The sequence below is a fragment of the Triticum aestivum genome, chromosome 2D (assembly GCF_018294505.1).
Source record: "Triticum aestivum cultivar Chinese Spring chromosome 2D, IWGSC CS RefSeq v2.1, whole genome shotgun sequence".
Lineage (NCBI taxonomy): Eukaryota > Viridiplantae > Streptophyta > Magnoliopsida > Poales > Poaceae > Triticum > Triticum aestivum.
The window spans coordinates 530006566-530078654 of NC_057799.1; the positions used below are offsets into that span (position 1 = coordinate 530006566).

Consider the following 72089-nt stretch of genomic DNA (forward strand, 5'->3'; position numbering starts at 1 on the left):
TTTATTTGTGCATAAATAAAATAATAAGTATCTCCCATGCTGCATAAAAAAGTATTCACATACATAAATAAAATGTTTACATGACTCAATAAAAATGTTCCCTAGACTAGATCACAAAATTTTTGCAAGAAAAGAAATGGTAATGCATATTAAAATATATGTCCGTGCGTATGCAATTAAATGTTCACATGTATGGAAAAGGTGTACTTAAATAATGTTCATTCTGTATTAAAAATATGTTTATGGCGTATTACAAAATTATTCATGTGCAATTGCAAAATAATAACATGGATTTAAACATGTTCGTGGATTCATTAAATGAAATTTGTGATGTATTTGGAAACATATTCACCATGTATTTGAAATATGTTCATGTAGTGAAAAAAGTGTTCACATGTTTAACAAATGTACATGCATTCAAAAGGTGTTCACGTGTTCTAGATTTATTTTTCATAAAAAAACATTCACGTATTCCCAAAAGATAATTATATGAATTTAAAAGTGTTGGAGCAATATAAAAACATTATATTTGTTTTTAACATTGAAATCATTAAAAATGGAAATAATAAAAACTAAAAATAAACTAAAAATATGAACATTTCAAAACATAAACTTTTTAAAATATACAATGAATAATTTCCAAATTTATGGCGAATAGTTTATTATATCTGCTGACATTGTTAAGTATATATGCTGAACACTTTTTAACTACATGATGAACATTTTTAAAGTAAAGTAAGCCACAAACATTTTTTAATGGATGGTACACATTTATTAAAACAAATTGAATTTGTTTTTAGAGTATGTATGAACCTTTTGGAAATACGCTATAATATTTTGAGAAATACTGTAACACAGAAAATAATTTAAAAAATGAACCAAAGGGAAACATAAGATAAAAGAAAAGAAAATTTTAAAGGGAAAATGTGAATAGAAAAGAAGAGAACAGAAAACCAAAAAAACAAACTAATAACACTAACGGGCCATGAAGGGGCTTCCGTAGTGTCATGTAGCTATTGCTCGTCTCAAAAAAAAATGTAGCTATTGCTCAGTGAAACAGAACAGGGGCCAGACCGAATCCTGCCGACGTCCCTAGTAACATCTGCCCACATCCGCGTGACATTTTTGTAGGTTGTTAAACAATGTAAATTTAATTGTCTAAAAAAACAATGTAATTTAAATTTCTCGTAGAACAAATGTTTTGTACCATTCAAAGAAATGTACGTTAAATTAAAAAAAACATGTGTGTCAATTGTTTACATTATTTAAAGAAATGTTTATTCATTTTTAAGCACTATAGCTAAAAAACATTGCGTATCATGCAAAAAATGTTTGAACGTCTATTTGAAAAATGTTTAAGAGATATTAAAAAAATGTTCAAAAACGTTTATATACAAAAGGTAATAATATATTTCAAAAATGTTAAATATGTATTAGAAATTTTTAGGTATATAAAAATGTACAATGTTTATGAAAAAAGTAGTTAATAAGGTATTTGAAAATTATTAAATGTGTCTATATAAATGCTGCTAATGTATATGAAAAATGTACCGTGTGTATGAAAAAATATGCATGTGTTAAAAAAATGGAAAAATAAACATCAAATAAAACATAAGAAAAAAAATGAAACCCAAAAAAAAGGAGAGAAAAAATGCAGAAAACCGAAAAATAAAAACACAAAAAAAAACTCACAGTGAGAGGCGGGTACGGTACTGGGCCGGTCCAGAAGAGCTATGCCTCGCGGGAAATATCTGGTACTCCCACCCCTAGGGTGTTCCCGGTGCTCCAAAACTCAGTAGCACATTTTTAAATGGTCGAAAAATTCTGAAAATAATCCAACACAGTGACACAACATCAAAGTGTGTTGTCAAAAAATATTGAAATTAAAATTCAAAACATAGCTTGAGAAACATAAATGTCAAATTCGAAAGTAAATACAGCACACAACGTAAGTTGGGCTTTAGATTAGGCCCATTATCACATTGATGTCAATTTTGTATCTTGAGCAATGTTTCGAATTTTAATTTAATTTTTTTTAATATATATTGATGTGGTGTCAATGTGCTGGATTTTTTTCCTGAATTTTCTGAATATTTTAAAATGTGCTAACGAGTTTGGAGCACCGGGTGGAGTATAAAAAAAAAGCTCCCGCGTTGCCCGACAGGTATGGACGCAGCAGACATGTTCACGGCGCGGTCCATTGTCAACACTCGAGACACGGCGCGCCGTACACGGGTGGCACTCGCGCACATCCCGCAGCGTGGCGCCGTGCAGCTGCGGGCACGACACCCGGGGACTGCGCGCGCCGCTCGCGATGGCAGCCTGCACGTAGCGGTGCTCGTCTGTTCCCCTGCCAATGCAAACAAAACGGTGGTCGTCAGACGGTCGACACAAGCTGGCGATGGCATGGACGATACGACGACTATAGCCCCTGTCGGCGTGAGCCGCGTACGCACGCACGCACTTGTTCTAGGCGGTTCGGTGCGGCACTGCCCGCCGTCGGCGTCTTGGACCGCCGAACAAACATTTGGCAAACAGGGGTGTAAACACTGACCCAACGAACCGGGGTAGATTTGTGCTCTCAACCGAACACAACAGCGAGATCAAGTGTTCTTTATGACCAACATATGGGCGGACGAACTACAGCAATAGAGAATTGGCGTAGATCATGGAGATCTCATTTTGGTCTTTCTAACGTTAATTCGGCAGTTGGGTGCCATCGATGGTGTAACCGAAGTCGTTCGGACGGCACTGCTTGCCGTCGGTGTCACATAATAGGAGTAGAGTATATCTCGCAAACAGGCCAGCTCAACTTATCTGGAGTCGCCCAACATTGCAGCACAGCGCTCAAACAGGCAAACAAATCATCACGGTTCAAATCGCTCGTTTGTTATCTCACGAAATAGCACTGCAAGGTACGTACTCCGGAGACACGGCCGCAGAGCAACCTACTGCATCTTCACTCAAGATTTTTGCGAATGTGTGTGTTTGTAGGTGTACTTGCTCGTCGGTGTACCGTACCTATCGGCACATTACGTGCTCCACCGTTCGCGTACCGCGTGCGTTAGCGGTCGGTTACCGCTCGCGCATCACATGCTCCACCAATCACAAAATATATTCGTTCGCTCCACCGTTCAACGATATAGCAGCTGCCCCCCTTTTTAACCAAAAAATAAAATAAAAACTGTGGCAGCTGATCCGGGCTGTATCTGTGTGATCTTGTCACCGTAATTAATCCGTATGCAACTGTGCAACAGAAAAATCAAGCAGATTTGCGGAAATATCCAGTTTTGTTATAAAAAGTTCACCCCAAGTAAAAAGTACTCCAAACATAACAAAAATTGCGCCGAGGTCTTTGGATCACCGAACGACCACTACTGCCGCCAAAACAAAATCTCTATCGCCGCTCCCTATTAAAGCCAGCCTTACCTTGTCAATGACAGACGGAAAGTCTCCGTGCGCCAAATGACCCATGCCATGGAGCCGTAGTCGTCGTCATTGAACCCTTGGATCAGTCTTAATCAGCTACCACTAGATCCTGCCGCCATGCATGCATGGCGAGAAACTCTAACCTCACCGTCCCAAGAAGACGGCATAAATCTATGCCGGAGCACCATCAATTCCGGCCCGATGGACAAATTCGAGGAGGATCGGAGCCTGGAATACCAACTCGCACATAAAAACGCCACCACCCGTCCGAGCGTCGCCCTTGCCAGGAATAAAAAAAAACATAACCTAAACTATTAGCCGAGTTGAGGCACCAGAATTTTACTCCTCGTCACCAGCTGCCGGAGCGACGGGTAGATTTGTGCTCTCGACCGAGCGCGACAGTGGAATCAAGTGCCTGACAAGTAATACTAGTGAAAAGAAGCGAGCGATGAATTCCTTCTTTGCAAGCATCTATAACTGAACTCCTAAATTTTATTTCTCTAAATGCCTTTTCAAACTTTAACTCCTTAAATTCGAGGGGTTAATAGAACCAGAGCTAATTGTCCCATTAAAACTTACTAACTCCTCAAAAAATTATTTACCAGTTTCCATCTTTTTTGCTTTACTTACTCCATTTCAACTTGATATTTGCATTACATATAGATTCAAACCTTGATAATTTCAATGCACACAATTCAACAAAATTTCAAATTTAAATTTAATTATCCAAATGCAAACACACCAAATGGTTTGATGGAGTAATAGTCCAAATAAAACAAGCCAACAACACAAAAATCAAGTGCTATGAAGTTGGTGATGAACTTCTCAGTTCTTGATCTTCTGATGCGCTGCGAGGAACTTGTACATTTTGCTTGCATGGTGTTCCGACTCGACAGGATCCCTATTGGGGTGTACAGAAAGTTCTCCAACCGTCATCTCTCATCCTCAATGATCATGTTGTACAAATTAATGCATGTTAACATTATTTGCCAGAGGACTCGTGTCTTCTAATACTAGGCAGGGGCACAAACAATCGCAAAGCACCTTTGAAGCACTATGAAAGCTCTCTAAACATCCTTTCTTGCCGACCCCTGACTCTTTGCTACGTGAGATCTCATGTTGCTGACCAAACATTGAATTACCTTCAGAAATGTGGCTCATGGAGGATAGATGGCATGTGCAAGGTAGTTGCCTAATTTTTACCCATGGCCATTGGCAACACAGTTGCAAGGTGGAGGATCTCCGTCAAAAGACTTTTGAACAATGATGATCTCGAAAAGACATTAAGGTCATTGTAAGAGCGAGACAGACAAAGTACGAATGCAAAATCGATAGATCCTCTGATGCAAGTGCCTCGAGGATGATGGTTTGATGTTTGCAATGCCCTTTGTACTGGTATTTCATCCCGCCGGACAATTCTTCCATGTCCAATGCACATGATAAATTGGTCTAAGCATCCATGGACATCCTCGTTCTTCAGTGAGACCCATGAGCCTCTCGGTATCTTCATCCCCTCAAGTACTTTGGTCTAAAGATCTCAATCAGGTCTTGTATGTATCTTCTAATCGACTCGGGGATTGTATCTTCCCCAATATGGACATAACCATTGATGGCATCAGCTGAGCATCCATAGGAAAGCAGTCGAAGAGCGGCGTCACACTTCATCAATGGACATGCATTAATTTTTGCCGATGCATTCCTTCTGAGTGAAAACAAATGATGATGACCCTCAATAGCTCTTGCAATGGCATTGAAGCGATCTTAGTGCATCCGCAATCGCCACCGAAAGTACTTCTCCGGATATGTTGTATTGAACGCAAAGTAATCATTTACAAGATTGGCATGACCTTCTACCCTATCACGATTGATATACAAAAGTGGCCGAACTAAGATCATCGTCTCCTGTGTTCTTTCTCTTGAACAATCATGACAATGGCCATCTTATTCTTCCTCCTCCTCAGACGAAGAGTCATCAAAGTACATCTCCCTCAACCTCTATGTCGGTGGTAAAACCGGCAGACCTCGGGGTAGGGGGTCCCGAGTTGTGGATCTCGGATAGATGGTAACAGGAGACAAGGGACACGGTGTTTACCCAGGTTCGGGCCCTCTCAAAGAGGTAATACCCTATGTCCTGCTTTGATTGTATTGATGGTTGTGTATCGAGTACAAGCTTGATCTACCTCAAGATCGTGAGTTGTGTTCTAACTCTAAGGCTAGGTGGATGTGATTAATGATTGATCTCTTCTACTAGCTAGACCCCTTGTCTTATATACACGCCATAGGGCCACCTAGGGTTACATTGTTGGTTGTTGATCTAAAGATGCGTATGGTGGCGGCCGAAGATGTCCTTGGAGTACACGTCAAATCTTGGCAGAGGCTGTCTTGTTCACGTCAAGGTGCGAGGCTTCTGGAGTCATTCCTTTTGAGAATGAGGGCCCATAAGCCCGGCCCGAGGACTGTGGGCCAACTAGGTTGGTAACCCCTAGTCCAGGACACTGTCAGTAGCCCCTGAACTGGTCTTCTTCGCCAACGACGATGTTCTTCTTCGAAAAAATGACTTTCGCTCCGGAGTCTTCGACTTGACAGACAAGTTCCTACACATTATCCCATGGATCATTCTTTGATCACACAGTGGAACTCCCAATGAAAGCACCAATGTCGGTGGTAAAACCGATAGACCTCGGGGTAGGGGGTCCCGAGTTATGAATCTCGGATCGATGGTAACATGAGACAAGGGGCACAGTGTTTACCCAAGTTCGGGCCCTCTCCAAGAGGTAATACCCTACGTCCTTCTTTGATTGTATTGATGGTTGTGTATCGAGTACAAGCTTGATCTACCTCGAGATTGTGAGTTGTGATCTAACCGGAAGGCTAGGTGGATGTGATTACGATTGATCTCTTCTACTGGCTAGACCCCTTGGCTTATATGCACGCCAGCGGGCCACCTAGGGTTACATGGTCGGTTGTTGATCTAGACATGCATTTGGCGGCGGCCGAAGATGTCCTTGGGGTACACGTCAAATCTTCGACAGAGGTTGTGTTGATCACGTCGAGGTGCGAGGCTTCCACAGTCCTTCCTTATGAGAATGAGGGCCCATAAGCTCGGCCCGAGGACTATGGGCCAACTAGGTTGGTACCACCTAGTCGAGGACACCGTCACTCTACATACAATTTGCAATGTTAAATGATGATTTTGTTTGCAAAAACTGACAAGAAAAACAAAGACAAGGCAATTCGTCAAAAACTTGGCCGGTGGAGGGAGGTGAGAGTCGTGGCAGCTCGCGTTGCTGCGACGTTGAGACTACGAGTGGATGGCGGGGCCGAGGGGGTGGCTTGCACGCGTCGACGAGCTTGATTCCCGTCCAAGCTGTGCTCGTACTTCACCGAGGAAACCCGCCGAGGCTCTGCTTCGGCATTTGGCCATGTAGGATCGAAAGTAGGTCTAGAGGGGGCGGGGTGATTAGACTACTTGACCAAATAAAAATCTAGCCTTTTCCCAATTTTAAGTCTTGGCAGATTTTAACAACTTAACACAAGTCAAGCAATCAACCTACACATGCAATTCTAAGAGTATAGCAGCGGAATGTAAAAAATTGCATATGAAGGTAAAGGAAGGGTTTGGAGAGGGCAAACGCAATGTAGACACAGAGATTTTTGGCGTGGTTCCGATAGGTGGTGCTATCGTACATCCACGTTGATGGAGACTTCAACCCACGAAGAGTAACGGTTGCGCGAGTCCATGGAGGGCTCCACCCACGAAGGGTCCACGAAGAAGCATCCTTGTCTATCCCACCATGGCCATCGCCCACGAAGGACTTGCCTCACTTGGATAGATTTTCACGAAGTAGGCGATCTCCTTGCCCTGACAAACTCCTTGGTTCAACTCCACAATCTTGACGGAGGCTCCCAAGTGACACCTAACCAATCTAGGAGACACCACTCTTCAAAAGGTAATAGATGGTGTGTTGATGATGAACTCCTTGCTCTTGTGCTTCAAATGATAGTCTCCCCAACACTCAACTCTCTCTCACAGATTTGGCTATGCTGGAAAGATGATTTGAGTGGAAAGCAACTTGGGGAAGGCTAGAGATCAAGATTCTTGTGGTTGGATTGGAATATCTTGATCTCAACACATGAGTAGGTGGTTCTCTCTCAGAAAATGAATGCTGAAAGTGTAGGCACGTTTTGATTGTTCTCTCTCGAATGGAGAGGAGGGTGGAGGGATAGCCTCCACACAAAATCTAACCGTTACACACAAAAGAGCCAACCCGGTGAGACCGAATGTGTGAACTCGGTGAGACCGATTTAGTTCAAAATGCGAACGTTAGGATTTTCGGTGGGACCGACATGATCAACTCGGTGGGACCGATGTGCTAGGGTTAGGGCAAAACTTGATCTCGGTTTGACCAATTACTTCAACTCGGTGAGACCGATTTCAGTAACAAGTAAACAGAGAGTTGGTCAGGCAAACTCGGTGGGACCAATCGCTCCTTTCGGTGATACCGAAATGTTACGAAAGAGAAACAGACAGTTTGCACTGCGAACTCGGTGGGACCGATCGCTCATTTCGGTGAGACCGAAACGTTACGAAGGGAAACAGAGAGTTTGCAGTCCCATCTCGGTGAGACCGAGATCCCTATCGGTGAGACCGAACTGATTAGGGTTTCTGGCTATGGCTATGTCGAATGAACTCGGTGGCGCCGGATAAATCAAATCAGTGGGGCCGAGTTTGACTTTTAGGTTTAGGACATGTTTGGATTTGAGAAGATGGTTGAGGGCTTTGGAGCATATCACTAAGCATTTTGAGCAAGTAGACCATTAAGCAACACCCCATCCCCTTTTAATAGTATTGGATTTTCTATGGACTCAATGTGATCTTGGATCACTAAAATAGAAATGAAGAATCTTGAGCTTTTGCCAATATTTGTCCTTAGCATTTTGAGGGGTCCACATCTCTAGTCCATGCCATGCCAATCATTGAACTTTCTGAAATAATCATCTTGAAAGGATATTAGTTCGACAAGCTATATGTTGTTATGAATTACCAAAACTACCCAGGAATTAGTTGCACTTTCAGGCCGCCGCCGTAAAATTCGAGCGTGAGTGCTCTACGACATTCAACTCCTCTGATGGCTATGTTCTTGAAGAAATGAGGCGACACGGTAGCTCGAGTCATCGACGAGTTCGTGGCAGCGCGGCAAGGAGATGCGGCAATACTGATGACGGCGGACGGCGATTAAAGAAATTTTGAGGTGGGAAGTCAGCGGGCCTGTGGGGGTCACCCGTCACCGGAGGCAAGGATCGCGATGGAGGAGGCGTCGGCATGGACGAGGCTGAGCGAGAGGAAGGGGCACGGGCAAGGAATTCTTTTAAAGCCAAGAACACTTCTCCTCATATGTTTTTTGGAGAGTCCAATCTATTAGGGGTTCAGTTAAGGGTTGACTTCTGTTAGAGATGCTAAACCAGTGCCATTTTCAAGACTTTGATCCAAGGCCCACATCATTCGAAGCTTGCCAAGGAATCATCAAAGGTGTCACCGTCCGTAGTGCCAAAGCTTTCCCTTTTGGATTCCGGAAGAAAATAGGTGGTCTGATTTCATTAAAAGATTACAGTAGAGAGAGTATATGGCTGTTGGTGTTGGGCAAGAAGCCAGCAGGAGCATGGTTGGTAAGAGCATCTCCAGCCGTTGGCCTCTCAGGACGCATAAAAATCGCCCCCTGGGGGCGAGCCGGTGATTCGTTCGGCGCTGGGGGCGGTTTTGCGCCCGGTCGTCGCCCCCAGCTCGCCCCCAGTCGTCGATTTTGGCCCACTTTTGAAGCCCCATTTCGGCGAAAAAGGCCCATATGGGCGAGAATAGGCCCATATTCGGCGTGGTTCGCCGTGGCTCGGCGTTCAATTATCAACATAAATATTTTTTTATCACATATTTCATCACAGAAAATTCAAATACTTCAACAAAATAGTTCAACAACAAATAGTTCAATACAAATTATATAGTTCAACAAATAAAAACTCATATTTCATCACACGTCGCGCCCGGTGTCGCCCTTGAGCCTCCATAGGTGCTCTATCAGATCTTGCTGCAGTTGATGATGCACCTGTGGGTCTCGGATCCCCTGACGCATACTGAGGTAGGCAGTCCAGGTTGCCGGTAGCTGGTGATCAACTTGGGCAAGAGGACCCTGCCTGTGGTATGGTTCAGTGTCAAACACTGGCTCTTCCTGCTCGCTCTCAATGATCATGTTGTGCAAGATGACACAGCAGGTCATGATCTCCCACATTTGATCTTTCGACCAGGTCTGAGCGGGGTACCGGACAACAGCAAATCGAGATTGGAGCACACCAAATGCCCGCTCGACATCCTTCCTGCAAGCCTCCTGAATCTTCGCAAACCAGGCGTTCTTGACTCCAGGCACAGGGTTTTTGATGGTCTTCACAAATGTCGACCATCTCGGATAGATGCCATCAGCTAGATAGTACCCCTTGTTGTAGTGCCGCCCATTGATCTCGAAGTTCACCGGAGGAGAATGACCTTCAACAAGCTTGGCAACGACAGGAGAGCACTGCAGCACGTTGATGTCATTGTGAGTTCCTGGCATACCAAAGAAGGAGTGCCAAATCCGGAGGTCCTGTGTGGCCACCGCCTCAAGTACCACACTGCAACCGCCTTTGGTGCCTTTGTACATCCCCTGCCAAGCAAATGGGCAATTCTTCCATTTCCAATGCATGCAGTCGATGCTTCCAAGCATCCCAGGAAATCCTCTTGCTGCATTCTGTGCTAGGATCCGAGAAGTGTCTTCCGCATTGGGTGTTCTCAAGTATTGCGGTCCAAACACTGCCACCATTGCCCGATAGAACTTGTAGAAACACTCTATTCTGGTGGACTCGACCATGCGCCCATAGTCGTCCTGTGAGTCACCGGGAGCTCCGTATGCAAGCATCCTCATCACTGTCGTGCATTTCTGGACGGAGGTGAATCCAAATTTGCCGGTGCAATCCATCTTGCATTTGAAGTAGTTGTCGAACTCCCGGATGGAATTCACAATCCTGAGGAAAAGCTTTCTGCTCATCCGATAACGGCGCCGAAATATTATGTCGCCGTGAAGTGGAGCATCGGCGAAGTAGTCGGAGTAGAGCATGCAGTAGCCTTCAGAGACGATGCCGGTTCTTTGCTTTCACCCGCCCTGGCGCCGAGTGTGACGCCCCCGATTTGACCGTACACTAATCATGCACGCAAATGTGTACGACCAAGATCAGGGACTCACGGGAAGATATCATAACACAACTCTAAAACAAAAATAAGTCATACAAGCTTCATAATACAAGCCAGGGGCCTCGAGGGCTCGAATACAAGTGCTCGGTCACAGACGAGTCAGCGGAAGCAACAATATCTGAGTACAGACATAAGTTAAACAAGTTTGCCTTAAGAAGGCTAGCACAAAAGTAGCAACGATCGAAAAGGCAAGGCCTCCTGCCTGGGACCTCCTAACTACTCCTCGAAGCCGAACTCCATGTAGCATCATCCTCGGGATCTCTAGCTCCTGGACTCCAGCATCTGATTGAGACAATCCGGTATAGAAAAAGGGAAAAGAGGGAGAAAAGCAACCGTGAGTACTCATCCAAAGTACTCGCAAGCAAGGAGCTACACTACATATGCATGGGTATATGTGTAAAGGGGCATATCACTGGACTGAACTGCAGAATGCCAGAATAAGGGGGAATAGCTAGTCCTGTCGAAGACTACGCTTCTGGCCATCTCCATCTTGCAGCATATAGAAGAGGGTAGATTGAAGTCCTCCAAGTAGCATCGCATAGCATAATCCTACCCGGCGATCCCCTCCTCGTCGCCCTGTTAGAGAGCGATCACCGGGTTGTATCTGGCACTTAGAAGGGTGTATTTTATTCAGTATCCAGTTCTAGTTGTCATAAGGTCAAGGTACAACTCCGGGTCGTCCTTTTACCGAGGGACACGGCTATTCGAATAGATAAACTTCCCTGCAGGGGTGCACCACATAACCCAACACGCTCGATCCCATTTGGCCGGACACACTTTTCTGGGTCATGCCCGGCCTCGTAAGATCAACACGTCGCAGCCCCACCTAGGCTCAACAGAGAGGTCAGCACGCCGGTCTAAACCTATGCGCGCAGGGGTCTGGGCCCATCGCCCTATGCACACCTGCACGTTGCGTACGCGGCCGGAAGCAGACCTAGCCCCTTAATACAAGCGCGAGCTTACGGTCCAATGCGGCGCGCGCCACTCAGTCGCTGACGTCAAAAGAGCTTCGGCTGATACCACGACGTCGGGATACCCATAACTACTCCCGCGTAGATGGTTAGTGCGTATAGACCAAATGGCCAGACTCAGATCAAATACCAAGATCTCGTTAAGCGTGTTAAGTATCTGCGAACGCCGACCAGGGCCAGGCCCACCTCTCTCCTAGGTGGTCTCAACCTGCCCTGTCGCTCCGCCACAAGTAACAGTCGGGAGCCGTCAGGAACCCAGGCCCACCTCTACCGGGATGGAGCCACCTGTCCTTTCAGCCCCCTCATCAGAATCACTTGCGGGTACTCCTCGAGCCGACCCGACTTTAGTCACCACATGTGTCATGTATATAAAGTATATAGTATATACCCGTGATCACCTCCCGAAGTGATCACGGCCCAGTAGTATAGCATGGCAGACGGACAAGAGTGTAGGGCCACTGATGGAACACTAGCATCCTATACTAAGCATGTAGGATTTCAGGTAAAGGTAACAACTGTAGCATCAATGACAGGCTATGCATCAGGATAGGATTAACGGAAAGCAGTAACATGCTACACTACTCTAATGCAAGCAGTATAGAGAAGAATAGGCGATATCTGGTGATCAAGGGGGGGGGGCTTGCCTGGTTGCTCAGACAAGAAGGAGGGGTCATCGGTGACGTAGTCGACCACAGGGGCATCAGCATCGTCACGGGGTCTACCGAAGAGAAGAGGGGGAGAAACAGTAAATACATAGCAAGCAAGTGCATAACAGGACAACAGGCAGAGCTAGACGTGTTCTAACGCGGTATGAGGTGATACCGGTGAAGGGGGGAGACATCCGGGAAAGTATCCCCGGTGTTTCTCGTTTTCGGACAGACGGACCGGAGGGGGAAAGTTGCGAGTTCGATAGGTTAGGGAGGTGTGGTGGACGAACGGACTGCGTATCCGGATTCGTCTCGTCGTTCTGAGCAACTTTCATGTACAAAGTTTTTTCATCCGAGCTACGGATTATTTTATATTAATTTATAAAGATTTAAATTATTTCTAGAATTAATAGAATTAATTCAATTAGAAAATTAATTATGACGTCAGCATGAGGTCAGCATGATGTCATCAGTCAACCATCTGTTGACTGGGTCAACAGACGCGTGGGTCCCGTTCGTCATAGTCTCAGGTTAACTAAATAGTAGTTAGTTTTTATTAATTGAATAATTAGTTTTAATTATTTAATTAAACAGATTAATTAAGTTAATTAACTAAATTTTATTATTATTATTGTTATAACTTTATTTTATTTTTTATTTTATTTTATTTTATTTTATTTTATTTTTATCTTTTTTTTAAATCATTTTTTTTTGTTCCCAGGGGCATGGGCCCCGTTTGTCATTGGCGCCAACCTTTTAACAGGGTCTTGTTTTAATTTAATTTATCCTAATTAGTAGGTGGGGCCCTGCTGTTAGTGTCTATTAGAGGTTAGCTAGTTTGGCTAATTAGATTAGTTCCTAATCTAATCTGCTGGGGCCCGCGTGTCGGTGGCACGTGCTGCTCACGCACGAGCACACCCAGAGGCGGGGCGCCGGCGGTTGGCGAACGTGGCCTACGGCCACGGTGGAACGGCTCCGGTGAACCACGGCGGAGGGGCTCCGGGAAGCTACGAGAGCAGCGGCGGCTGGAGCCGTCGCGGGCGGGGCCAGCGGCAGGTAACACGGCCGGGCAGGGCACGGGCGGAGGCGGGGGCCCGACGGGAGCGGCGGCGGTGAGCACGCACGGGGATGGTGCGCGGGTCTGCGGGGACCGAGCGCGGCCACGGCGTTGGGACGGAGGGGGGAAGACGGACGGGGCCCAACGGGGAGCTCACCCCCGTTGAAGAGAAGAGGCGGCGAGGCGCGGGGAGGACCGACGAAGGAGAGGCGGGGACGACGCGGTCCGACGAGGGAGAGGCCGGGGCGGACGACGGCGAGCTCCGCGCGGCGGTGGCCTCGGGGCCGAGTCCCAGTTCCAGATCGACGGCGGCGCGCGGACGGGCGACGGCCACGGCTCTGGCGGGAGCCGTGCGAGGGAGAGAAGGGGCGCAGAGGAGTCCGGCGTGGGGAGGAGACGAGGAGGCGCCGGCGGTGACGGGGCATAGGGACGGCGGGGAAAAGTCCGGCGAGGCGGTCCCGGGCGGCGGCGAGCGCTGGGCGTCGGGGTCGACGGGATCGGGGCCGATCCCGATCCAGAGGGGGGAAGGGGATTGTGGGGGTTAGGGTTTCGGGGGTGGGAGGGATAAGGAGGCCCGACTGGGCCTGGTGGGCCGGCCGGTGCGGCGGCCAGCTGGGCCGTTCGGTCCAGCTTGGGGGGGGGGGGTTGTTTTATTTCTTTTCTTTTTTTTCTGTTTTCTTTTCTTTATCCTTTTTTTTAGTTTTGTAAAATTTATCACCAGCACCTAACTTAGTATTTGTAAATATACTACTGCCACAATAACTTGGGCACCTAGCTAAAATAATTTAGTATTTTGTAAAATATAATAGGGGTATAATTAATTGTTTATGCTGTTGTTTTAATCACTTTGGGGTATTTAATTATTTTACAAAGATGTTATTTCTCCACCAATAATATCCATGATTTATTTGTCACATTGAGAACATTTTAGTTTTGACTTTTGAAAACTTTAGTTGTTTGACTTGAATTTGAATTTGAATTTTGAATCGTTTTTTGAACTAACCCGAGGTTAACTAAGTGATCATGGTGACGTGGCATCGTTAGCAGAGTTTTACTGTAACTTGATTATCCGGGCGTCACAATTCTCCTCCACTACAAGAAATCTCGTCCCGAGATTTAAGAGGGGAGTAAGGGGGGAAGGTTTGGTAACGAATCTAGCGGGTCTTCTCATCCTGGCTTGCTCTTCTCGAAGAGGCTGATCCAATACTTTGATGTCTTCATTCTGCTGTTTCAGATCATCATGATAAAGTTGTCGTCCTTTCCTCGGGAACTCCATCGTACTTACGACAGAGTAAGGGGGTATTCTGGAGGAACGGACTTCTGCAGGGTTTACTATCTAGTCAATATCATCGGGGAAGGTGGCGGAAAGTATCTCTCGAACTAAACCTTAAGAAAAGCCGAGAGCAAGTAAGAAAGTACCATGAGAAGTTTCAACGGGTAGGCAATCGTTCGAAGCCTGAAACAAAGTGTGAAAGGGGTTCAAAGCAATCGGAATAAGTATTATGTCTGATGCCAGTATAGATCAGTAGGACGATGGTCCGTGAATTACATACGAGGCCACGCGTGATGAATAAATTTGGGAACAGGGGGTGCACAGGAGAGTCAGGTTTCGATCCTGTGGAACTGTGGGTTATGGGCCCACCATGTGGATTAAAAGTAGGAGGAACGGTGACATCTTGCATGGTCATGTTAGTAAGACATGTCAGAGGGTAGCCTGTCGATTAAATGTCAGCAACATCGTCGGTACCAAGGGCGAGGGACGAAGAGAACCATTTTCCTGCTCGTTGAAACGAGGCGGACCATTAGGCAAAGTTCTCGTCCATCGGTGGTTACCGAAATGTCACTAACAATAGTAACAGGGTCTTACTGACAGAGTTGTACACCGAGGTGTTTACATAAGCAGGAGAATATTGCTGCTTAGATCATATAGATCATCAGAAAGGTTAAACCAAACAATGAAAGGAAAATATGTTTATCAGATTAAACAGAAGAATGGAAAGGAAAATGTGTGTAAACACATATTTCAAGGGTATATCCTTCCCAAGGACAAGCAGAGCATGATATCCATGACATGATATAATGTAGAAAACTCTTTAGGTATGGGAGAGAATTTTCATGACATTACCCATACAGCGGTGTTTGGATAATTGTGCAGGAAACATTTAGCATTGTGCTTGAATGTTCCCGTTGAATATCGGAGTACCATAGGCATGCTTTGTGATAGCATTGACATGGTCAACAGGTGAAGATCATAATTTGGAAACAAAAAGGATCCATCAGGAACAACTGATAGAATAAGTCTTAGAATTTCCTCATGGAAGAATGGCTAACCTTGCTAAAAAGGAAACTATAACAATAGGTTCCCCGGACAGGTGTGTTAAGCATGGCATCACCTTACCGGATCTTAAATAGGCCAATGTTATAACTCTTGGAAATATGTTCCAACCATCATATCTGACCGAGATTCAGATCTGATTGGTGTCAGGATAACTCAGACTCAGGATGCCTGAGAAGAAAGGTGCAACACAAATTGTCGAAACGACACCGGAGATTCTCGGGAGATGAACTATGGAAGCGAGTTCCGGACAAGGGTTCATCATTACATCAAGGAGAGGTGAGGAGGTGACTGCTTGACTCAGCGACAATCCATTGAGATTTCCAAAAGATGGATTTCCACCACTATGTGAACAAGGAGATAACATTAGCTAGATCGAATGACTTAATGATGTATGCTCGAGGAAAACATACACAGTTAAACATTGGTTGAAATGTGCACCCGAAATATGGGCTAGGTAGCACAATCAATGTTCGAATGATGATTCATTAAGCCATAGACGTAGAATGAAACTATAGACCAATGACTTCAAAGCAATAGGGTTGCTAGAAGTTTAGAATTTACACATCACAGACCATTTGTTGGTATTCCTTTTAGAAACAACACGGGGACCAAGAAAGAATGGTGATGGGGAGAAGTATCACTGTACCAAGATGTCATGCGAGGTGGTGAAATTCTTACGACATACTTGACATAAAAGATGGTAATACTCCAAGGTAAAGAAGAACAATTGCTGGATAGCAAGGAACTCAAGGTATAACACCAAACACGAACAAGCTTGTGTTGGTGGGAAGGCAATAAAGTGGTCGATGATAACACAGATCATCGAGGGCAAGGATGGTATTTCTCATCATGAACTCAATCGATATCCTGGAAGAGCGCATAAGGTTGATGATGATCACGACACATTTGTCGAGAGATTTCATGAAGATGTAAAATCAGCGACGACATCAAGTCAAAGGAATGATGAAGCAGACGGTTATTGGAACCATGGGTAGGACACACGCTTGAAATCAAGCTTGTTGTTCAAGGTGAAATGGTATGAGAGGAAGATCGGCGTAAGCTTAGCTCATCATCGAAAGTTGTGCTTCGGGGTTAAGGACCAGGTAGCACAGTTAAAATTTAGCACGCTAATGATATAGCCGATCAGGCTAGGAATGACTTAATGATTATTAAACTCGTAAGCAACGAAAATTACCTAGAGTTATTGAATCGGAGTGCGGACTTGATTCACTAATCGGTGTTCTCGGTTGACAAACAACCCAGAGCCCATGAAGTGACAAAGACAAGGTAAGGTAGTACTTCATCAAAGTTTATAAGATGTAGTGCAATGGTAAGATATCCCCGAGATACCAGGGGTAATACTCAAAGGTAGATCATAATAGAGGTTGGGCAGGCGTATTGACCTGCAGAAGACAAGTGATTTAACTTGTCCAAGAAATGGTATTTAAAGGAGAACATGGTCGGAACCACGATTGCAAAAGGCCAGATCCCAGATATAAGATGAACTTATACCAAGGGAATAATTAATTTAAGAGGAGCTTTTAATGATAAGATCTACATCGTGTCCATGGGCATGAACACAAAGTTCAAGGTCGACTCCCACTTCTCCAATGCATATCCTTTCATTTACTTCTCGCGTTCGATGAAGTTGTAGTGTTGAAATTTTATATGGCAAAATACCAGGAGAGTATGACTCGTGAAAACTTTTGAGTTCACACATATTAAGGAAGGCATAGGTTCAACCCATCAGGGCTTCTTAGAAAATATACCACGAACTTCGGAGTAAATAATACAAGCTCGAAAGTAGAGTATGGTTCACAAGGCAGAGGATACAATTTACCAAAGGCGTCATGTATCCGAGGAAAAGCTCACCAGCTTATTTAGTATGGAGGACATTGTCGGATAAAATCCGACAAAAAGGTCTGGTGGTCCCCAAGGGATCTGATGTGAGCATCAGTACTCAACCAGAGGAAGAAAGAATGCAAGGAGATCAGACTATAGAAACAACTGACTAACTCAAAAGCTCAAATGAAAAGGAATTATGAATTCCAAGACAAGGGATCAGAAGCAACGCTCTGATTAGGGATGGATAAGTTGAATAGCCTTAGGGGTACAATCGATGACGATTTGATTGGTCGAGATCCAGCTCATGTTTAAAATGACGTCTGAGCCGGAAGAATGAATTCTAGGATATGATTGAGGATTGCGAGCATTCGCAACAAATTGAATCAACGGACTCAAAATGATAATGTCAAGAGATGCCAATAAGATTACGAGACTTATGGGATTAACCATAATGCAAGCAAACAAGAATTTCAAGAGCAATAGGCTCCTGAGGATTTTCGGAAGATCGAATAGTATTTTGAAGACTATTGAGGAATACTTGAATCAACTGGGGATGACCGGATACTCGGTAAGTGCGAGAATTATCCGTAGGGGTATTCAGGTGACAAAGAACAGCAAGGCAGTAAGCTCAAAGGATTCTCGGAACAACAGAGAGAATTTCGGGGTATCTTGTAATAACAAGATCAACTGGGAAACATTGTATGAATGGCGAGTATACGTGGTTATCCATAGGAGTTTATCGATGAAAGGGAATTGCAAAAGCGATGAACACAAGTCCTCGGGTTATCAGCAGAGAGTATCTTCAGGGTCTTCACGTGCAGCAGACGATCATTAGTAAATAAGGGGCTCTCCGGGTGAAAGTGATAACGAGATCCTAATGTTAGATTTAGTAAAATCATTTAACCTGAATAGAAGAGAGATCAGAGTCCCAGAGTATAGGCAAGGAGTAAAAGATCCTAATACCACCCAATGGCGACGTGGGCCCGTAAGACACACAGCCATGTTAGTAAAAGTTTTTTAAATGTCTAGACTCGACTTCGGCCAAGGAGTTGGAAAGGGGGATTCCTACAGGCAGTTGGCTCTGATACCAACTTGTGACGCCCCCGATTTGACCGTACACTAATCATGCACGCAAATGTGTACGACCAAGATCAGGGACTCACGGGAAGATATCACAACACAACTCTAAAACAAAAATAAGTCATACAAGCTTCATAATACAAGCCAGGGGCCTCGAGGGCTCGAATACAAGTGCTCGATCACAGACGAGTCAGCGGAAGCAACAATATCTGAGTACAGACATAAGTTAAACAAGTTTGCCTTAAGAAGGCTAGCACAAAAGTAGCAACGATCGAAAAGGCAAGGCCTCCTGCCTGGGACCTCCTAACTACTCCTCGAAGCCGAACTCCATGTAGCATCATCCTCGGGATCTCTAGCTCCTGGACTCCAGCATCTGATTGAGACAATCTGGTATAGAAAAGGGGAAAAGAGGGAGAAAAGCAACCGTGAGTACTCATCCAAAGTACTCGCAAGCAAGGAGCTACACTACATATGCATGGGTATATGTGTAAAGGGGCATATCACTGGACTGAACTGCAGAATGCCAGAATAAGGGGGATAGCTAGTCCTGTCGAAGACTACGCTTCTGGCCATCTCCATCTTGCAGCATATAGAAGAGGGTAGATTGAAGTCCTCCAAGTAGCATCGCATAGCATAATCCTACCCGGCGATCCCCTCCTCGTCGCCCTGTTAGAGAGCGATCACCGGGTTGTATCTGGCACTTAGAAGGGTGTATTTTATTCAGTATCCAGTTCTAGTTGTCATAAGGTCAAGGTACAACTCCGGGTCGTCCTTTTACCGAGGGACACGGCTATTCGAATAGATAAACTTCCCTGCAGGGGTGCACCACATAACCCAACACGCTCGATCCCATTTGGCCGGACACACTTTTCTGGGTCATGCCCGGCCTCGTAAGATCAACACGTCGCAGCCCCACCTAGGCTCAACAGAGAGGTCAGCACGCCGGTCTAAACCTATGCGCGCAGGGGTCTGGGCCCATCGCCCTATGCACACCTGCACGTTGCGTACGCGGCCGGAAGCAGACCTAGCCCCCTTAATACAAGCGCGAGCTTACGGTCCAATGCGGCGCGCGCCACTCAGTCGCTGACGTCAAAAGAGCTTCGGCTGATACCACGACGTCGGGATACCCATAACTACTCCCGCGTAGATGGTTAGTGCGTATAGACCAAATGGCCAGACTCAGATCAAATACCAAGATCTCGTTAAGCGTGTTAAGTATCTGCGAACGCCGACCAGGGCCAGGCCCACCTCTCTCCTAGGTGGTCTCAACCTGCCCTGTCGCTCCGCCACAAGGTAACAGTCGGGGGCCGTCAGGAACCCAGGCCCACCTCTACCGGGATGGAGCCACCTGTCCTTTCAGCCCCCTCATCAGAATCACTTGCGGGTACTCCTCGAGCCGACCCGACTTTAGTCACCACATGTGTCATGTATATAAAGTATATAGTATATACCCGTGATCACCTCCCGAAGTGATCACGGCCCAGTAGTATAGCATGGCAGACGGACAAGAGTGTAGGGCCACTGATGGAACACTAGCATCCTATACTAAGCATGTAGGATTTCAGGTAAGGGTAACAACTGTAGCATCAATGACAGGCTATGCATCAGGATAGGATTAACGGAAAGCAGTAACATGCTACACTACTCTAATGCAAGCAGTATAGAGAAGAATAGGCGATATCTGGTGATCAAGGGGGGGGGCTTGCCTGGTTGCTCAGACAAGAAGGAGGGGTCATCGGTGACGTAGTCGACCACAGGGGCATCAGCATCGTCACGGGGTCTACCGAAGAGAAGAGGGGGAGAAACAGTAAATACATAGCAAGCAAGTGCATAACAGGACAACAGGCAGAGCTAGACGTGTTCTAACGCGGTATGAGGTGATACCGGTGAAGGGGGGAGACATCCGGGAAAGTATCCCCGGTGTTTCTCGTTTTCGGACACACGGACTGGAGGGGGAAAGTTGCGAGTTCGATAGGTTAGGGAGGTGTGGTGGACGAACGGACTGCGTATCCGGATTCGTCTCGTCGTTCTGAGCAACTTTCATGTACAAAGTTTTTTCATCCGAGCTATGGATTATTTTATATTAATTTATAAAGATTTAAATTATTTCTAGAATTAATAGAATTAATTCAATTAGAAAATTAATTATGACGTCAGCATGAGGTCAGCATGATGTCATCAGTCAACCATCTGTTGACTGGATCAACAGACGCGTGGGTCCCGTTCGTCATAGTCTCAGGTTAACTAAATAGTAGTTAGTTTTTATTAATTGAATAATTAGTTTTAATTATTTAATTAAACAGATTAATTAAGTTAATTAACTAAATTTTATTATTATTATTGTTATAACTTTATTTTATTTTTATTTTATTATTATCTTTTTTTTAATCATTTTTTTTGTTCCCAGGGGCGTGGGCCCCGTTTGTCATTGGCTCCTACCTTTTAACAGGGTCTTGTTTTAATTTAATTTACCCTAATTAGTAGGTGGGGCCCTGCTGTTAGTGTCTATTAGAGGTTAGCTAGTTTGGCTAATTAGATTAGTTCCTAATCTAATCTGCTGGGGCCCGCGTGTCGGTGGCACGTGCTGCTCACGCACGAGCACACCCAGAGGCGGGGCGCCGGCGGTTGGCGAACGTGGCCTACGGCCACGGTGGAACGGCTCCGGTGAACCACGGCGGAGGGGCTCCGGGAAGCTACGAGAGCAGCGGCGGCTGGAGCCGTCGCGGGCGGGGCCAGCGGCAGGTAACACGGCCGGGCGGGGCACGGGCGGAGGCGGGGGCCCGACGGGAGCGGCGGCGGTGAGCACGCACAGGGATGGTGCGCGGGTCTGCGGGGACCGAGCGCGGCCACGGCGTTGGGACGGAGGGGGGAAGACGGACGGGGCCCGACGGGGAGCTCACCCCCGTTGAAGAGAAGAGGCGGCGAGGCGCGGGGAGGACCGACGAAGGAGAGGCGGGGACGACGCGGTCCGGCGAGGGAGAGGCCGGGGAGGACGACGGCGAGCTCCGCGCGGCGGTGGCCTCGGGGCCGAGTCCCAGTTCCAGATCGACGGCGGCGCACGGACGGGCGACGGCCACGGCTCTGGCGGGAGCCGTGCGAGGGAGAGAAGGGGCGCCGAGGAGTCCGGCGTGGGGAGGAGACGAGGAGGCGCCGGCGGTGACGGGGCGTAGGGACGGCGGGGAAAAGTCCGGCGAGGCGGTCCCGGGCGGCGGCGAGCGCTGGGCGTCGGGGTCGACGGGATCGGGGCCGATCCCGATCCAGAGGGGGGGAAGGGGATCGTGGGGGTTAGGGTTTCGGGGGTGGGAGGGATAAGGAGGCCCGACTGGGCCTGGTGGGCCGGCCGGTGCGGCGGCCAGCTGGGCCGTTCGGTCCAGCTTGGGGGGTTGTTTTATTTCTTTTCTTTTTTTTCTGTTTTCTTTTCTTTATCTATTTTTCTTTTAGTTTTGTAAAATTTATCACCAGCACCTAACTTAGTATTTGTAAATATACTACTGCCACAATAACTTGGGCACCTAGCTAAAATAATTTAGTATTTTGTAAAATATAATAGGGGTATAATTAATTGTTTATGCTGTTGTTTTAATCACTTTGGGGTATTTAGTTATTTTACAAAGATGTTATTTCTCCACCAATAATATCCATGATTTATTTGTCACATTGAGAACATTTTAGTTTTGACTTTTGAAAACTTTAGTTGTTTGACTCGAATTTGAATTTGAATTTTGAATCTTTTTTGAACTAACCCGAGGTTAACTAAGTGATCATGGTGACGTGGCATCGTTAGCAGAGTTTTACTGTAACTTGATTATCCGGGCGTCACACCGAGCCACCTCGCCGCGGCTTTTCATTGCTCGCCAGCAGCTGGGCGAGGGCGGCGAGCACCATGAGATGCTCTTCTTCCTGGACGTCGGCCTCGGCTTCCTCCTCCAGCAGCGCGGCGAGCACTTCCTCGTCATCCGAGTCCATCGCCGAGGCAGGCAAATCGCCGAACACCTTGCACGCGGTGGGCGTGCACCCGTCGCTAAACTGCCCCTCCGCGGCCGGAAACGCCAAGCTGGTGTCGGAGGGGCTGCCGCGGCGATCCTTTGCTATTTTTCCGGCGGGGAATGGCTATCTACCGGTGAAGGGCGGCGGGGCGGCGCCGGGATATACCTAGTGGCGACCGAGAGCGCGGGGGGGTGGGAGGCGAGTCGGGGAAGAAAATCTTGACTTTTCACCTGACAGCGTGGGCCAGCCGCGCTTTTCCCTTGCGCCGGAGCCCCCAAGCGCCCCTCAGCGCGCCGGGTTCGGCCTGCGGCCGCCGGGCGAAAAAAAGGGCCGAACCGGCGCTTTTCGTCGTCCTGGGGACGCGACTGGGCCGTTTTTTTGGCGCCAGCGCCGAAAAAGTCGCCTGGGAAGACCTGTTAGGGACGCGGCTGGAGATGCTCTAACAAGTACTTGTACGCTTAACATCATCACATATCGAGTTAATTTCTTTTCTGAGCAGACAACATCACGTATCACATTCACGCGTTGCAAAGCCAACTGGCCGAGATGATGTGCTTTATTACCGTACCGTGGACGAACAGATACCACACGAGATTTCAAAAAAGGTATACAGTACAAATGAATGCAAACGGTCATGTGAAATGTATACGTGCCAACTAACCTGTCACGCTCAACGTTAAAGAACATACCAACTCATTAATCATATGCATCATAAGGGCGGAGTAAAGCTCGCCGGCAAGTACGTGAGCTTGCCCTCACTGACATGTTGCTTGGGGCCAGGAACTACGGGTGTGTTTGGTAGTATGTATGGACCTAGTATAGTTGTTCTCCTCTCATACATGCTGAGTGTAGACATGCTGAGTCCATGCAGTTGCTGTTGTTTGGCAGCGATGTATGCGCTGAGACATGCTGAGCTGAGACTTTGTTTGACAGCCTGCATGTGTTTAGACATGCTGAACAATTTCAAATTCCAAATATTTTTTTTGAATGATGAACAAAATCGGAAAAATATGAACACAAATTTAAACATAGTTTGAAAATTTACAATTTTTGAAATTCTATTTTTCTAAAATAAAAATAAATAAATTTTGAAATTCTGAACTTTTTTGAAAATTTGAACATATTTAAAATTCCAAGCTTTTCTGAAAATTTAAACAAAATTTGAAAATTGAATATTTTATAAAATTTAAATAAATTTGAAATTCTGGTTTTTTTCAAAATTCAAACAATTTTTTATTTTTTTAATTCCGAACATTGTTGATTTTTAAAAAAATATTGAAATTATGAACATTTTTTGAAAATGTAAACAATTCTGAAATCCTAAAAAAATTCAAAAAATTAAAGAAATTTCGAAATTCGAAAATTTTAAAATTCTAAACATTTTTTGAAAATATAAACATATCTGGACGTGGTCTGGTGGGTGGGGACGAGTGTCAGGACCAGCATGGCTGCCTCCATGCACCCTGTCTGGGGTGCATGAGATGAGCATAGCTGAGGGCCCTTTTATGCATCAGATGAGCATAGCCCATGTGAGCTCATGCACCCTACCAAACAAGCAAAAGTGGGTCGGATTGGGAACTTTTACCTTCATGCACCCTTCATGCACCCTACCAAACACACCCTACATAGCTCGCGGAAATCAAATTCAGCTCTTGGGAGCATAGCCCACCAAAAATGTTTTTTGCAAATGTTAAAAACATTTTAAAAAATAGATGTGTTCATTGTCACACCAAAATGCTACCTGTAAATTTTTAGAAGGAAAACTTAAGTACTTTGATATGTATAAAGAAAAAACAAATCGAACGACAAATGTTACCTCTAAATGTTATACTTATTTTTGTTTTTTTCACCGACAAAGCACCGTAATCCGTTTCACATAAGAATTGACAAGCACACTTGTTACACTAAAAGAACATCCACAATTTTTTTTAAATTACATTTTATTTATTATTTATTTTGGATTTACTGTTCATCCGTCAAAACGATCTTTTGGGGGGGGGGGGGGGGGGGCATACTGCGGCGTGGATCTGCCCGCTGTCATTCCACATCGACATGAACCAACTCACCGCATGCACTACGTCCCCGGGGTCATAAATATTCCTCTTCACATTCCTTCTTATTCCTCTGCCAGCCAGGTCTACGATTCCTTTTCCCCTCGTCATCCCTTCCTGCACGTTTCCAATCACTTCTTCCTAATCGGCGGTTGAATCTATAGTCGTCATTGCACTGGCTGCATCAATCCAGGATGAAAGCTGGGTTTTAGGACCGTGGAGCCCTGGCTCCGCCTCCGGATATGTGCCAACATGTGAGCTTTGCAGGGAGATTATAACCTATAAAGAACAGGAGTGAAGGTTATTGTAGCTAGCTGACACGTGCATCTTGCATATCAACCGTACTTAACAACAATTCTTGCACCATTGTAGCTATTCACTTAAATAACCAAATATTGCACAAAACCTTATGTCAAAATAGACGACAACCACGAGTGGAGCCCCGTTCCTCTTGTTCGACCAAATTTTTCTCTGGTGCCAATGACTGATCAAGCGTCCATCTATTGTGCATGTGCGTCATATTGCCCATCTAGCATTAGTTTTAGCCACTAAGGGGTGAACATCGCCCTCAACATTGCCATCACCGGTCAACCACCTCCTCCCCTTCTTCCTTGTACTCCCCAGATCACTCCTCCCACCACTTGTCGTTCCTAGGGTACAACGGTGGCGAAAGATTCGCTCAATAGAGCGTCAACACAAATGTTCAAGATCTAAATGTTACGTTGCATGGTGTTTTACCGATCATGCAACCTTTTTCTTGGTGGCGGCAGGATGATGACCCCATAGTTTCAAAGATACGCTCATCACATATTTTACATAGTTTTAATTTTTTTTTTCTTTTATAACATGCTATCATGCATATGAAGGGTTTGCTAAAAGGTTCCGAGCTCAGCTGACCACACATCTACAGGGTGGATTCACCATTGCCGAGGGTATAATCATGGCGAACTGTTTGCACAATAAAACCTCAACACAAATGTTTAACATCTAAGTTTAGGATCTACTCCCTCTATAACTTAATATAGGACGTTTTTCGACACTCTTTCGGACTCTAAAAACATCTTGTAAAAAGTTAACAGGGGAGTAAATACAAATTTTCTTTCAGGGATTAACCGATTTTTCTTTTTACATGCCATCACTCGTCAGACAACCTTTAGAATATTTTAAACCTGGCCGGGCTAGCCATCACATGGCCCTACTCTGGCTCAGACATAGGGTCTATAGTGCCACATCCACATGACATGAGGTAATCAAGTGTACTCGATGACGCACGCAATTATGAAGTTAGGGGCCTCACAGATTTAGGGCCCTATTGCCCACACTATTCATGGGTACGTACGTCCATTGCCATCATGAACGCACTTATCATCCACATCCACATAAAACCCAAAGTCCAAGCAAGCAAAAGAAGAGAATGGATCCATCGCTCTCCCTCAAGACGAGAAGCATCTCAAGCTAGCTTCCACCCCACTATTACCCCAAAGAATACCACCATTAGCTTAGCTGACACTGTCACACACACACACAAACACACAAGCAGAACAAAAGGGAGCAGCCAGCCAGCAGAGAGAGATCTCCACCGCAAGGGAAAGAATCACGAAAAGGGGCAGGGAAAGGAGGAGGGAGCGCCCAAGCACAAACTTTCTCCCGAGGGCACCAAACCCTACCAATCCGCCGTATAATCCCCCGGGAATTCCTCTCCCATTGCTCCCCGGAGCCGAGCGCGCCGCCGGAGCGGAGCAATGCCGAGGAAGCTCGTCAATGCCGTCCTCTTCGCGGTCCTGGGCGTCGTGGTCGCGCTCTTCCTCTGCTACTCCGTCCGCTGCTACCGCCGCCGCCGCCGCCGCGGCCGCGCGGTGCTGCCCTCGCACGGGGCCAGGGCCGACCGCTTCCAGGCGGGCGGGTCCAGCGCCTACGGCTCCGGCGTCGGGGAGGAGCTTCTCACGTTCCCCGGCGGCGAGGGGCTCACCGTGGCCGCCATCCTCGAGGCGCCCGGCGAGGTGGTCGCCAAGTCGGCGCACAGCACGCTCTACCGCGCCGGGCTCAGCGCCGGCGAGGCCGTGGCGCTGCTCCGGTTCCTCCGGCCCGTCTGCTCCGCGGGCGCCGAGGAGGCGGCGGCCGCCGCGCGGCTGCTCGGCGCCGTGCAGCACCCGAATCTCGTGCCGATCCGCGCGCTCTACGTCGGCCCGCGTGGGGAGAAGCTGCTCGTGCACCCCTTCTACGCCGCCGGCTCGCTCCGCCGCTTCTTGCAAGGTTTGCCCTTTACTTTCGTTGCTCCATAGCGTGCAATTACTTCCACTGCCTTGCTTTCAAGCCAAGTTTACCTTGAGTAAGACTAATCCTGCGAAATACTCCGTCATAATTAGCTGAAACTGTAGTAAATTTGATGATTTATGTGCCATCATGATTAGCTCTGGCTCGTCTCTGGTTTCCCAGAAAATTAACTGAAAACCATCTCTCTTTGATTTGATCGATTATTCTGCTCATCTGATTCAGATTTAGCACGAATGCGTACTTCCAATAATGCTGCAAGGATTGAGCAACAGCCTTGCAGAGTGATTTTTGTTACCTTTAGTCATGTCTCTTCACTGCTACACTTTGTACTTTTGTCGTGAGGTTTACTAGACAACGGGACAGCTCAATAGTTAATAAAGGTGTTTGTGAACTTTTACTGGTCGGAGTTGTTGGCTGGGACACTTTGCTTAGCATGATCTTCATGTTTCTGAAGGACATATGAACATTGGGTCACCTGTAGCAACCTCATTTGATTTTCGGTGTTGATCTGTGTTGTTCAGTTATATATCAAATCAGTGTTTCTGGGGAAACATTTAATTCCTAGCATATTTAACGATTTATTTCATTATTAAAGAGAAATGCTTTCTTCCCTGAAAAAAAAAAGAGAAATGCTTTCTTATATGAAGTGTTTGCAAGACTACTTTTATGGCATTTATGAGGTTGATTTTTCTGAGCTGTTTGTGCTCCCTGCATCTTTCAGCTCTCATTTTCAGTGGAGTTGTTGAATTATATGCTCTTATTGGACATGTGTTATGTGTTGATCCATCAATTGATCACATTGAGAAAGACTAATAAAGATGATGATTATCTTTTACAGAAAACAATTTCTGTGGTTTTTGACCTTTTGTTGTCAATAACTTTTGAGGTGTATTTGATCTTTTTGAGGGTTTGAAAAGGACATGTCCAAATGGTCCTCTATGCTGCTACATTTCTTGTACGATTGCAAGCTGGTTCCCTACCACAAGGTTCTGGTTTGAACAGTTTCAAATTTTATGACTCTATTGCATTTATATTGTACTGCACGATTGAGTTGAAAATGTGTCGGCCTTTACGTTGGACTGCCAGTCCGCTCTTACCATGAGATTTTCCCACTACTGGTGTCAACACGTCAGTAACTTTGCTAGTTACTGTCAGATCTCAAATCATGATATACTAGCATCTAAACAAAAAAACTCCATGCATTCTCTGGACTGTCTGACATTTCCCGTTTAAATTTTACCTGCAGAGGGAATCAATGATTCACAGAGATGGGAGATAATCTGCAAGCTATCCATCGGCATCGTCAAGGGGCTGGACCACCTTCACACAAGATCGCAGAAGCCGATCATCCATGGCAACCTCAAGACAAGCAACATCATGCTCGACGCCGATTTCCAGCCCAGGGTATCAGACTTCGGGCTCTACCTCCTGCTGAACCCCGCTGCCGCGCAGGACATGCTCGAGACCGCCGCGGTGCAAGGCTACAAGGCCCCTGAGCTGATCAAGATGAGGGAGGTCACGAGGGAGAGCGACGTGTACAGCCTGGGGGTGATCCTGCTGGAAATGCTTGCTCAGAAGGAGGCGGCGAATGACAGCCCGAATGCGCGTGACATCCACTTGCCCGCCTCGTTCAAGGATCTGGTCCTCGAGAGGAAGATCGCCGACGCGTTCGGTTCCGGGCTGATCCAGCAGAGTAAGAACTCAGGGAATGAGGCGAAGCTCAACGCGTTCTTCGAGCTCGCGACGGCTTGCTGCAACCCTTCGCCGTCCTTGAGACCGGACTCGAAACGGATCCTGAAGAGGCTGGAGGAGATATCAAGGTGACCGAAACACGCCGAATGTCGGATTACTCGCGTACTAATTAGAAGGTGTTAAACTATATACCAGCAGCAGGGTAGTATTAGTATTTATAAGTGTATTACCCGTTTGTTATTTCATAGAGGGTTTGTACTACCAGAACTGGAGAGTGATAGGGGGTTACCGGTCTGTATAGCTTCCGTGGACTTTAAAGCTTAAGCTTTCGACAAATGAGGCGTAAGGTTCTTCTGACTGTATTCTGTAGACCTCACCTGAATTATACTCTCTCTGTAAACTAATATAAGAACGTTTAGATCACTATGTATGGATCCTTCGTCTTTTGAACTTGCGGAGGTGGTTGTTTGCACTGGTCACTCACAAGGTCACTTTCCTGGCTGTTGTTTGATATGTGACTCCTTGTTCCAAATGGGCACCGATCAACGGGGGGTGTCGCCCCTTTTGGCAGCACTAAGCGGCGACATCTTCTTGTCGACATCTCTTTACTGTTGGATTGCCGGCCTCAAACGTTGGCCTTTTGGCCGGACCCAAACATGCATGCCAACCTCTGCTCTAGTGTCTGTAGGACTGGACGGCTACCTGCAATGTTTGTTGAATCTACCCTCCCATGTCCTTTCAGTGCTAAAACGTCTGGCTTTTAACCATTTACACCGGCACCGTGGTCACAAGAACAGTACGACTCGCTGGGTCTGAAAACGCAGTTTTGCAATTTTGGCCCAGAGGAGAGTAAAACCTAGAGTTGGTAAATTTTTATTTGTTTTAACACCGGCTACAGAAATCCTTGGCTAAGGGCCAAATCTGGGTTCAGTGTTCAGTATGTGAAAGAGACATGCCACAGAAGAGATCAGGCGGCCACCATGTGGCCGTGGTCATCCATCACCATCTGATGGGAAACGCCACCTTGCGATGACAGTGTCAGAAGCTGATTCCGCGTGATCCGTATAGCTGGCTGGATAAACAATTCCGCGATCTTGACTCCGCCACAGCGTTCACAGAATATAGCAACTGGATTTACCGGGAGCACATGAAGAAATCTACAGAACTCGAGAGGCCTCCACGTGCTCATGTTCCTGGCACGTGCTTTACCACCGTGCATGTTGCACAGTCCCTAAAGTCACTCTGCACCGCAGTACAGCCAACCAACTCTGACAGTGCATGACAGTTGAGCATACATACAGTGTAAACGACCAACAGTAGGAGCCCGATGTTCACACGTCGGTGTTTAGAATAAGCATTCAGTAGCAAGGCCCGGACAGAAGAATTAAATAGCTCACACATGTATAAACAACAAAATAGTTCAACTCGAAGCCATCCATCCTGTGTAGTTTACATACAACAAGCAAGATCAAAGCGATAGTTCAACTCGAAGCCATCCATCATGTGTAGTTTACGTACAAGAAGAAGCAAGATCAAAGCGACTACCAGCAGGGGCTGCGTATTAGTTCACTTCACTGGCGCGAGGACTCTGGGGAGAGATCACAGGTACTCCCGGAGGCTCTCGCCGCTGAGGGTCTCCATCTCTTTGAGTATCTCCTGGGACAGCGTTTTGACAGGAAGCTCGACGTCCTCGAGCAGTTCGCCCAGGAACGGGATGGTCTCCGGGACCAGAGCCACGTACTCCTCCTTCAGGTGTTGGACCATGTACCTCACCACCTTCAGGCCCAGCATCTTAGGGCGGACATTGTCACTCCTTGTCTGCATCAGCACCTGCAGTTTAACAATGACAAAATTAAGACAGTTAGCACCAGCAAGTCTTTGGTCTGGTCTCCGGTTAAAATATTGCTACGAGATTCGAGTGTATTATAAGAAATCACCAAATAGTTATCAATTAGTTCAGTTAGCTGCTACAATTCAAGAAGTACTCGTGTATTGCTTGGTTCCTACCTCATGGTTAAGAGGCTTCCACAGAACATCTGATCGCGCAGTCACTGCCATTTGTCCCAAGCATGAGACAAGAATTTCATCCACTTCCTCAACTGATGGAGCGTCTGGAACTGAATCAAGAGATTCAGGCGGTTCCGCAACAAACTGAGAAACAATGGGCTTCAAAAGAGTCTGCAGATAGCCAAGATATAAACAAAAAATGTCACAATCAAAATGAAAAGATTATCAGGAGCAGAGAAGGTAAACGGGCAAAGAATATAAGAAACATTTCCTGGTTATGCTACAAGCAACTTAAAGGATGCCCTTTCTACCACCTGATTATGACATCAAAACAAGGCAGAAGGACATTTGCCTAGCACATTATAATTTTTTGTTGGCTGGCAAAAGCATGCAAGATATGAAATTGATCTTGTGCGAACCTGTAGACAGTAGACCCATATATAAATAATACAAAGAAACTAACCTGGAAATTGGAGGAATCTAGGATCTTCTGATCATTGTCGTAAAGAAAGCACTTGTGCAATGATTTCAGTATCAGTGCTCTCAAGTTCCACAGCTTCTGTCCTGACAAACTATCCTTATATTTGACTATATCGTCTCCAAGTTTAGCCTTCTTCTTTCGCTTGGAACTGATCAAGACACCATCTTCTGATAGATATTGTACCGATCCCTCAAGTAGGTACTTGAAGTAAGGTGTAAACAAGGACCTTCATAGACAAATGATATAAACAAGATAAGAAGCAAATTCATATGCGCAAATTGAACAAACTAACATCAGGCAAATCATTGACACGGGTTTCAATATTTCCAGCAAAAGACGCAAGGTCTGAAAACCATTTATGTTGTTCGGTGATTTGCCAATACACAATGTGATAGGAATACCTGTGTTGTTCAGCGAGCTTGTTGACCAACTTGTAGAAAACAATTGCACAGTCCATACTTCTCTTTGATGTTGACTGATCAACTTCAGACTCTGCCCATTCAAGAGTACGAAGGAAAAGAGGCCTAAAAGTGGACTCGGTAAGCTTCATCGTAAGAGTGATAATGGTGTGGATAATACTTTGCTCAACTAAATTTATATTCTTCACGGAGTCCAGATTCTGACGACGGAGATCAAGAGCTTCCAAACAGTGTTCATATATTTTTGTATGGTAAGTTCCTACAGCCAGCCGATCCATTGTACCAACTACATTTGCAAGCATTTGGAACGACAATGACAGGCTTGCATCTCCACATTTGGTAGCACTAGAATACAAATTCAGTAAAGGTGGAAGAATAAGCCGAACCTGCAATACAAATATTTCCATTAGACTCGGAATATAAAGCACATTAATTGTCCATCATATCACTGAGAAAACAATACATGATATGTTTAGAAGGAACATACTGGAACTGTCTCGGTCAGTAGGCCCCGAACATCTGCTGCTTTTACATCCAACTTTGAATCAATTTGAGTAGCACATTCAGGATGCAATATCACGAGATCCAGTATTTCTTCCAAATATGGACTAACAAATTCCCCAAGCTTTTGCACAATCACCTGAATAGTTGTAAGTACGGATAGCAACATACTTACAGATTGGTTTGAAAGGCTGGCATCAGTTCTCGGAGAACCATGAGCATATTTTCCACTAGGGCAACATGACACTAGATGTGCTCTTTGCAGCATATTTTTCATGATAAGTGGAAGCTGAGGTAATGCTTTTGATCCTAGCACGTTAATCAGAGACCCTGCGGTATTTATTAACCCGGAAGAAGTGACAGAATCACCAGAGCTGATGTGACTAATGATTGTCGCAAGGCACTTGCTATATGCAGGATTTTCAGAGGGATATTCTTTCGCTAGTGTTTCGAGTGAAGAAATAGCAGCAATTTTCACAGATGTGTCCGACTCTCTATCAATCAACTCTAGAATCTTGTAGCACAGCTCGCTGAAATAAGGGCAAGAGCTCTTGTCCACTTGGAGTGCAGTAGACAGAGAGCTGCGCTTCAGTTTTCTTGCTTTCCTTTGCTTGTTCTGGACCATGTTATTCACCCTTGCAGTTTCACACAATATTCCAAGTGTCTGTTTACAAAGTACAGGGGCAGTCAAGTGGGGCAAAGTTGGCTTTAAAGAACATAATCAATGAACAGAACAACAAAGATACCTTTCTTTTCACAAGACCTTCTGGATGTTCTAACAACCGAGTAATTCCTTTGAAATATGTTGAAGCATGCATCCATCCCGTAATTATTTTCAGAACAGTATTTGAATTGTTCCTGACTTCCTTTAGAATATCACCAGAAATGTCCCCTTTTTTGTCTTTGACAGACACAGTGCACAAGACAACTTCCTCCATGAGTGTTCCAAGAGAATTCTACAACAGCCATGAATACGAATAAGGAATGGATAAATCAAGAATACGATTTTTTTAAGGCAAAACACTATTTGATAGAAATGCATAAAACAACAGGAGTTCTAACTGGAGCAGACAGAGCTAAAATAGGAATAACAACAACAGAAAAGCAACAAAGCCACAATTTCGACCAAATGAAATACCTGGATAGAATTAGCAGCTTCCTCAGCTTCAAGCTCAAATCTCAACTCTGTATCTTGCAGCTTAAGTAGAATAAACTGCAACGCCAAATGTAGCATAGGAAGTAAAACTTGTTTCTGATGCACCTTGATTTCTTGTAGTAGCTTACACAGACAAGGAAACCATAATTTATAGGAACATTGGCCCGTCATATTGACTGCCAGACCATATTCCCACTCCTGTGACATGGCACTCAAGGATAGGACACAATGACTCTTCTTGTGTTTCGAAAGAGAGTGTGAACCCCGCTCAATCAATGTGTACAATAGATACATGATCACGGTACTCAAACTATTTTCACCTAGGGTCCTCAAAAGGTACATCATGAGGGTCACACGCCTATGTTCGGCAACATCAGTCAAAGATTTAATGAATATCTGCAGAAACATAAATATGCATAATCCATTAAATATTGTTATATTCACAGGAAAATGTATAAGCCAACAGAGAACGTCAAAGAAAAATAGAGAACCTGAAGAAGCTTTTCTATACTTGTGGTCTTTGATAGCCAACATGGCACTAGTACAGATAATAAATCCTCCATAACATGTTGCGAGTGGCTATCCTCCTTCAAAATTGAAATGCAGAAAAAGGGTTAAGTGTGTATAGGACAAGCTAAGTGAGGGATAATGCAAAGAATATAAAACAACATTAACTTTCAGAAGCTTTTAAAAAAAAACAAGTATAAAGATCCTGTTTGATTCGCTTCAAAAAAATAAACAACCTACGCTAACATTTAGGGCCTCTTTTGATTCACAAGATTCCAAACATATGATAGCAATGTGACGCTCACTTGAATCTTAGAGTTAAATTTAAATAAAGTTTGTTTGGTTGCACCATAACAAAAACAATGTATTCTTTGAGGTTTGAGTCAATGGAAATTTTCCTACGAAATGTAGTGCAATGGAATCCTTGAAAGTACTCCTACATGATACAATCCTACAAACCAAATAACCCCCGTGGGGAAAATTCCTTCAAGCTGATAGGCTTACTAGTACGAATTGGTTAGCAAAAATTAAGGTGAACCCCCTCCGTCTCAAAATAAGTGTCTCAACATTAGTACAACTTTTGACGAAGGGAGTACAAACTAAAGAAATGCTTCAAGAAGGTCCATGGATAGCAAACTGCACTAGGCTCAGATTGCCCCCGGAAAATTGAACAAACCTGTTTCACTGCATCCCCAATAGCAACAAACAGATAAATAATATTTTCTGAAACCAGCTGTGGGAATGCCTTTGCTAAGGATGCAATCAACGACAATCCATGATTACGAGTTCCTACATCCTCCGTGGACCTTATGAAATTGATAAGGAGGTTTACATTTCCATTGTTGAGCAGATTATCCTGCAGAAACACAAATTTTCATGAAATAAAAAAAAACAGAAGTCCAAGTTTTTACAACATAGCAAGAGTAAGAGGTTATAAATCAGTCTAGTAGATTACTTGGTAGCCCGATTGTAGTGTATCAATGATATCTTTGAGTGTCAGCAGTACCAACTGCTGGGTTTCTTTTACAAAACTGGGTACATCAAGAGTTTCAGAAGAGCCTTTGTTATATTGACAAACTATCCCTGAAATCCATTGATCGGAAAGAAGCTTTGATAGAATCTGGCAAAGTGGTTGGAGTAAACATAGCCTGCATGAAAAATGACAGCATATTAGAATTGCATATCAGAACTATAGAACATAGATTTTTTGAAATTAAGTGTTATAGTGCCAGACCTTTCATTCACATTCTTCATAAGAAAAAGAATATCCAGAAGAGAAACGAGAATAGAAGACACAGGGTGTTCTCCAAAATACTCTTCAAAATGGTTATCACGGTTAAGATTCTCTGATCTCTTTATTCTCTTTGGATTTCCTCTCTCATCACCGTGCGCTACAACCAATTCAATAAATTTCACAAAAGTGGAGGCATGAACCTGTCATGAGTTGAATTAGAAATCAGCTAAAAATGATTAAAAGTGATACAAAAATTGTACAAACAGCATGCACGAAAATACATGCAAACACTTGGGAGAATTGTTAACAAATAGCAACTCTGAAAAGAATCCATTCAGGTGTACATAGTTACAAGCCTATGCTCATCTTAAGAAAAGGGAACAGAAGTACAACATTTGGAAAGGCAGTTTGGTGCTGAAAGAGTGACAACATCTGTGTTCAAGCAACCAGATTTAAATACGTTTTACACCGGATTTCAGAGCATTAGATAGATCTTTTTCGTACATTAATGGGTGTGTTTGGACCTCTGACACACTAATTTTGCTTGGCCAAAATAAGTGAATATGAATGAAATAAATAGAATACAGGATATGGATACAAACATTAATTCGCAGTAGAGCATCTCGTGTTGCATTTCGAATTTCCAAATTCTCAGCTCGAAACAGAGAAATAAGTAGCCCAAATACTTTATCCTGCAAAAGTGAGAATACATTCAAGTTTAGTTTATCTTAATACCACATGAAGGGAAAGACAATAATAGATCAGAGAGAAAGATATGGGCAGAAAGGAATTGAGATCAATCACATGCCAGAACAATACAAGCATGTGAAAGATGATCGTATATACAATCTGTGAACAAAACAAATGCCAAGAAAGATCATGTGACTAGTTAAATAAGAATGCTCTAGTACATGGTAACAGGCAGAAATAACTTGTTCAAGCACTGTCTGGAAGAATGGTAGTTCTCTTGGCAAATTTCCCAAACTAAATACCAAAATTTTACCAAGAAATACTCCCCTTCAAAACAGACCCCTAGTGTACTTGTTTACACAAGAAAATAAGATAGTTCAATGTAGAGAGCTTCAATCCAACACTTGGCAAACAATTTGCTGCCGCATTCAGCAGAAACCCAGGAAACATGATTACTGACTGTTACATCAGCACACCATGATTATTGTAGAGAACTTCTATTTAAGTTAATGTAGGAGCACAAGAAACCAATTTGGTTCACATCAATGATTGCACAGATTGGAAGACCATGAATTACTGCTAAAATACCATCTTTTTTGCAGAACTACAATGTACATGATGCCTATGTTGGTGTGCTCAATAAATGAAATTCCCGAAATTCCAGTACATGCTCAGATGGGTTGGGTAAATGTATAATCCCACCAACTAGGTCCAAGTCCATTCAATGTTGAATGTAAACTAGCCCATTCAATGTTGTCCCTATATTTCAACTTAAATGTGCGAATAACTGAAGTTTCACCAAGCGAACAATGGCATACAAAATTATAGGGCAAACATAAACCTTAGTATCGTTCTTCAAATTTTCAAAGAATACTGGTTGAAGATTTTGCAGGGCAGTTAGACATGGCATCACGGCAACAGGATCTTCGTGAGACAAACCATCAACCTGAAGTTGCATAATGTCAAAGTTAATCTCAGCAGATTTGCATAATGTCAAAGTTAATCTCAGCAGATATATTTGTAATTTTCACTTGATTGAAAGTTTGTTCACCTTTAAAGCTTTCAATACAGCCTCAAATGTCTCAGAACCAAAATTTGTTTGATCTTCCACTGCGAACAAAACCTACAGAATGATAGTAATTAACACACCCACAACAAATATGAACTAAGGCAGTCCTGCTGAACGGATGTATTTATTACCTCCAAAAGCAAGCACAATATTTGTGTTTCATGAGTAGTCAGGATCTGCTTAGAATCATGCCCACTTTGATGCTGACTACGACGGTCCAGAAGATACAAGAACAAAGATTTAACCTCTTCTGCCTTAAATAAAATGCTTCCTACTCCTTTCAGGGCTGACAGAACCATCAGCTGCAATAACATTATAATATCAACTGACATCCAAATCTAACAGAAGGGTTGTTCATATTTACTAGTTTTCAGCTTTTGTGTGGTATTGAGTGACAAGGATGATGTGAGTGAATATTATGGTGTGTGGGGTTTGATACTCTGTTGACATGTATGCCATATCAAGCTGGATCGATTTACCAACACTGCAGAAGAAACTAACCTTTCCATAAGGAGAGAGCTTCAAAGAAGAGTGCAAGATGAAATTAAGGATAGCATCTTTGGTCGGCTGATCAATTCTGAAAAAAGAGACACACGAGCTTATTACACATCCCTATCAAAATAGACACACGTGTGCTTCCATTAAATGCAATTAATTCTTGACGATAAACCTATGGTATGCTGTTATAAAAAATGTTACGTTCAAATCTTCAGAAAATCCTCGCATGTCCGCAGAATGCTACTATTTCTGGTTGCTCCACTTTCTTGTTACCACACTTACAGTACACACATCTGATTTGTCAAATCACATGCTTATGACCTGATCACTTCACCGTTTAAACAATCCCCCAGGTAATTCAAGCGAGGATACTATCTCAAGGTTGGTTTTAAGAATATACCCATGCCAAAGTTGATTACAGAAGAACATATGACCAATACATCTTTTTTAGAGATAATAGGAATTTCATGTGACGAGACAATGTACATTTAATAACATGTGAGATGTTCCACAAGAGATCAAATAACCTTTCATGAAGATTCTCAGGAACCATCAGATCTTGACTTGGGCTAAGCATTGATGAAATATAAGCAGGTAAAAATCTCGCATCTGAGGATATCATGGCCTTTTGGTTGGCCAATGACTCGAGGAAAACACCAAAGGCTGGAGATGACATGGGGAATTTGCCGTTGTTTCCTGTAGATTGTAATTAATGACCAAAAAGATCAGCATCAAATTTCCTCAAGTGGGAATTAAGAATGAAGAAAATATACGGCTAGCATACCATTTTTGGACACCGAAGTGCTCAAGCGCTGCCACACCAAAGACAGGCCCTCGATAAATTTCATAGCAGAGGACCTTACATCCTACAATATGAGTAACGAACTTGCTCAATACAATAACCAAGAGAACTCTAGTCAACACAAAAAGGAACTAGCTCACAGATTGTGATGCGATAGAGAAAACGTAACAGAACACTGTGTACCTTATTTTCGTGGGAAAGAGGGACAATAAGAGAAGGGAACAAACGTAGAAGCTGCATACACAAGCTCTCATCCATACTACTACTTTCAGATAAAGCACACGTTGAACAAATTGACGCAAGCACAAGAAGACTCTCTGCTTGAACTCCAGCAGACAAACCTACATCAAAATTTAAAAAATATCATAAACAGTGCAGAGAAAGAGATATGAGTGTGCAATCAAACAACAATCTAACTAGTAAGAAGAGAAATGAGTGTGCAATCAAACAACAATCTAACTAGTAAGTAACCATTAAAGGAAAAACAGGAACATGAATAAACCAACCGAAGTGAGCTAATTATGCAATGTCAAAGAAACTAGGCACTAAAATACAAGTTTAGTAAAAGCAAATATTAGGCAACAGAAAATACCAGAATAAAATGTTGTCTAAACTTTATATCATATGTTTAGCTCTTGTACAGTAACAGGATAACCTAAAAATAGAAATTAGTGTAGCAACCTTCATCCACAAGGTACTTTGAGATAAATTGAATAGGTGCTCCTGTGCAGTTAGCCACCAGATACTGTAGGTGCTTCTGAAAGATATTGTTGTCAGGTGATGTGATGAAATACATAAACAAATCATCAAGCGCTGTATTTTCACCAGCATCAATCTGCATACACCACAAAGTGAGAACAGAACATGAGATACTCTCAGAAGTCACAACAAGGAAAACAGATACAGATTTATTCATTTTGGTAAGCAGTAACACACCATAGAATTCTGCTTAACATAGGAAGACTGGACCCTTAGCAGACCCCAAAATATGCAGACAAGAATTCTAGCATTCAATGCATCTGTGTCATTATTGAAAATATGCTTCACTAGCTCCGTAATGCACTTCTCAAGGTTGTCAATGCTGATCTGCGTGATGTAAAACAAAACGTATGGCATGTAAATATTGGGTAAATCATCCACAAATGGAATAAACAATAGTAGAGTAAAGCAGTAACACCTCATCACCAATACAATCGCCTTTTGGCTGTATGTGAGACCATTCATTCTTCAGAGCTGGCAAACAAACTTGGCACAGATTCACCTGCTTATCCAAAACTGGAGGGCGAGAAGAAAATAAGTAATTGGTGTGCGCACGTGTGTGTGACAGAAGATTCAGACATAAAATTTAATTTCAGAAAGAAGTCAGACTGCATCCAACTATCACTTCGAAGAATGCTAATAACTAGCTTGACAAGCAAGAACAACATGAGTATATAGGGCAGTTTATTTGAATACCGCAATAATACTCAATAAATACTACTCCCTCCGTCCCAAAAACAACTATGACTAGTACAAAGTTGAGTCACTTATTCTGGGACGGAGGGAGTAACATTCTTAGCAAAAACAACTATGACTAGTACAAAGTTGAGTCACTTATTTTGGGACGGAGGGAGTAACATTCTTAGTAAAACAACTATGACAAGTCCTAACAGAAATGATAAGAGCAAAGCTGCGAAGATGTATATACCTTCAGTAGGAATAAGCAGAGCTTGCAATACTATGAGTAAGAACAGAGTTCTAGAAAAGCTACTTCGGTTTCCACAGTCAGCCAACCACTCCACATGTTTATTTGGGTTTGATAGAAAAGTTTCAGCAAAAGCTTGGATGTTCTTCATGTTAATGGAGGCTATAGATTCCAAAGGCACGTTCTGCAATGACATAATAAGATATATAGTTATATGAAAAATAGAACGAATGTAGCATGTCCCAATAGCAATATCTACAGAAAAATATGTTTGTTATTTCATACATGCTTTACATATCTAGCCATTTGACTGCAAAGAGCTGAAGATGTGGAAATGGATATATAAAGAGTAAGAATCTATCATGACATATCAGGACAGGTAAGAAATCTCACCTTCACTTCAGGAGCAGTGAGCTCATAAACAAGAGGACTACTTGCATAGAAATCCCATTGTATTTTCTTAGCTAGCTCCAAGGCCTTCAAGTTTACCTTCAAGGTCTGCATCCATTTAAACATTCAAAATGAGGAATATGTGCAAGAAAATAAATGGTGCAAGCAAACAGTAGAAGATTAAAAAGCTGACCTTTGGGTGAACAATAAGAAGACCAAATACTACTGTAGCGATGTCCTTGGCATGTTCCATGTGATGCACCTGATATTCCATAACCATCTTTTCCAAACATGAAACAGCAACATCACAAGCCTTTGATGCTTTTGAACCACCTAGAGTACCATAGAACAAATAGTATTGTCACTTACTGACTAGTAACTCCTATGGATATAGTATCGAGCATTAGCAACAAGAGGAGGGAAACAGTAAACCCAGTTCCTTAATATTCCTTGATTTTGTATGCTGGACTGAATTACAAACAATGTTGACTGTATTTTTCTAAACCTAATTTTTAAATCATACTAACAACCTCATGCGTAAATGGAAGTTCTAGCAGCTAAGCTACACAACAAATTTCTGCACGAGATAATAAAACAAACTCATCAAGAGGCCAACAAATGAACATTGCCCACCTTTGTGAATGATGTCGGTGCATTTCACGAGCAAATCATCGTATGCTTTTAGAAGGCCACGAGGACTGGAGATAGCAGCTAGTCCTTCTATGGATAAGGCAGCTTGAACAACACTTAGATCATCATCATACAAACTGCGTATTATTGCATCTTGCATATTTATAAACTTCTGCAGGAAAACATAAATAACACAAGCCAGCAGGTCAACACTTGAGGGAAGTAATAACTTCAAATAGAACGAGTATCATGTACTGCACCAGATACATTTGCAAAAAAGGATGCAAACATTACCTGTGGATTTGCAGTATTTTTCTTTAAAATATCGGACTTGGCAATTTTTGAGAGAGCAGATTGACGGACCACAGCCTGCATGATGAACAAAGTTAGTAGTGCAGAGAAGGGAACAAACTAATTCCCAAAAGATGGTACGTAAATTATGTGGCATTCAATTCATCAAATATGACATAAACAAAGGTTAGCAGCTCTACAAATTTGCATAAAATAAATCCATATCAGACCTTTGGGTGATCCAGACTGAACCAGATGTTAGCATCAGAAATTTCAGATGGCATGCTCTTGCTTTCATCAAACACTAAGCTGAGCAACTTGGAAGTAGAATCCCCTTTTACTGAGTTAATTTCAGATTCCTGGCAGAATGATGTTCTAGATCAATGACTTCCAAATTTGAAATGAAGAACATTCATAATGAAATAGAGCAGAATAAAAAAACAACTAGGAAATATATGAAGCTGGATAAGCAACAAATTTATACCTCAAGAAATTTACGGATAGCATCACGTAGCTCACATGAATACTTTTTTTCAATTGCAGCGAAGATCTTCTTTGCCCATATACCTGAGGATTATAAAGATAGAACATTGGTAGGGGAAGATGATCTCTCATAATGAAGCACTACTGAGAGTACAATACACACACACACACATCAACGTATGGATAATTGATCAGTTTAAAACAGAATTGCAAGAAATACAATAACTACCTGTGCGGTTTATATCTGGATTGTCGGTGACCCGTGATGCCTTGATACAGTTTCCAAGAACCTTCCGCACAATCCTTTCAACAAAGTTCTTGATAGGTAGAGTCTCCATGGTTTCAATAAGGTGCACGTGGCAGGATTCATCACTAGTACTGTTCACATGTTTCCAGAGTCATGGAATGAAAGTAATATACAAAAATAATCACAGTTATCACATGAGCAAATTACCTGCAGTCAACCAGTGATTCAACATAAAGCCTAACAAAATTCTCAATGTTGAACTCACTTGATAATACAGAAAGGACGCCAGAAAAATCCCTGTAAACAAATTGCCATCAAATAACCAATGCCTAATGCTAAGAAGAAACCGAATATATAGGCCATCTGGTAAACCGAAGCCACAAGCAAGCCTTACCTGATGTCTTTTAGAATCATCAATGGCTTCTTACGGAATTCTTGGACAGACTGTGACTGCAACATTAACAGAAAACCTTTATATCATTGATGCATCGAGTTTAATACTTAATATACAGAAGCACATTTTATGGGGGACTTGTGACAAGAAAGTTGTCATGGACCAACCTGAACTAGACTTATAATAGCCATTACTGTAACACGAAGCCACGGTAAATCAACCGACTCCAATGCATCATGCTGTGCAGCCCTTGCAACAAAGATAATTAAGTCTTGAACAAGTTTTGGTGCCAGTGTTGCTCGTGTTGCCAGTACTCCAACAATCATCAGAGCGCCAGCCTGGTTATAAAAGAACCCATCACAATGATATAGCTTAAAGAGCATAAGGTGGATTTCAGAAAATATAAAAAATTAGTATGCAGACTTCATTTTTATTTAGCATTGTAATCGTAATGAATAGCTAAACAAACATTGAGATGTCAATTTTGCATAAATGGATAACATAAGTTACACATCTTTCAAGCCAACCTTATAATCTCGATCTGCCCCAATATCAGGATTAAGGGAGTCGAACACATATCCCACCACCCTCTGCACTATATTTGAATCAAGCTTGGGGATAGCTCCCAAGCACTCCACAATTACTGCAGTGCAAAAGCACACCACTGTCCTTGAATGAAGGAAACCCTTTTTTGGTGCCGCCTGGTAATGGATAAAAACATCAAGCACAAACCTTCAAAAGCAATGGATAATCCTACTACAACAAAAAATAAGGCAGCCCAACTTACATAGTTGGAAAAGGTCTCCAGCAAAGAAGTATCACGGATGCACTGCTGTACTAGAACACTCCTGGGCGGGGGTGCACCCGAGGATTTCACACCATCAAGAAAGGTCCACTTACTATTCCTGAACGCACAAAATCAACCAAGCACTGAGTGAATTGAAAAGATGAAGGGAACAAACCAAGCATAAACCAGGACCTCTGACACTCACCCTAAGTTGACCAACTGCACAATCCGAACAAACGCATGTGTATCATGGTACGGCAATGCACACAGCAGCAACTCATCCACGTTGTAGACATGCACCCTGCATGAACATTTCCGTCAGATACAGAAGAACGGGCTAGAGCTCGCGGGGAGGGATGAATTGTAGCTAAAGGTTGGTACATACAGGTATCGGCGGATAAGGTACTCGAGCGTCTTGAGGGCAGCTGGAAGCTGCAGATAGCCAGCTAGAAGGCGGAGGTAGGAGGAGATGGACTTGTTTAGCTTGTCATTTTCCTTTTGAGTTTGCTGCTCACGGTTGACCTCAAGGCTAGTCTGGCTGAATAGCGTGCTACTGTACCTCGCAAACCTCTCGTCCACACCAGTAAGATGCTCCAAACCTACATATCACAATTCGAGTCAATTACTGCAAGGGAACATAAACGTGTGTGCAAGTCCTCCATATGCGAAACTAGCGTAGCTTGATGTGAAAGTTAGAAGAATTCTGAAAATTTTCAGGAGTAGCTCTGATGTACATAGTGCAGTGCAGTGTACTCTATCAGCTGACGAATCACGGATAAATTCCTAGGGGCTAGGGTGACCATGGGGCAATTATTTGGAATAACCAAGGAGCCTAACGACCATATCGAAAAATGGTTGGTAATACGCGCTTGAACTAGCGAACAAATATACCAAGGTAGTGTTGTTCAAGTGAACAGGGAGCTACGGAAACATGATGTCAAAGGAACAGTATGCTTAGATCGATAGAGGTGTTCGTCGGGTGAGGGGTGGGCACCAGAGAGGGCGATGGGGAGGATGGCGCGGAGGTCGATGTCGGCGGCCTCCTTGGCGTCGAAGAGCACGGACGGCCGGGTGATGGGCCGGCGAGTCGACTCCGGCGTGGAGCCGAGGGCCGACTTGATGGCCTGCAGCTGCGACGCGATCGAAGCCATCGCCTGCGGTATGGGGGTGGCGTCGCGGTCGCCGCCGCCGCCGCCGCCGCTAAACCCTAATAAAACCCTGCGCGGCGGGAGGGGAGAGGAGAGGAGAGGCGGCGCCGAGCAGGTTGGGGAGGGAGGGATGTACGCAGCACTCAGCAACGAAGCGGTCGGTTTTGTGGTGGTGCGCAAAGCGAGAAGGTCATGGGCCGGGTCACGCCGTCACGGAGGAAGCCCATCTCAATGCCGTCCGCGAGGCCCGGTTAGCTTTATTTTTATTTTTTTGAGCAAAGGCAGCTGTTCCCGGCATTTTCTCAAAAAAAAAAACTGTTCCCACTTGGCCACTTCCCAGCATTTGCTCAAAAAAAAAACTGTTCCCAGCAGCGGGCAAAAAAATCTAATTAAATCGGTATGGCAAGCTGTTCCGGTTTTCTCAATGTCATGCTTTAAGTTGCCAAGGGTTCTGTGTGAAAAAAATGGATAAGCTTATTTGTCAGTTCTTCTGGGGAAACAGAGAGGGGTAGAGAAAACCACATTGGGTTTCTTGGAGATCTATGACTCAACCGAAGAAATGTGGCGGCTTGGGGTTTAGGGACCTCGAGCTCTTGAACTTAGCTTTGTTGGCTCAGCAATCATGGCGCCTTCTCACCGTGCTTGAATCTCTTTGTGCCCGGTTGCTCAAGGCCGTCTGCTGTCCAAGTGTTGACATTCTCAATGCCGACCTAGGGTCTCACCCATTTCAAGTGTGGAGGTCTATCTTGGAGGGTAGAGATGCACTCTTACATGGCTTCATTGGGCGCATCGGTGACGGCACAACCACGAGGGTATGAACGAAAAACTGGATCCTGAGAGACGCATCGATGAGACTAGTTGCTTGTCTGGCTAGCGATCCTCCTATATTTATCAGTGACCTGATTGACAACACTTCGGCTGTGTGGAGAGATAATAAGTTGCAACATATTTTCTCCCCTACAATGCTCAGGCGATAAAGAACACTCCCCTTTGCACAACTCCATTGACTGATTTCTGGGCATGGCAATTTGAAAAGAAAGCATAGTTTTCTGGTAGATCGACATACTGCATGTTGGTCAGTATAAGAAAATGTAGGGGTGATTTGTTGGGTCAGAGAGGAGCTACTTCTAGTGGCGTGGCATAAGAGAATAGTTGGAAATCTTTATGGAACACCCAGGCTCTCTGTAACTTCAGAGCCTTATTTTGGAGGATGGCAAAACACTCACTTCCGTCAAAGGATGTGTGTCACCATAGGAAGATGTGCGACACGGATATTTGCCAAATTTGTGGTGGTGCTGATTCTTGGAGGCATTCTTTGATAGACTGCACTGTTGTGTGATGTGTTTATGTGTTGGGCGACAAAGAATTGATTGGGCACATTTGTTGAGTCACATGAACCCAATGTGAAGCTTTGGCTCTTTAACATGATGGAATCGTTATGGCATGCGGACTTCGTGAAGATGACCGTGACCCTTTGGGCAGTGTGGACATCACGAAGAAAAGCAATGCATGAGGCCAGTTACCAAAGTCCGACGTCGACTCGCCTCTTCATAGAAAGATTCATCAGTGAGTTGGATAGCCCAAAAAGGATCACCAGTACCGCCATGCCGGGGAGACGCGCTCATGCAACACATCAAATGCTTGGAAGCCTCTTCCGAACGACCACACAAAGATTTATGTAGATGGTGGACTATTTCACGATGGTTGTGTGGGTGCAGCTGCGGCAGTGTGCAGAGATGAACAAGATAATTACCTCATATCTTCTGCGGTCATTCTACCAAGAGTGAATAATCCAACAAGCCTTGAAGCCATAGCATGTCCTGAGGCCTTGACACTAGCCGTTTATTTCTCTTTGAGTCATCTCGTGATTGTGTGCGATTGCAAACTAATTGTGGACGATATCAAAAAATGGCTAGGAGGCCCGCATGTCACAATTGTGAAGGAGATAGATATGAGGAGATCAAGTTTTGTTAGTTGTGATTTTATGTTCGAAGGCCGAGTTTCGAATCCGGAGGCACACAATCTTGTAAAATTTTATGTTTTGCTTCCTCGGGGTCGCCACTTGTGGCTTCTACATCCACATGACCCCTTTGTATCCGTATGAATTTTGTTTCAAATTAATAAAGTGCGAGGATCAAGGATGAAAAAAGCGGTAGGTATAAGCGAGGCGGTTGGCCTTCGTTGTGCTTAAGCGTCCTGGGCACGGTCTAGGCGATAATACAGTTTTTACTATCAGAGTGTGTATGAGGTTTATATGGATATCAAAATTAATTTAGGGCATAAATAAGTTAACTACCAACAAATACAATTGAAATATGATCCATTTGACATATCGATGCATACAATTCATTGCTTGCCCTGCTTAGGCTTACACTTAGGGCATCTTCAACGCCATGCACCAAAATAGATGCTAGGGTAGAATCCTGGTGTTATATGGGGCGCAGACGAAAAAACTGGCACCAAGCACTTACGCCTTGCCAGTTCAGTTAACACGCCCAATTAGTGTCCGCCCGTTAGAACTAAAGCGCTTAGGTACTTTTTCAAATTTTAATATTTAGTCTTTTCATCATGACACCTATGTAAACACCCATCACTAAAGATGTCCTTAGGGCATGGCCAATTAATGCATAACCCTAGAATGATGTCTCGTATGCCATGTAGGATCGGATGTCAAGAAAAATAGATTCGGACGAGGAAGTGGGATCCTCTGCAGAAGGCGGGTGTTTGAAGAGAAAAAATATGATCCGGTGTAAAAGGTTAAAAAGGTTTAAGTTGAGAGTAGAGATGCATGTAGAAAGTCTTTATTTTCAATTCATTGATGAGGCCCACTAGTAGTAGCTTGGGTTGGGGAGGAAAGAATCGATGTAATTGCCTTAGTCTACTTTTTCTCATGGGGCATATGTATCCACATGCCATCATAGTTCATACCCTTAAGTTGAGGCGTTTGGCCATCACCTAGCGCCTAAGCATGCCTAAGCGCTTGTTAGAGCAACTCCAACGTGCCGACCCAAACGGACGGTGATTTTGTCCGCTTTTTGTCCGTTTGGGTCAGTCGTCCGCTCGACGTTTGCCCTGTTTTCCTTTTGGGTCGGCAGTGCGCCCAACGCAAGTGGCCCATTTCATGTCCGTCTACAAATTTAATAGGCCGCGACCATAGATCATGCCAGCGGTCTGCCGCCGCCCAAAGTTCATGCCGGCGCCATGCCAGCCTCCAAAAAAACCATCGCACAGTCTTGCTGGCGCGTTTGCCAGCGGCCGGTGCACATGCCAACACACAAAAAGTCAGAAGTTCAACCACGCCATTTCGACCGTGGTTGCTGGCATACAAAAAAGGATGGCGCATGCCACCATAGATCACTTGTCATCAAACTTGAGCATGTCGGCCTGCATCTTCTCGAACCATGGCCTCTTCCTTGGCGACACGGTGTTGAGGTCCACCTTCATGATCTCCACCCCGTCATCATCTCTACTACTATTAAACAAGAAAAAATATTCATCGCTAAACGCACCCAGCCTAATCTACACATAACATCCCCAGCCAATTACAACTCCACGATCAGAATCACTTAATTACATCTAACCGTCCAGATTACACTAATTGTCAGCGGTGAGTGCGTTTACCAATTTCGCCTGAGGGACGATACTCTGCCAAAACCCACGTCCTCCCACGCCCGCACAAGTAGTACACACATAGAAGGAAACAAAAGGCACAATCATAAAGGGAAACGACGCGTCCGGTCTGCATGGATTGTTCAACTACACATAAAGAAATAAGCTAAATTAGCGGCAAGAAATTCAATTTGCCCCCACGCCGTTCAGCGTTGCCGTCCAGGCGTCCAGCTTGGTATGCGCCATCGCTAGCCTGCGCAGACGGCGAGGCACCCGACGATGGCCGCCACGGCCACAACAACGAGCTCTTCGCCAGCATAGTTGCAGGCTCTTCTCTTCGCCAACACGATTTGTGAGGCTTTTAGACGCCGCCTCCGCCCAGACTTCACGAGGCATTAAGACGCCACCGCCCAGTCTGTCCCATCGCCGCACTGCGCATACGACCACAACAGCGCCGACAAAGTCTGCCCCATCACCGCACTGCGCATACGCCGACGACAACACCGACGAACTGCTCCGCAGGTGCATGCTCTTTTGCCAACATTGATTGCCTTGATTGATCCTGTTGGCATTCATGAATTTATCAAAAAAAAGTACTCCCTCTGTAAATTAATATAAAAGCATTTAGATCACTAAAATAGTGATCTAAACGCTCTTACATTAGTTTACAGAGGGAGTACTTCACATGGAAAATGTAGGAAGTGTAACAGGATGAGTCTTATGGCATGAGCATATGCTAGCATGATCATGTACGTACCTGACCTAAACCTGAAATCGTACCATGAAGCCTTGGCAAGTGAGCATGCTACTCACCTCACCTAAAAGCCTCACCAAGATGCATATGGTTCACCAAATGCTCAGTTAGAAGTAATATGAACACAACAAAAGTCACACTCTGAAAGTGATCTAGATCCTGTTACATTATGCCAGCTACATTACAGCAAATTAAATTCATTTTGCTAGCAGACCTAGATTAATAGTATTACAAACTACTGTATATCTGTAGCATTATGCCAAGTATATTATTGCAACTTGAATTCATTTGGGTAGCAGACCTAGATGAATAGTATTACAAACTACTACATCCAAGTATATTAATGGAAACTGAATTCAGTTGGGTAGCAGAGACGCCACAAGAAAGCTCTGAAGGTAAACGGTGGGTGGGAGTCGAACATAAAACTCTACACTGTTGAAGGACTCCGTATGGCCCCTACCACTCCCAACGGGACGTGCTGTTGGGGAACGCAGTAATTTTAAAATTTTCCTACGCACATGCAAGATCCATCTAGGTGATGCATAACAACGAGAGGGGAGAGTGTTGTCTACGTACCCTCATAGACCGTAAGCGGAAGCGTTATGACAACACGGTTGATGTAGTCGTACGTCTTCACCATCCGACTGATCCTAGCACCGAAGGTACGGCACCTCCGCGATCTGCACACGTTCAGCTCGGTGACGTCCCGCGAACTCTAGATCCAGCTGAGGTCGAGGAAGAGTTTTGTCAGCACGACGGCGTGATGACGGTGATGACGAAGCTACCGGCGCAGGGCTTCGCCTAAGCACTGCAACGATATGACCGAGGTGGAATATGGTGGAGGGGGCACCGCACACGGCTAAACAATCAACTTGTGTGTATTCTAGGGTGCCCCCTGCCCCCGTATATAAAGGAGCAAGGGGGAGGCCGGCCGACCCTCCTTGGCGCGCCCCCAAGAGGGGAATCCTACTAGGACTCCAAGTCCTAGTAGGTTTCCACCAAAAGGGAGAGAGGGGAAGGAAGGAGAGGGAGAGGGAGAAGGAAAGGGGGCGCCCCCTTCCTAGTCCAATTCGGACTCAAGGGGGAGGGGGCGCGCGGCCTGCCCTGGCCGCCCCTCTCTCTCTCCACTAAGGCCCATCTAGGCCCATTAGTTCCCCCGGGGGTTCCGATAACCCTCCGGCACTCCGGTTTTATCCGAAACTTCTCCGGAACACTTCCGGTGTCCGAATATAGTCTCCAATATATCAATCTTTATGTCTCGACCATTTCGAGACTCCTCGTCATGTCCGTGATCATATCCGGGACTCCGAACAACCTTCGGTACATCAAAACACATAAACTCATAATACCGATCGTCACCGAACGTTAAGCGTGCGGACCCTACGGGTTCGAGAACTATGTAGACATGACCGAGACTTATCTCCGGTCAATAACCAATAGTGGAACCTGGATGCTCATATTGGTTCCTACATATTCTACGAAGATCTTTACCGGTCAAACCGCATAACAACATACGTTGTTCCCTTTGTCATCGGTATGTTACTTGCCCGAGATTTGATCGTCGGTATCTCAATACCTAGTTCAATTTTGTTATCGGCAAGTCTCTTTACTCGTTCCGTAATGCATCATCCTGTAACTAACTCATTAGTCACATTGCTTGCAAGGCTTATAGTGATGTGCATTACCGAGAGGGCCTAGAGATACCTCTCCAACAATCGGAGTGACAAATCCTAATCTCGATCTATGCCAACTCAACAAACAGCATAGGAGACACCTGTAGAGCATCTTTATAATCACCCAGTTACGTTGTGACGTTTGATAGCACACTAAGTGTTCCTCCGGTATTCGGGGGTTGTATAATCTCATAGTTATAGGAACATGTATAAGTCATGAAGAAAGCAATAGCAATAAACTAAACGATCATTATGCTAAGCTAACGGATGGGTCTTGTCCATCACATCATTCTCTAATGATGTGATCTCGTTCATCAAATGACAACACATGTCTATGGTCAGGAAACATCTTTGATTAACGAGCTAGTCAAGTAGAGGCATACTAGGGACACTCTGGGCGTGTTCTGAAACTCTCTAGCTTCTCAAAACTCCACAAATCCAGCTTCTTGAGCTAGCTCCTCACTTCACCTGGCTATTTCGATGCGTTCGGCTCGCTTGACAGCTTCTCCCAGCACATGTTACAGTAGCATCACCATGACTGCCATAGGGAAGGAGCAAAGACAAACTCACCTTGGATTGGGGAGAGGGGCGAGGGCGAGGAGGCTGGCTCAGAGGAGGACATGGTGACACCGGCATCAATGGCATCAAGGTGGGCATCTCCTGCTGGTGGGGTTGCTGCTCCTGGCTGGCGGCGGGGAAGTGCTCCTTCGGGACGGGATCCGGCGGGAACGGGGCTGGACTGGTCGGATCTACCGGCAGAGAGGCTCGCCGACCGGCGAGGGGGTGGAATCAGGCGCGGCGGCGGCCACCGGCGGCGCTGGTGAGGTTACGAGGGGATGAGATGTCGAGGGAAGAGGGGTTGCTGCGTATAGATTCGGGGAACAGGCGTCAAATACGAGTGGTGCGAAATGTTTTTTTACTTGGCGGTGGCATCCTCTAGTAATTACGTCGAACTCCTCGCTTCTGCGTTTTTGAAGCTGGGCTTGAGCTGCTCCAACTTTTTGCACTAGAGGAACGCAGTGCTTCGAGAAGCCCACTCCGCGGAGGTAATCCGTTCGGTCCAGCTCCACGCGTGGACTTGGAGAAGCACGGAGCGGGATGAGTTCCGAACGAGCCCTCTGTTTGTCTATGTATTCACACATGTACTAAGTTTCCGGTTAATACAATTCTAGCATGAATAATAAACATTTATCATGATATAAGGAAATATAAATAACAACTTTATTATTGCCTCTAGGGCATATTTCCTTCAGTCTCCCACTTGCACTAGAGTCAATAATCTAGTTCACATCGTCATGTGATTTAACACCAATAGTTCACATCTTTATGTGATTAGTTCACATCTCTGTGTGACTAACCCCCAAAGGGTTTACTAGAGTCAATAATCTAGTTCACATCGCTATGTGATTAACACTCAAAGAGTACTAAGGTGTGATCATCTTTTGCTTGTGAGAGAAGTTTAGTCAACGGGTTTGCCACATTCAGAGCCGTATGTATTTTGCAAATTTTCTATGTCTACAATGCTCTGCACGGAGCTACTCTAGCTAATTTGTCCCACTTTCAATATGTATCCAGATTGAGACTCAGAGTCATCCGGATCGGTGTAAAAGCTTGCATCGGCGTAACTCTTTACGACGAACTCTTTATCACCTCCATAACCGAGAAATATCTCCTTAGGACCGCTGTCCAGTGATCCACTCCTGGATCACTATTGTACCCTCTTGCCAAACTCATGTGAGGTACACAATAGGTCTGGTACACAACATAGCATACTTTATAGAACCTATGACTGAGGCATAGGGAATGACTTTTCATTCTCTTTCTATTTTCTGCCGTGGTCGGGTTTTGAGTCTTTACTCAACTTCACACCTTGCAACACAGGCAAGAACTCCTTCTTTGACTGTTCCATTTTGAACTACTTCAAAATCTTGTCAAGGTATGTACTCATTGAAAAAACTTATCAAGCTTATATCTCTATAGATCTTGATGCTCAATATGTAAGCAGCTTCACCGAGGTCTTTCTTTGAATAACTCCTTTCAAACACTCCTTTATGCTTTCCAGAAAATTCTACATCATTTTCGATCAACAATATGTCATTCACATATACTTATCAGAAAGGCTATAGTGCTCCCACTCACTTTCTTGTAAATACAGGCTTCACCGCAAGTCTGCATAAAACTATATGCTTTGATCAACTCATCAAAGCGTATATTCCAACTCCGAGATGCTTGCACCAGTCCATAGATGGATCGCTGGAGCTTGCACACTTTGTTAGCACCTTTAGGATTGACAAAACCTTCTCGTTGCATCATATAAAACTCTTCTTTAAGGAATCCATTAAGGAATGCAGTTTTGACATCCATTGCCAGATTTCATAAAATGTGGCAATTGCTAACATGATTCGGACAGACTTAAGCATCGCTACGAGTGAGGAAATCTTATCGTAGTCAACACCTTGAACTTGTCGAAAACCTTTTTCGATAATTCAAGGTTTGTAGATAGTAACACTACTATCAGCGTCCGTCTTCCTCTTGAAGATCCATTTAATCTCAATGGCTCGCCAACCATCGGGGAAGTCAATCAAAGTCCACACTTTGTTCTCATACATGGATCCCATCTTAGATTTCATGGCCTCAAGCCATTTCGCGGAATCTGGGCTCATCATCGCTTCCTCATAGTTCGTAGGTTCGTCATGGTCAAGTAACATGACCTCCAGAACAGGATTACCGTACCACTCTAGTGCGGATCTTACTCTGGTTGACCTACGAGGTTCGGTAGTAACTTGATCAGAAGTCTCATGATCATCATGATTAGCTTCCTCACTTACTAGTGTAGGAATCACTGGAACTGATTTTTGTGATGAACTACTTTCCAATAAGGGAGCAGGTACAATTACCTCATCAAGTTCTACTTTCCTCCCACTCACTTCTTTCGAGAGAAACTCCTTCTCTAGAAATGATCCATTCTTAGCAACGAATATCTTGCCTTTGAATATGTGATAGAAGGTGTACCCAACAATCTCCTTTGGGTATCCTATGAAGACACGTTTCTCCGATTTGGGTTCGAGCTTATCAGGTTGAAACTTTTTCACATAAGTATCGCAATCCCAAACTTTAAGAAACGACAACTTAGGTTTCTTGCTAAACCACAGTTCATACGGTGTCATCTCAATAGATTAGATGGTGCCCTATTTAACGTGAATGCAGCTGTTTCTAATGCATAACCCCAAAACGATAGTGGTAAATCGGTAAGAGACATCATAGATCGCACCATATCTAATATAAGTACGGTCACGATGTTCGGACACACCATTACACTGTGGTGTTCCAGGTGGCGTGAGTTGTGAAACTATTCCACATTGTTTTAAATGAAGACCAAACTCGTAAGTCAAATATTCGCCTCCGCGATCAGATCGTAGAAACTTTATTTTCTTATCATGATGACTTTCCACTTCACTCTGAAATTCTTTGAACTTTTCAAATGTTTCAGACTTATGTTTCATTAAGTAGATATACTCATATCTACTCAAATCATCTGTGAAGGTCAGAAAATAATGATACCCGCCGCGAGCCTCAACACTCATTGGACCGCACACATCAGTATGTATTATTTCCAATAAGTCATTTGCTCGCTCCATTGTTCCGGAGAACAGAGTCTTAGTCATCTTGCCCATGAGGCATGGTTCGCAAACATCAAGTGATTCATAATCAAGTGATTCCAAAAGCCCATCAGCATGGAGTTTCTTCATGCGCTTTACACCAATATGACCTAAACGGCAGTACCACAAATAAGTTGCACTATCATTAGTAACTTTGCATCTTTTGGCTTCAATATTATGAATATGTGTATCACTACAATCGAGATTCAATAAACCATTCACCTTGGGTGTATGACCACAGAAGGTTTTATTCATGTAAACAGAATAACGATTATTCTTTGTCTTTGAATAACCGTATTGCAATAAACATGATCCAATCATCTTATGCTCAACGCAAACACCAAATAACATGTATTTTAGGTTCAACACTAATCCCGAAGGTAAAGGGAGTGTGCGATGGTGATATTATCAACCTTGAAATCACTTCCAACACACATCGTCACCTCGCCCTCAACTAGTCTCTGTTTATTTTGTAACTCCTGTTTCAAGTTACTAATCATAGCAACTGAACCAGTATCAAATACCCAGGGGCTACTATGAACACTAGTAAAGTACACATCAATAACATGTATATCATATATACTTTTGTTCACTTTGCCATCCTTCTTATCCGCCAAGTATTTGGGGCAGTTCCATTTCCAGTGACCATTTCCTTTGCAGTAGAAGCACTTAGTTTCAGGCTTGGGTCTAGTTTTGGGCTTCTTCATGGGAGTGGCAACTTGCTTGCCATTCTTCTTGAAGTTCCCTTTCTTTCCCTTGCCTCTTTACTTGAAACTAGTGGTCTTTTTCAACCATCAGCACTTGATGCTTTTCTTGATTTCTACCTTCACCGATTTCAGCATCACGAAGAGCTCGAGAATTGTTTTCTTCATCCCTTGCATATTATAGTTCATCACGAAGTTCCAGTAACTTGGTGATAGTGACTAGAGAACTCTGTCAATCACTATCTTATCTGGATGATTAACTCACACTTGATTCAAGCGATTGTAGTACCCAGACATTCTGAGCACATGCTCATTAGCTGAGCTATTCTCCTCCATCTTGTAGGCAAAGTACTTGTCAGAGGTCTCATACCTCTTAACACGGGCATGAGTCTGAAATATCATTTTCAGCTCTTGAAACATCTCATATGCTCAATGGCGTTCAAAACATTTTTGAAGTCCCGGTTCTAAGCCGTAAATCATGGTGCACTAAACTATCAAGTAGTCATCATATTGAGCTTGTCAAACGTTCATAATGTCTGCATCTGCTCCTGCAATAGGTCCGTCACCTAGCAGTGCATTAAGGACACAATTCTTCTGTGCAGTAATGAGGATAATCCTCAGATCATGGACCAAGTCCGCATCATTGCTACTATCATCTTTCAACTTATTTTTCTCTAGGAACATATCAAAAAATAAACGGGGAACTACATCGCGAGCTATTGATCTACAACATAATTTGCAAATACTACCAGGACTAAGTTCATGATAAATTAAAGTTCAATTAATCATATTACTTAAGAACTCCCACTTAGATAGACATCCCTCTAATCATCTAAGTAATCACGTGATCCATATCAACTAAACCATGTCCGATCATCACGTGAGATGGAGTAGTTTTCAATGGTGAACATCACTATGTTGATCATATCTACTATATGATTCACACTCGACCTTTCGGTCTTAGTGTTCCGGGGCCATATCTGCATATGCTAGGCTCGTCAAGTTTAACCCGAGTATTCTGCGTGTGCAAAATTGGCTTGCACACATTGTATGTGAACGTAGAGCTTATCACACCCAATCATCACGTGGTGTCTCGGCACGACGAACTGTAGCAACGGTGCATACTCAGGGAGAACACTTGTACCTTGAAATTTAGTGAGAGATCATATTATAATGCTACCTGTCGGTGTCAAAACCGGCGGATCTCGGGTAGGGGGTCCCGAACTGTGCGTCTAAGGCGGATGGTAACAGGAGGCGGGGGACACGATGTTTACCCAGGTTCGGGCCCTCTCGATGGAGCTAATACCCTACTTCCTGCTTGATTGATCTTGATGATATGAGTATTACAAGAGTTGATCTACCACGAGATCGTAGAGGCTAAACCCTAGAAGCTAGCCTATGGTATGATTGTTGTTGTCCTACGGACTAAACCCTCCAGTTTATATAGACACTGGAGGGGGCTAGGGTTACACAGAGTCGGTTACAAGGGAGGAGATCTAGATATCCGTATTGCCAAGCTTGCCTTCCACGCCAAGGAGAGTCCCATCCGGACACGGGACGAAGTCTTCAATCTTGTATCTTCATAGTCCAACAGTCCGGCTAAAGTATATAGTCCGGCTGTCCGAGGACCCCCTAATCCAGGACTCCCTCAGTAGCCCCTGAACCAGGCTTCAATGAAGATGAGTCCGGCGCGCAGATTGTCTTCGGCATTGCAAGGCGGGTTCCTCCTCCGAATACTCCATAGAAGATTCTGAACACAAGGATAGTGTCCGACTCTGCAAAACAAATTCCACATACCACCGTAGAGAGAATAATATTTCCACAAATCTAATCTGCTGACAGCTTTTCTTAACGTGACGTTCTGCCGTGGTCTGGTCATGACGAACCGTTTTTCCGAGCCTGCCACTGCACGTGTTGCGAGGCGGTTTTGTTGGCACGTCTTGTCGAAGCAGAGATCGTGTCCCTCTTTTCACGTGATTCTCATCAATACGAGTGTGGGTAACCCAATCGTACCCGCTGGCACGACTCCTCGATTTTAGGCAAGTTCCAGACGGTCGTGCGGAGGACTCTTGATATTCACCCTCTTTATAAAGGGGTCAAGGCCTGTCCTTTTCTTTTTGCGCTCGATCTTTCCCTTCTCCCACCTCGAATTCCAGCACCCAAGGCGGAGGCCAAGCGCTTCGGACCTTCAATCATGTCCGGATCCAACCTTCAAGGCCGGTGGGTGGCCTCCTCCGTCACAGAGGAGGACATCAAGAAGCTAAGAGAAGCCAGGTATCTGACTGCCAAAATCTCGCACAGGCTGCCTGCTCAAGGGCAGGTCATCCCCACTCCCGAACCTAACGAGAGTGTCGTATTTGTTTCCCACTTCCTCCGAGGGCTAGGCTTTAGTCTTGACCCCTTTGTTAGAGGGCTTATGTTCTATTACGGGCTCGATTTCCATGATCTGGCTCCGGATTCCATCCTTCACATCTCGTCGTTTATCGTCGTGTGTGAGGCCTTCCTCCGCATCGCCCCACACTTCGGCTTATGGCTCAAGACCTTCAATGTGAAGCCGAAGTTGATCGATGGGCGACACGCAGAGTGCGGAGGCGCCATAATAAGCAAAGGCGTCGATGCTCCATGGCCAAAGGGATCCTTCCCCGAGATGTCCAACTTATGGCAGCGGGAGTGGTTTTACATCACGGCTCCCCGAAGTACTAAGTGGGTAGCTGCCCCTGCCTTCCGTTCGGGCCCCCCGCCACAACTGGCGTCATGGGTCAACAAGGGGCTGGACTGGGGGCCGGCTAATGACGTGCCGACATTGCAGAGTCGCAGCCGGGATCTCCTCAAGAGAGATGTCAGCCTTGTCAAGGTAATGCAAGTCATGCTTGTTCGTCGCGTCCTGCCATGCCAACGTCGATCTCTCCGTATGTGGGAGTTCAACCCGGAAGGACCGCGAACCATTCAGCAATTCTTCGGCGTGACGCTCGAAGAGATGTACAGATTGTTCTTCGGATCACGAATAAAGTGTCCGGACACCACCGAGGATGCGGGCCTAAACTGCAATCGTCCAGACACCCAAGTAAGTAATTCTTCGGCCGAACATGCTGTCTCTTTATTTATCACAACATCATTCTGAAAAGTCGATCTTTGACCAGGACTGGATAAAAAAGGCGAAGATGATCAGGTGTTCGGCCCCCCTTCCCGAAGGCTCACCGGATCCTGTACTAGCCAGGATGCTTGAGCTCGCGCCTTATCAAGCGCCATCAGGGGAAGATAAAGGGAGGAATAAAGAAGCCGAAAGCGGGCCTCACTCATTATTCATTCAAACCGGGGGAATTAGTGCCTCCGCGAAGGAGGATAACCGGGGAGAAGAATCTAAAATTCCGTCTCCCCAAGGAAGGAAGAGGACCGCCTCTGAAGACTTGGAAACAATGGTTTCCAAACGAGGGAAGAAACCTTTGTCAGGGGGCCCTACCCCGGAGGGCATCCTTACCGCACAATGCCCGCAAGGGGACCAGCCCTCCACCGAGCTGTAAGTAAACAAAAGTACTTTATAGTAAATATATCTTACTTTATTTCCGAGGGCAATAACCGAGACGTATGCCTTGTAGTTCGGATCGTAGCCCTTCTCGACAGAGTTCGTCTTCGGGGGATCTTCTTCCGGAGATGATGGAGAGCGAAACGCCTCCCCATGCCTCCCCGCCTCATGAGGCGGACGACCCAGAGGTGTCGTCACGAAGGATTTCTCCTGATCCACCAAGGCCAGAAGGTAACCCTTCGGCCTCCCGAAGTCCGGAGTATTCGGCTCCTAAGGGGAGCAACAGAAAGAGTCTGGAACTGTCCGGTGCGCGACCAGACGCACTGATGAATCTTCTGGAGCAAGCGGCTATCTCAGAAGCGCATCGTACGTTAATGGGTACGGTGGTTGAGAGGATTTCATCCGCCGAAAGCGGGTTGCATGAAGCTTTTATGAGCCTGCTGAGAGGCTTTGAGGTACGCAAAGTAATATGTATATTTTTGACGGTACCGCACACGCTAGGTGTGCCCTATGCAGATAGTAGCCCCTGAGACTCTGGTTGCCGTCGAAAAAGGCGGCAAACAGAGGATCATAGTCCCAGGTAATGATCATGCCGCTTTCATGTGCAGGCGGCTGAGGGTCCGGTGGCTAGCCGGACTGGTGAGTTTGCCGAACTGAAGCGGCAACTTGATGCGGCGGATGCCGACATCGTGCTTGTAAACAGGCGGCTTGACGAGGCACAGGGTATGTATTCTCCGGTGGTCAACATATATTAAGAGGAGCATGATGCTAGTATCTATAATATGCTGTGACTGCAGATGGAGCTGCCGCCGTGGAGACCCTTCGGGCGGAACTTGCCCGAGCCAAGGAACAAGCCAGGAGGAGTGATGCGGCCGCCCTAAAGGCGGTTGAAGAGTTAAGAGCCGAACAGGCTGCGCATTGCCAGAGCAAAGAGAAAATGGCCAAGATGGCTGTTGAGTTGAAAGATGCCGCCGACCGTTATGAGCTTCTTGAAAGGGAAAGTCAAACGAAGACGGCGGACCTGGAGAAAGCCATGGTAGCAGCCAAGGAAACCCGCTCTAAAATCAGAGCGGCGAAGGAGGAGCTACGTCAAGCCGGAGATATCACGGCTGGGAAGCCCTTTTTGTTGCGGACGAAGTTCGGAGATCCTAAGTATGCCCTTCTGGATCAGTTATGGAGTTTTGTGGACGCGTACTTGGATTTGGCAGCGAGTGCTGCTGATGCGACCAAGTTTTTCGAAGATCAAAAAGATCACGAAGTGGAAAAGTTGTTCTGGTCGCAGTTCAATGCTCCAGCATGTCCGCTGCTGTTAAATGAGCAAATGGCCGAGTGGGCCGAGCTCCATAGGTTGTCCGGACTTGCCATGAGGTCTGTCGTGGATCGTCTTTGGCCGGAAGGACCAAGGCCGAATAGTTATTTTGGTCTAGTGCAACGATTCCTTGGTGCTGTGCCGCATATCGACGCTGTAAAGAGGTCGGCGTGCATAGAGGGTGCGCGGATGGCTCTTGCCCGTGTCAAGACATACTGGGCAGGGATGGAGGCCACCGCTATTGCAACCCAGAATCCGGCCGTAGGCCAGGTTTCGGCCGAGCACTATTTTGAAGAAGTCCTAGAAGGTGCTCGTTTAATAGAGGCTCAGTGCTCGAAGAGTGTCATGTTCGAGTGACATGTATCCCGATTGTAAAAACAATGCTATTTGAATTATAAAGGCTGTGTTTATACTTTTGCCTGAAAGTATTATTATGCCTCCTGTGCGGTCGTTTATGTATATATATATATATAACCTGAAAGTTTGCAGTCGTCGGCTTCAGCCCCCACGCATATAATGCGGGGGTGTTCGCAAAAGCGCGTGTTCACACTTGATCCAACGTCTTGGTCCATTAAGGAGGTGGTAGCGCGGCGAACGAGGCAATCGGACTATATTGCTTTCACACTTTCACTTAACCATAGGAGTTTGACAGTGGGGCTACTATATAGCCCCTGGTACTTCCGCGCTCATCCGAGTACGGGGCGCGTACGTACATGACCAGGAAAACCGGCCCTTCGTTAATGCGGAGGAATCCCGAAGATTCCGCTAAGTCATCGAGTGGTTGACTAGTCTCGCGCTTTATCATGACAGTCAGTTTTCGGCTTTCTCTACTGAGGTGCTCATCCGGATGAACCAGGGCACAATCGCAGTAGTTCTCCCGGTGCCACCTTAGCCGATAGAGCGGAACGTAAGGTAGCAAAACGCGGGAGCCGGGCAAACCCAACATTTGACCAAAGACATGATTCGGAGCTGGTGCATATAAGGCCAAACTCGCGACGCCGAACACTCCCTAAGGTGTTCGGTCTTTACAACATGTACCGGGCTGAGTAACGCCCTTGATAAAGGACCCTAAATTTCCAGGTACGTGCATTAGTCTGATGTGGCGAAATGCCAACAACGCCAGCATCACTCACGGTTGTGTTAGGTATCTGGGGAGTGTCAAGCAACAAGAGACAGTAAGAAAGGTTTACACAGGGTCTTAATCTAAAAAGAAACCTTTGAGCGGGGCCCTGCTGCACGTCTGCGCCTGTGTCTCCGTTGTGCCGTATCCTGGAAGGGTTTAGCACGATTGTCATCTGTAAAAGAGAAAAACTTGTATGAAAGTTTTCGTGCGAAAAACTGATTATTCTCATTAAAAGTCAATCTAAATGAAGTAAAGCCGAACTGTAGTCCTTTTTACATGCGGGAAGCCCCTGGTACCGCCTATGGGGGTATATCCATCAAACCAATCTAAGGTTTATGTAAGCTGTTACAGCTAGTGGTGCGCCGGACTCGTCTAGCCGTGTCCGCGGTCTTGACGACTGACCATTTATTCTGGTTGGAGAGGCCATTTAGTGTTCGGCTGCTAAAGCCACCACACGTTCTTCCGCGCATAAGGAACGCTCAGTGTTTCCACTAACTATGATGATGCCACATGGACCGGGCATCTTAAGCTTAAGAGAAGCATAATGTGGTACTACATTAAAACGAGCGAAGGTTGTTCTTCCAGGTAGTGGTTGATAGCCGCTGCGGAATGGAGCGATGTCGAAGGATAACTTTTCACTTTGGAAGTTGTCGGGAGAACCGAATACAACCTCTAGTACTAGAGAGCCCGTACAGCGGGCCTCTGGGCGTGGTATTACTCATTTAAAGGTAGTATTGCTTTGGCTGATTCTTGTCGGGTCTATCCCCATTTTGCGGACTGTGTCCTGATATATCAGATTAAGATTACCGCCTGAAGGAAATATGCCCTAGAGGCAATAATAAAGTTATTATTTATTTCCTTATATCATGATAAATGTTTATTATTCATGCTAGAATTGTATTAACCGGAAACATAATACTTGTGTGAATACATAGACAAACAGAGTGTCACTAGTATGCCTCTAATTGACTAGCTCGTTGATCAAAGATGGTTATGTTTCCTAGCCATTGACATGAGTTGTCATTTTATTAACGGGATCACATCATTAGGAGAATGATGTGATTGGCTTGACCCATTTCGTTAGCTTAGCACTCGATCGTTTAGTATGTTGCTATTGCTTTCTTCATGACTTATACATGTTCCTATGACTATGAGATTATGCAACTCCCGTTTACCGGAGGAACACTTTGTGTGCTACCAAACATCACAACGTAACTGGGTGATTATAAAGGTGCTCTACAGGTGTCTCCGAAGGTACTTGTTGGGTTGGCGTATTTCGATATTAGGATTTGTCACTCCGATTGTCGGAGAGGTATCTCTGGGCCCTCTCGGTAATGCACATCACTTAAGCCTTGCAAGCATTGCAACTAATGAGTTTGTTGCGAGATGATGTATTACGGAACGAGTAAAGAGACTTGACAGTAACGAGATTGAACTAGGTATTGAGATACCGACGATCGAATCTCGGGCAAGTAACATACCGATGACAAAGGGAACAACGTATGTTGTTATGCGGTCTGACCGATAAAGATCTTCGTAGAATATGTGGGAGCCAATATGAGCATCCAGGTTCCGCTATTGGTTATTGACCGGAGACGTGTCTCGGTCATGTCTACATAGTTCTCGAACCCGTAGGGTCCGCACGCTTAACGTTTCGATGACAGTTATATTATGAGTTTATATGTTTTGATGTACCGAAGGTTGTTCGGAGTCCCGGATGTGATCACGGACATGACGAGGAGTCTCAAAATGGTCGAGACATGAAGATTGATATATTGGAAGCCTATGTTTGGATATCGGAAGTGTTCCGGGTGAAATCGGGATTTTACCGGAGTACCGGGAGGTTACCGGAACCCCCCGGCAACATAATGTGCCTTAGTGGGCCTAGGTGGAAGAGAGGAGAGGCGGCTAGGGCTGGGCCACGCGCCCCTCCCCCCTAGTCCGAATAGGACAAGGAGAAGGGGGCGGCGCCCCCCTTCCTTCTTCTCCCTCTCCTCTTTCCCCCTTCCCAAGTCCTAATCCAACTAGGAAAAGGGGGGAGTCCTACTCCCGGTGGGAATAGGACTCCTCCTGGCGCGCCCCAAGGCTGGCCGCACCTTCCCCCCTTTGATCCTTTATATACGGGGGCAGGGGGCACCCCAAAGACACAACAACAGATCATTGATCTCTTAGCCGTGTGCGGTGCCCCCTCCACCATATTACACCTTGATAATATCGTAGCGGTGCTTAGGCGAAGCCCTGCGTCGGTAGAACATCATCATCGTCACCACGCCGTCGTGCTGACGAAACTCTCCCTCAACACTCGGCTGGATCGGAGTTCGAGGGACGTCATCGAGCTGAACGTGTGCTGAACTCGGAGGTGTCGTGTGTTCGGTACTTGATCGGTCGGATCGTGAAGACGTACGACTACATCAACCGCGTTGTGTTAACGCTTCCGCTGTTGGAGAACGTAGTAATTTCAAAAAAATTCCTACCCACACGCAAGATCATGGTGATGCATAGCAACGAAAGGGGAGAGTGTTGTCCACGTACCCTCGTAGACCGAAAGCGGAAGCGTTAACACAACGCGGTTTATGTAGTCGTACGTCTTCATGATCCGACCGATCAAGTACCAAACGCACGGCACCTCCGAGTTCAGCACACGTTCAGCTCGATGACGTCCCTCGAACTCCGATCCAGCCGAGTGTTGAGGGAGAGTTTCGTCAGCACGACGGCGTGGTGACGATGATGATGTTCTACCGACGCAGGGCTTCGCCTAAGCACTGCTACGATATTATCGAGGTGTAATATGGTGGAGGGGGGCACCGCACACGGCTAAGAGATCATGATCAATTGTTGTGTCTTTGGGGTGCCCCCCTGCCCCCGTATATAAAGGATCAAAGGGGGGAAGGTGCGGCCAGCCTTGGGGCGCGCCAGGAGGAGTCCTACTCCCACCGGGAGTAGGACTCCCCCCCTTTTCCTAGTTGGATTAGGACTTGGGAAGAGGGAAAGAGGAGAGGGAGAAGAAGGAAGGGGGGCGCCGCCCCCTTCTCCTTGTCCTATTTGGACTAGGGGGAGGTGCGCGCGGCCCAGCCCTAGCCGCCTCTCCTCTCTTCCACCTAGGCCCACTAAGGCCCATTATGTTGTCGGGGGGTTCCGGTAACCTCCCGGTACTCCGGTAAAATCCCGATTTCACCCGGAACACTTCCGATATCCAAACATAGGCTTCCAATATATCAATCTTCATGTCTCGACCATTTCGAGACTCCTCGTCATGTCCGTGATCACATCCGGGACTCCGAACAACCTTCGGTACATCAAAACATATAAACTCATAATATAACTGTCATCAAAACGTTAAGCGTGCGGACCCTACGGGTGCGAACTCATAATATAACTGTCTCGGTCATGTCTACATAGTTCTCGAACCCGTAGGGTCCGCACGCTTAACGTTTCGATGACAGTTTTATTATGAGTTTATATGTTTTGATGTACCGAAGGTTGTTCGGAGTCTCGGATGTGATCACGGACATGACGAGGAGTCTTGAAATGGTCGAGACATGAAGATTGATATATTGGAAGCCTATGTTTGGATATCGGAAGTGTTCCGGGTGAAATCGGGATTTTACCGAAGTACCGGGAGGTTACCGGAACCCCCCGGCAACATAATGGGCCTTAGTGGGCCTAGGTGGAAGAGAGGACAGGCGGCTAGGGCTGGGCCGCGCGCCCCTCCCCCCTAGTCCGAATAGGACAAGGAGAAGGGGGCGGCGCCCCCCTTCCTTCTTCTCCCTCTCCTCTTTCCCCCTTCCAAGTCCTAATCCAACTAGGAAAAGGGGGGAGTCCTACTCCCGGTGGGAGTAGGACTCCTCCTGGCGCGCCCCAAGGCTGGCCGCACCTTCGCCCTTTGATCCTTCATATACAGGGGCAGGGGGCACCCCAAAGACACAACAACTGATCATTGATCTCTTAGCCGTGTGCGGTGCCCCCCTCCACCATATTACACCTCGATAATATCGTAGCGGTACTTAGGCGAAGCCCTGCGTCGGTAGAACATCATCATCGTCGCCACGCCGTCGTGCTGACGAAACTCTCCCTCAACACTCGGCTAGATCGGAGTTTGAGGGACGTCATCGAGCTGAACGTGTGCTGAACTCGGAGGTGCCGTGCGTTCGGTACTTGATCAGTCGGATCGTGAAGACGTACGACTACATCAACCACGTTGTGTTAACGCTTCCGCTTTCGGTCTACGAGGGTACGTGGACAACACTCTCCTCTCTCGTTGCTATGCATCACCATGATCTTGCGTGTGTGGAATTTTTTTGAAATTACTACGTTCCCCAACAGTGGCATCCGAGCCTGGTTTTATGCGTAGATGTCATATGCACGAGTAGAACACAAGTGAGTTGTGGGCGATATAAGTCATACTGCTTACCAGCATGTCATACTTTGGTTTGGCGGTATTGTTGGATGAAGCGGCCCGGACCGACATTACGCGTACGCTTACGCGAGACTGGTTCTTCCGACGTGCTTTGCACAAAGGTGGCTGGCGGGTGTCAGTTTCTCCAACTTTAGTTGAACCGAGTATGTCTACGCCCGGTCCTTGCGAAGGTTAAAACAACACCAACTTGACAAACTATCGTTGTGGTTTTGATGCGTAGGTAAGAACGGTTCTTGCTAAGCCAAGTAGCAGCCACGTAAAACTTGCAACAACAAAGTAGAAAACGTCTAACTTGTTTTTGCAAGGCATGTTGTGATGTGATATGGTCAAGACATGATGCTAAATTTTATTGTATGAGATGATCATGTTTTGTAACCGAGTTATCGGCAACTGGAAGGAGCCATATGGTTGTCGCTTTATTGTATGCAATGCAATCGCCATGTAATTGCTTTATTTTATCACTAAGCGGTAGCGATAGTCGTAGAAGCAATAGTTGGCGAGACGACAACGATGCTACGATGGAGATCAAGGTGTCGCGCCGGTGACGATGGGGATCATGACGGTGCTTCGGAGATGGAGATCACAAGCACAAGATGATGATGGCCATATCATATCACTTATATTGATTGCATGTGATGTTTATCTTTTATGCATCTTATCTTGCTTTGATTGACGGTAGCATTATAAGATGATCTCTCACTAAATTTCAAGATAAAAGTGTTCTCCCTGAGTATGCACCGTTGCCAAAGTTCGTCGTGCCCAGACACCATGTGATGATCGGGTGTGATAAGCTCTACGTCCATCTACAACGGGTGCAAGCCAGTTTTGCACACGCAGAATACTCAGGTTAAACTTGACGAGCCTAGCATATGCAGATATGGCCTCGGAACACTGAGACCGAAAGGTCGAGCGTGAATCATATAACAGATATGATCAACATAGTGATGTTCACCATTGAAAACTACTCCATTTCACGTGATGATCGGTTATGGTTTAGTTGATTTGGATCACGTGATCACTTAGATGATTAGAGGGATGTCTATCTAAGTGGGAGTTCTTAAGTAATATGATTAATTGAACTTAAATTTAACATGAACTTAGTACCTGATAGTATCTTGCTTGTCTATGTTGATTGTAGACAGATGGCCCGTGCTGTTGTTCCGTTGAATTTTAATGCGTTCCTTGAGAAAGCAAAGTTGAAAGATGATGGTAGCAATTACACGGACTGGGTCCATAACTTGAGGATTATCCTCATTGCTGCACAGAAGAATTACGTCCTGGAAGCACCGCTGGGTGCCAGGCCTGCTGCAGGAGCAACACCAGATGTTATGAACGTCTGGCAGAGCAAAGCTGATGACTACTCGATAGTTCAGTGTGCCATGCTTTACGGCTTAGAACCGGGTCTTCAACGACGTTTTGAACGTCATGGAGCATATGAGATGTTCCAAGAGTTGAAGTTAATATTTCAAGCAAATGCCCGGATTGAGAGATATGAAGTCTCCAATAAGTTCTACAGCTGCAAGATGGAAGAGAATAGTTCTGTCAGTGAGCATATACTCAAAATGTCTGGGTATAACAATCACTTGATTCAACTGGGAGTTAATCTTCCGGATGATAGCGTCATTGACAGAATTCTTCAATCACTGCCACCAAGCTACAAGAGCTTCGTGATGAACTATAACATGCAAGGGATGGATAAGACGATTCCCGAGCTCTTCGCAATGCTAAAGGCTGCGGAGGTAGAAATCAAAAAGGAGCATCAAGTGTTGATGGTCAATAAGACCACTAGTTTCAAGAAAAAGGGCAAAGGGAAGAAGAAGGGGAACTTCAATAAGAACAGCAAGCAAGTTGCTATTCAGGAGAAGAAACCCAAGTCTGGACCTAAGCCTGAGACTGAGTGCTTCTACTGCAAGCAGACTGGTCACTGGAAGTGGAACTGCCCCAAGTATTTGGAGGATAAGAAGGATGGCAAGGTGAACAAAGGTATATGTGATATACATGTTATTGATGTGTACCTTACTAGAGCTCGCAGTAGCACCTGGGTATTTGATACTGGTTCTTTTGCTAATATTTGCAACTCGAAACAGGGACTACAGATTAAGCGAACACTGGCCAAGGACGAGGTGACGATGCGCGTGGGAAACGGTTCCAAAGTCGATGTGATCGTCGTCGGCACCACCTTCGGGATTAGTATTAGACCTAAATAATTGTTATTGGGTGCCAACGTTGAGCATGAACATTATATCTGGATCTTGTTTGATGCGAGACGGTTATTCATTTAAATCAGAGAATAATGGTTGTTCTATTTATATGAGTAATATCTTTTATGGTCATGCACCCTTGAAGAGTGGTCTATTTTTAATGAATCTCGATAGTAGTGATACACATATTCATAATATCGAAGCCAAAAGATGCAGAGTTGATAATGATAGTGCAACTTATTTGTGGCACTGCCGTTTAGGTCATATCGGTGTAAAGCGCATGAAGAAACTCCATACTGATGGACTTTTGGAATCACTTGATTATGAATCACTTGGTACTTGCGAACCGTGCCTCATGGGCAAGATGACTAAAACGCCGTTCTCCGGAACTATGGAGAGAGCAACAGATTTGTTGGAAATCATACATACAGATGTATGTGGTCCGATGAATATTGAGGCTCGTGGCGGATATCGTTATTTTCTCACCTTCACAGATGATTTGAGCAGATATGGGTATATCTACTTAATGAAACATAAGTCTGAAACATTTGAAAGGTTCAAAGAATTTCAGAGTGAAGTTGAAAATCATCGTAACAAGAAAATAAAGTTTCTACGATCAGATCGTGGAGGAGAATATTTGAGTTACGAGTTTGGTCTACATTTGAAACAATGCGGAATAGTTTCGCAACTCACGCCACCCGGAACACCACAACGTAATGGTGTGTCCGAACGTCGTAATCGTACTTTACTAGATATGGTGCGATCTATGATGTCTCTTACTGATTTACCGCTATCGTTTTGGGGTTATGCTTTAGAGACGGCTGCATTCACGTTAAATAGGGCACCATCGAAATCCGTTGAGACGACGCCTTATGAACTGTGGTTTGGCAAGAAACCAAAGTTGTCGTTTCTTAAAGTTTGGGGCTGCGATGCTTATGTGAAGAAGCTTCAAACTGATAAGCTCGAACCTAAATCGGAGAAATGTGTCTTCATAGGATACCCAAAGGAGACTGTTGGGTACACCTTCTATCACAGATCCGAAGGCAAGACATTCGTTGCTAAGAATGGATCCTTTCTAGAGAAGGAGTTTCTCTCGAAAGAAGTGAGTGGGAGGAAAGTAGAACTTGATGAGGTAACTGTACCTGCTCCCTTATTGGAAAATAGTTCATCACAGAAACCGGTTCCTGTGACGCTTACACCAATTAGTGAGGAAGTTAATGATGATGATCATGGAACTTCAGATCAAGTTGTTACTGAACCTCGTAGGTCAACCAGAGTAAGATCCGCACCAGAGTGGTACGGTAATCCTGTTCTGGAGGTTATGTTACTAGACCATGACGAACCTACGAACTATGAAGAAGCGATGGTGAGCCCAGATTCAGCAAATGGCTTGAGGCCATGAAATCCGAGATGGGATCCATGTATGAGAACAAAGTATGGACTTTAGTTGACTTGCCCGATGATTGGCAAGCCATAGAAAATAAATGGATATTCAAGAAGAAGACTGACGCTGACGGTAATGTTACTGTCTATAAAGCTCGACTTGTTGCGAAAGGTTTTCGACAAGTTCAAGGGATTGACTACGATGAGACCTTCTCACCCGTAGCGATGCTTAAGTCTGTCCGAATCATGTTAGCAATTGCCGCATTTTATGATTATGAAATTTGGCAAATGGATGTCAAAACTGCATTCCTGAATGGATTTCTGGAAGAAGAGTTGTATATGATGCAACCGGAAGGTTTTGTCGATCCAAAGGGAGCTAACAAAGTGTGCAAGCTCCAGCGATCCATTTATGGACTGGTGCAAGCCTCTCGGAGTTGGAATAAACGCTTTGATAGTGTGATCAAAGCATTTGGTTTTGTACAGACTTTTGGAGAAGCCTGTATTTACAAGAAAGTGAGTGGGAGCTCTGTAGCATTTCTGATATTATATGTGGATGACATATTGCTGATTGGAAATGATATAGAATTTCTGGATAGCATAAAGGGATACTTGAATAAGAGTTTTTCAATGAAAGACCTCGGTGAAGCTGCGTATATATTGGGCATCAAGATCTATAGAGATAGATCAAGACGCTTAATTGGACTTTCACAAAGCACATACCTTGACAAAGTTTTGAAGAAGTTCAAAATGGATCAAGCAAAGAAAGGGTTCTTGCCTGTGTTACAAGGTGTGAAGTTGAGTAAGACTCAATGCCCGACCACTGCAGAAGATAGAGAGAAGATGAAAGATGTTCCCTATGCTTCAGCCATAGGCTCTATCATGTATGCAATGCTGTGTACCAGACCTGATGTGTGCCTTGCTATAAGTCTAGCAGGAAGGTACCAAAGTAATCCAGGAGTGGATCACTGGACAGCGGTCAAGAACATCCTGAAATACCTGAAAAGGACTAAGGATATGTTTCTCGTTTATGGAGGTGACAAAGAGCTCATCGTAAATGGTTACGTCGATGCAAGCTTTGACACTGATCCGGACGATTCTAAATCACAAACCGGATACGTGTTTACATTGAACGGTGGAGCTGTCAGTTGGTGCAGTTCTAAACAAAGCGTCGTGGCGGGATCTACGTGTGAAGCGGAGTACATAGCTGCTTCGGAAGCAGCAAATGAAGGAGTCTGGATGAAGGAGTTCATATCCGATCTAGGTGTCATACCTAGTGCATCGGGTCCAATGAAAATCTTTTGTGACAATACTGGTGCAATTGCCTTAGCAAAGGAATCCAGATTTCACAAGAGAACCAAGCACATCAAAAGACGCTTCAATTCCATTCGGGATTTAGTCCAGGTGGGAGACATAGAAATTTGCAAGATACATACGGATCTGAATGTTGCAGACCCGTTGACTAAGCCTCTTCCACGAGCAAAACATGATCAGCACCAAGGCTCCATGGGTGTAAGAATCATTACTGTGTAATCTAGATTATTGACTCTAGTGCAAGTGGGAGACTGAAGGAAATATGCCCTAGAGGCAATAATAAAGTTATTATTTATTTCCTTATATCATGATAAATGTTTATTATTCATGCTAGAATTGTATTAACCGGAAACATAATACTTGTGTGAATACATAGACAAACAGAGTGTCACTAGTATGCCTCTAATTGACTAGCTCGTTGATCAAAGATGGTTATGTTTCCTAGCCATTGACATGAGTTGTCATTTGATTAACGGGATCACATCATTAGGAGAATGATGTGATTGACTTGACCCATTTCGTTAGCTTAGCACTCGATCGTTTAGTATGTTGCTATTGCTTTCTTCATGACTTATACATGTTCCTATGACTATGAGATTATGCAACTCCCGTTTACCGGAGGAACACTTTGTGTGCTACCAAACGTCACAACGTAACTGGGTGATTATAAAGGTGCTCTACAGGTGTCTCCGAAGGTACTTGTTGGGTTGGCGTATTTCGAGATTAGGATTTGTCACTCCGATTGTCGGAGAGGTATCTCTGGGCCCTCTCGGTAATGCACATCACTTAAGCCTTGCAAGCATTGCAACTAATGAGTTTGTTGCGAGATGATGTATTACGGAACGAGTAAAGAGACTTGCCGGTAACGAGATTGAACTAGGTATTGAGATACCGACGATCGAATCTCGGGCAAGTAACATACCGATGACAAAGGGAACAACGTATGTTGTTATGCGGTCTGACCGATAAAGATCTTCGTAGAATATGTGGGAGCCAATATGAGCATCCAGGTTCCGCTATTGGTTATTGACCGGAGACGTGTCTCGGTCATGTCTACATAGTTCTCGAACCCGTAGGGTCCGCACGCTTAACGTTTCGATGACAGTTATATTATGAGTTTATATGTTTTGATGTACCGAAGGTTGTTCGGAGTCCCGGATGTGATCACGGACATGACGAGGAGTCTCGAAATGGTCGAGACATGAAGATTGATATATTGGAAGCCTATGTTTGGATATCGGAAGTGTTCCGGGTGAAATCGGGATTTTACCGGAGTACCGGGAGGTTACCGGAACCCCCCGGCAACATAATGGGCCTTAGTGGGCCTAGGTGGAAGAGAGGAGAGGCGGCTAGGGCTGGGCCGCGCCCCCTCCCCCTAGTCCGAATAGGACAAGGAGAAGGGGGCGGCGCCCCCCTTCCTTCTTCTCCCTCTCCTCTTTCCCCCTTCCCAAGTCCTAATCCAACTAGGAAAAGGGGGGGAGTCCTACTCCCGATGGAGTAGGACTCCTCCTGGCGCGCCCCAAGGCTGGCCGCACCTTTCCCCCTTTGATCCTTTATATACGGGGGCAGGGGGCACCCCAAAGACACAACAACTGATCATTGATCTCTTAACACCTCGATAATATCGTAGCGGTGCTTAGGCAAAGCCCTGTGTCGGTAGAACATCATCATCGTCACCACGCCGTCGTGCTGACGAAACTCTCCCTCAACACTTGGCTGGATCGGAGTTCGAGGGACGTCATCGAGCTGAACATGTGCTAAACTCGGAGGTGCCGTGCGTTCGGTACTTGATCGGTCGGATCGTGAAGACGTACGACTACTCAACCGCGTTGTGTTAACGCTTCCGCTTTCGGTCTACGAGGGTACGTGGACAACACTCTCTCCTCTCGTTGCTATGCATCACCATGATCTTGCGTGTGCGTAGGAATTTTTTTGAAATTACTACGTTCCCCAACAGTGGTATCAGAGCCAGGTTTTATGCGTTGATGTTATATGCACGAGTAGAACACAAATGAGTTGTCGGCGGAGGTGCCATGAATCTGACATAACTTGTCTAGAATCTTGTTTAGGCTGGACGGTCCATCTCTGTTGCCTTTAAAAGGCTTTTTCTGTTAACCGGGTCGAGAGCCCCTAAATCTGGCGTTTACCGCCGTGTTGTCTGAGCTGTCTTCGTTATTTCGACGCTTGCTTTTACTGCGTCGTGGTTTTCTATTGCCATCCCTGACTTTAGATGTGCCTGGGTCACTGGTGCTATTGCGGGCCAGCCAGCTATCTTCGCCCGCGCAAAAGCGGGTCATAAGGCTTGTTGGGGCTGCCATTGTCCTCGGTTTTTCTTGGCCGAGGTGTCTGGCGAGCCATTCG

The 72089-nt window shown here is 45.1% G+C and overlaps 2 protein-coding genes across 3 annotated transcripts; one reads left to right on the plus strand and one right to left on the minus strand.

Annotated features, from left to right (window-relative positions):
* The first annotated feature begins 26075 nt into the window (after positions 1-26075).
* Positions 26076-29067, plus strand: LOC123054254 (putative kinase-like protein TMKL1). The gene is made up of 2 exons (XM_044477983.1): positions 26076-26931; positions 28199-29067. Exons 1-2 carry the CDS (start codon positions 26421-26423, stop codon positions 28774-28776), a joined length of 1089 nt encoding a protein of 362 aa, XP_044333918.1. The 5' UTR covers positions 26076-26420; the 3' UTR covers positions 28777-29067.
* A 955-nt stretch (positions 29068-30022) lies between these two features.
* Positions 30023-44210, minus strand: LOC123054255 (uncharacterized protein At3g06530). 2 transcript variants are annotated; one of them, XM_044477985.1, is made up of 38 exons: positions 43909-44210; positions 43300-43513; positions 43120-43215; positions 42915-43032; positions 42655-42828; positions 42295-42465; positions 42128-42183; positions 41941-42030; positions 41716-41864; positions 41488-41570; positions 41234-41362; positions 41007-41081; positions 40716-40884; positions 40276-40415; positions 40086-40190; positions 39696-39876; positions 39186-39283; positions 38945-39094; positions 38690-38843; positions 38192-38349; positions 37991-38072; positions 37734-37902; positions 37210-37285; positions 36840-37010; positions 36691-36762; positions 36481-36585; positions 35552-35641; positions 34950-35149; positions 34671-34863; positions 34461-34571; positions 33700-33795; positions 33191-33604; positions 32799-33008; positions 32039-32716; positions 31534-31937; positions 31115-31358; positions 30652-30822; positions 30023-30474 (listed from the first exon to the last, which is right to left on the minus strand). In XM_044477985.1, the coding sequence occupies exons 1-38, from the start codon at positions 44063-44065 to the stop codon at positions 30244-30246; spliced, it is 6384 nt and encodes a 2127-aa protein (XP_044333920.1). In that variant the 5' UTR covers positions 44066-44210; the 3' UTR covers positions 30023-30243. The 2 variants fall into 2 exon arrangements, with proteins under 2 accessions (XP_044333920.1, XP_044333919.1); XM_044477984.1 differs by having other exon boundaries at positions 34392-34571.
* Between the last annotated feature and the right edge of the window lie 27879 nt (positions 44211-72089).

What these genes read in the sequence shown, in the direction of transcription:
- LOC123054254 (XM_044477983.1), top strand. Translation starts at nt 26,421, where the DNA reads ATGCCGAGGAAGCTCGTCAATGCCGTCCTCTTCGCGGTCCTGGGCGTC. An exon ending in GCTCCGCCGCTTCTTGCAAG is followed by an intron (nt 26,932 to 28,198) that starts GTTTGCCCTTTA and finishes TTTTACCTGCAG; the next exon opens with AGGGAATCAATGATTCACAG.
- LOC123054255 (XM_044477984.1), bottom strand. Translation starts at nt 44,065, where the DNA reads ATGGCTTCGATCGCGTCGCAGCTGCAGGCCATCAAGTCGGCCCTCGGC. An exon ending in TCAGTCTGGATCACCCAAAG is followed by an intron (nt 41,082 to 41,233) that starts GTCTGATATGGA and finishes TTCATCATGCAG; the next exon opens with GCTGTGGTCCGTCAATCTGC. An exon ending in TACTGACCGAGACAGTTCCA is followed by an intron (nt 31,938 to 32,038) that starts GTATGTTCCTTC and finishes TTTGTATTGCAG; the next exon opens with GTTCGGCTTATTCTTCCACC.